The sequence below is a fragment of the Triplophysa rosa genome, linkage group LG1 (assembly GCF_024868665.1).
Source record: "Triplophysa rosa linkage group LG1, Trosa_1v2, whole genome shotgun sequence".
NCBI classification, from domain to species: Eukaryota; Metazoa; Chordata; class Actinopteri; order Cypriniformes; family Nemacheilidae; genus Triplophysa; species Triplophysa rosa.
The window spans coordinates 11,013,526-11,085,614 of record NC_079890.1 but is presented as its reverse complement, the minus strand read 5'-3'; the positions used below and the strand labels follow the sequence as shown (position 1 = coordinate 11,085,614).

General features: G+C 40.8%; 2 protein-coding genes across 2 annotated transcripts; both read right to left on the bottom strand.

The window, feature by feature from the left end:
- Window positions 1-39,883: 39,883 nt before the first annotated feature.
- tmem102 (transmembrane protein 102) lies at window positions 39,884-55,109 on the bottom strand. The gene is made up of 3 exons (XM_057332688.1): window positions 54,921-55,109; window positions 54,067-54,278; window positions 39,884-44,841 (listed from the first exon to the last, which is right to left on the bottom strand). The coding sequence occupies exons 2-3, from the start codon at window positions 54,266-54,268 to the stop codon at window positions 43,481-43,483; spliced, it is 1,563 nt and encodes a 520-aa protein (XP_057188671.1). The 5' UTR covers window positions 54,269-54,278; window positions 54,921-55,109; the 3' UTR covers window positions 39,884-43,480.
- A 2,299-nt stretch (window positions 55,110-57,408) lies between these two features.
- tmem256 (transmembrane protein 256) lies at window positions 57,409-59,707 on the bottom strand. The gene is made up of 4 exons (XM_057332736.1): window positions 59,387-59,707; window positions 59,142-59,179; window positions 58,855-58,935; window positions 57,409-57,883 (listed from the first exon to the last, which is right to left on the bottom strand). Exons 1-4 carry the CDS (start codon window positions 59,466-59,468, stop codon window positions 57,740-57,742), a joined length of 345 nt encoding a protein of 114 aa, XP_057188719.1. The 5' UTR covers window positions 59,469-59,707; the 3' UTR covers window positions 57,409-57,739.
- Window positions 59,708-72,089: the final 12,382 nt, after the last annotated feature.

The following is a 72,089-nucleotide window of genomic DNA, read 5'->3' as shown; positions in this document are numbered from 1 at the left end:
TTTTCTCCTACCCTGGTCTTTTTGGAATAAACACCGTGTGCACTGGATCCTGACTCAGAGGCATCCAGGAAAAATGGTAACTCATAATTAGCACAGCTCAGGTGCACTGCATGAGCTAATGTGTCTTAAGGTCAATGAACGTCCGTTCAGCCTCTGTGTCCACTGAAGTTCTGCTTTCAGATTTTTCATGCCCTGTCTTTGATTAATGTCTAGTGGTGTGTAGTGAACATACATAGGGATTATATGTCTGCTAAATCCTGTTAGGCCTAAAATGACAACATGTCTTTCACTTGGTTGGTTTGTGCAATTTTTTTTTTTTTTTCATCATCAGTTCTAGATCTGTTGTTTCCCAATTTTTCCCTACATATAAGGATATGCAGTATTAGTACAGAATTTGCTACGCTGAACCATTTGTTTATAATTCATTCTCAGTTATTTTATAGCTGTTCCTTGTTTACCTAGTATGATTTGAATTTCTCAGGGGTCTCTATCATTGTACAGTGGAATTCCGATTTCGGTAACTGTGCTGAGTTTCAATGAATTTACCCCATTTATCAACTGCGCTTACATCTTTCTCATCTGTCCTATCCTTACACGTTGCTTTTGCACAGTGATCATCATTTGAGTTTCTTTCATGTCTATGTCTATTATACTTCTGTAGAACGCCAAATTTGAAGACCCAATTTACACAATGCATCTCTTTCTAACAGATTAATAGGAGTCTGATTTGATATAAGGAAAGGTTGGTCACATCTCGTTTATTTTTTTTATATATTTCACTGGGCTTTCCACATATCCTTGTTTTTTTTTTTTTTTTTTTAATGGTTTTATTGGGCTTTGACCTGGACCTCAAAAGTCTACTATCACCTCTCCCTTTCACCCTCAGGCGGCTGTTTCATGGACTGGTGGGGGCAGTTTTTTCCTTCAGGCTGGCCAATATCTCATTGTTCAGTCCATTTTCTTTTTGAGCCATGAATCACTTGGTGCCAAAAACTTCACTCAGATGTGCCATGGAGTTTAAGTCTCTGTTTTAATGTCTCTGGGCGTGTGTCTTTGGGTTTTCTCTTTCTCAAAGCTGTTCCCCTTTTTTTCTTTTTGTGTCCTTAGGGTCCTCTATGGCTTGAAATTCAGCATGCAGTGCTTGCGTCACGTGCATCAAAATAATCCCACTCATGTAATGAGAGTCCACATCTCTGTCAAATTCCGATGTTAAAGTTTGCCCTTGTTTTGCTAATACCACCTTAATCCAATTCCCAGCCGCTTTGTGCATGTCAGGGGGAGAGTGAGCATTAGCCTCTCAAGGTCTGATGTGGCCCAGAACACATAGGGTCTCTTGGTAACTGTATCTTTATTTCAAAATAAAGGTTTCTCAGTCCGTGGTTTAAAATGATCTATTTCCTGTGACACCTTCCTTCCTTCATCAAATGATGGCTCTTTTTCCCTTCCTCCCTCTGTCTCTCTGCCTGCTAGTGGTCTGCTTTTTCTTAATTATTCATGTCTTATCCACAAACATTTCTATCTCCTTAATTTTCCTATTTAACTCTGCCCCTAATAACGTTTGCTCTTTGGTCTTACATGGCCCCATATGTCTTTCATCTCTTAACTCCAGAAACTTTTACAACTCCTGTGAGTTAGGGAAATTTGACCTTAGAGGTCACATAAGGAGGGGGTTCTGCACACACACCCTCCATTTGTCTCTCTCTCTGCCTTTTGGAGCCATTACTTTTTATTACAACAAACCTTAGCTTTTTTAATAGTTATTGCTTTTATTATTATTTTCTATATCTCCTTTTCATCACAATCACTTTATAGTTTATTCTCTTATTTTCCCAGCTCTTAGCCTTCTCTAAATGTAATTTCAACAGTTGTGTTTTGACCTTTTCTAATTCTTCTTCTTCTTTGCTGACCCTCTCTACAGCCCTATCAGTGTGGTGCACTAAATGTTTTTCCCATACTTCATTAGTTGCAACTGGAATGTCTGGGTTATTCTCCATGGATTGTTTAACTCCATTTGGAGCTCCTGTCATGACTGCTGTTCTGAATATGTCTCTTGTTACCGGATTAATTAGACTATTTTCTTCAACCATTTGTTCCCATTCAGCAGCACAACGAAAATAATAGGCTGCTCCAGTCTCACCTGGTTTGATACGGAATTTAATGTTTTGGTACACAGTTGGTGGTACAGGATATAAGCGTCTTAATGCTCAGCCAACATCAGTGCTTACCCTGACGAATAGAGTCTCATTTGGTTCTCGTACAATGCCAGCTTCCACTTCTAAACCCTGCATTTGTGAGGCTGTCAGTATTTGTCCTAACAGGCATCTCAAGTCACCCAAAGCCAAACAAGTTCCATGACATAGGATGGTTAATTTACTTAGCCATCTGCTGCCCCCAGAGGTAATAGGTGGAAGTTTACTCACTATTGCTGTCATATCACTATGTGACCAAGGCTAGTACTGAAGGTTCCCACCTGGTCTCTGCATCAATGGTGCCTGTATCTGAGGTGCCATTATTTGATTACCTGGACCATATAAAACAAACTCCCTCTTCAGCTGAGTTCACTTTCTCACTATTCTGGGTGTTTTCCACTACTTCTATGGCTTCTCTGGCCCTATGTAATGTGTCATCCACATCCTTCTTTACTATCTTTACCATGTGGTCAAATCTCTGTTCCAAAGCCTGTATCTGGTTGGTAACTCCTGTTAAATCTACATCTACTTCTCCACTGTTTATCTCTACCACCATCTGCTGGTGGGACGACTCATATGACGGAGGATGGCTTAATGAAGGATATATTAAAGGTATGTGTTTCTGAAGGGGAGGAGCTGTTGGGTTAGTCTGAATGCTTCCGGTTTTTTCTTCCTTTCTGTCTTTGGCTGCTGAGCTGTTCACTTCCTGTTTCTGTGTGCTGAGTGCCGTAGCAGTTAATGCCACTCTAGTCCATACCCTCAAGTTCTTTTTTAAACTTTCTTCTTCACTGCTGTGTTTTCCTGCATTATACCACTTAACTTTGTCTTTCTCTTCAACATGTCTACGTAACTTACTATGTGCTTTCTTTTCCATCTCTCTAACTTTTGGCGCAAGAGGAGTCACAATTTTTTCCTCTCTGCCCCACCCTTGATCATCACACAACGCTATCCAACATTTATCAATCTCTTTCTGTCTTTTCTTTCCGTCTTCTGGCTCAGTCTGTGCTAAAAGCATATTTGTAACATTTTGCCACTGCACCATTACTGGTTGACACCCGTACTCATCACATCTTTTTGAAATTCAGCCATTTTACACACAATTGTACTGTTCACAATCTTTTACAATTATGTATTCCAATTTATAGTTAAGGTGTCTTTGTGACCAGTTTTCCAAATTAAGTCACTTAATTACTGACGCAACGTCTCAGTTTCTCAACGAGTTTCTGTGACGCAACGTCTTTTCTTCAATCGCCTTTATCCGTATTCACATTCAACTCTTAACATTTAACACACAACAAACAATTTGGAATATTCCTTTACGAGTTCGCCGACTCGAGGGACTCTAACCCGACAGAATTTACGATCTTTAATCGAGGGCCTCAACCCGCAGAATTTACGATTATTTCAATCGAGGGCCTCAACCCGCAGAATTTACGATTTATTTCAATCGAGGGCCTCAACCCGAGAATTTACGATTTATTTCAATCGAGGGCCTCAACCCGCAGAATTTACGATTTATTTCAATCGAGGGCCTCAACCCGCAGAATTTACGATTTATTTAATCGAGGGCCTCAACCCGCAGAATTTACGATTTATTTAATCGAGGGCCTCAACCCGAGAATTTACGATTTATTTAATCGAGGGCCTCAACCCGAGAATTTACGATTTATTTCAATCGAGGGCCTCTAACCCGCAGAATTTACGATTTATTTCAATCGAGGGCCTCTAACCCGCAGAATTTACGATTTTTACAGCTCACGTAAATTACTCTCTCAACCATGCATGTTTCTAACGACTCAAGTCTTTCACATTGATTTGATTTAAAACCTGTGTTTTACGTATATTTACCGTAACTTCTTTCTTACAGAATGTTCATCTAGTTCAACACAACAATTTGAGTATATTCAAAAGCAGAATTTCGATTAAACAGGCTTCTGCTTACCTCTGTTTGTTTAAGGTCGACCTGTGTGTTGAACCGGATCCGTTCTGTTCCCTCACTTGCAAATGTGCTGATGTCTTTCAAATCACGTCACGGGTCACCAATTGTTGGACTTTAAAGGCAGTCCTGCATGTTCAAAATTTGAAGAGACAATTTGCTCAAAAGTAATATGAGGTTTTATTATCAGATGTAAAAGGTAACAAAGCTTTGGGTTGTCAGACGACCTCCAAAAAGCCAACAACCAAAATATTCAAATACACCCATATTTATAAAGTATGTGACGTCGCTCTATCTTCTGACTCCTCCTCTGCTTTTTGCTCCCTTTCCACCAATCACCATACGCCACGTTTATCTGCTTAGTTCCTGAAAAATAAAACCTTCTCAAAACATACATCCTGTGGTCAGTCGCTAGTATTGAGGAATGTTCTCCAGGGACACCCTCCCCCAAGGAGTGGTCTCCTAAAAACAGTTTTGTGGCCGGACAACAACCAACATTCTTAACATTCTTCCTAGTAAAAAGAAAACACTCAATCATCTAATGTTTTTAATTATATAGCGTTGTTTCTTAATCCTATGATTCATTAAAACACATCACAACTCATGATTATACTTAGAACATATGCAGTGGATTGATTCATATTATTTCTTTTCTTTATATCTCTTTGTGTGTGTGTGTTTATCTAGATAATTTATGACTCCAACCCCCAACTTTCTCTGTTCTCCCTGCCTGCCACAGCAACCCCCCACCGAGCGAAACAGAAAGCACACGACAAAATCACACAGCCCAATGAAACAAATGAAAGAAAACACTTATTGATTATATTGATATTTAAATCATACTTTTATCTGAAAAATATTCCCACAGTCCGGATTTGCGATTTGATCAAACTCAATAAAACAGCCATTTTTTTACATTTTTAACTATTTCACATTTAAACCTATTTTAACTCAAATTGATTTACCTTTCCCACTAATCCAACTAATACTTTGTGCTACTTCACTGCACAAGGTCCCTAACAATGCGAGACTGAATGGGGGGGAAATGCAGTGCTGTGGTTTACCAGCTAATGCAGCATGAAGCTTTTATTTGCAAACACAGCAAATGTATTTGATGTCCGTGGGGAGCTAGTGTGGTTAGCATTAGCGTAAGCTTATTGATTGTAACATTAGCACGTTTCACTGGTGTGGTTAAACTCAACAGTCTCACAGGGCATTTGCTTTTTGAAACAAGTTCACTGAAATTGATTAAAACAAGCACTCAACACATATAAATGTAGTATTATGTTACAATTTGATACTAAGAACAGCACAGACTGTACACAAGCAATTTTATGGGTGTAACAAGAAATTTGTGGGTGAGGTAATACATCACCAGTGTTGGGAGTAATGCGTTACAAAACTTTTACTTACTTTTTGCTGTAACGCAGTAGTGTAAGGCATTACTAATCAATTTTCAGTAATATTTTACTCGGTACATGTTCAGTAATGCTTGCGTTACAACAAACTTTTCGTCCGCGAGACATTAACAAATCAAAAATCCCGCAAGTAAGGTCTATTTCCTGTTCATGAATAGATGCGTGTGGTGTCATTCATCTCCCTCTGGCTGGTGGAACTTTGTATTTTGTATTGTAAAGCAGCATGATTTCAGACTCTGAGCTCAAGGTCTGATTCTATTGGCCCCGCCCGGTTCGCTGTAAGCCCTAGCACCAGTGTTGCCAGGGTTGCGGTTTACCCGCACAATTGGGCTATTTTGAAAATGCAGTTGCGGGAAAAATTATGGAGCCGAGGGTTTGGGGGCTACTTTCATAATGTACTGCGGCCGCCAAAATGTTTATTTATATTCTAAGGATAAATGTTAATTGATGAGATTCTTAATGTGTATTCATACTCAGATGAATACCTGGCACCTCCAGGACCGGGACCCGTTCTCGAAAGTGTGGGGAACGAGCGTCTGACTATGGAAGCATATTGGTTGCTATTTTCAATTTGAAATGCAATACGCAAAATGGCAATGCAGTATGTAAAATGACAATGCAATTGTGTACTTAAATATACATTTTAAATAACGTATGCGCAACATTAAGTGCAAAATGACAATAAAATGTCATTTACATTTGTCAGTTCCTACACTAGTTTAAATATGTTATTTAAATGGATATTTTTAATGCTCTTTAAGTTGCAAAATTAAAATGAAAATGCATTCCCCGGATTGATTATATATGTTTAAGATAGTCAAGCAAAACTGTAGCAAAATGAAAATTCTAATGTTATTTTCCCTAAATGCATTTACATTAACAGGTTGAACATTTGGGATTGCATTTTAATTTACACACCGCGCGTTGGGTGTTGCAAAATTCAATGTGGACTTGAAAATGTAATTCATTTATTTTGTATAGCCTAGTTAATTCAAGAAATCAGCAGTCTAAAGAGGTTGATTGGCAAAAAGTATTTTGTATTTTGAAAATACAAAAATACAAAGACATTTTGTCAAGTTCTACTTCTGTAGTTATTTTGGTGAAAGTAAAAGTTACTCAAAAGTAATACAGGAGTCATGTAACGTATTACAATTCTGACACAGTAATATTGCAAGGTAAGGGATTACTTTTAAATAACAGTAACAAGTAATCTGTAATGTATTACAGTTTGGAAGTAACTTGCACAACACTGTACATCACAGATCAGAATCAAACATCTGTAGCCACACAAGAGCCACAACTCATTGAGCACACCCGCTGACCACTTTTCTACGGGTAAGGGTAATTAAAAGGTTAAATTTAATTTAACATCATTGGAGACAGAATGACGAGACAGAGCGAGTGTCTACGTGACATTATTCACAAAGACACAGACTCCTTCGGCTCAGAACTTTACATTCATACCACACTGTCCACATCTCGCATCTGTAAGTAAATCAGAACTTCCTCCGATACCCAGTGGTCTTGGTTGAATTTGTTTTGTGTGCAAAAATATGCTAATACAATCCAGAGATTCATTATGCTAATACAACTAATTATGTTATCTTCAGCAGTCTCTCTTTCTAAAAACAAATTTCATCATAGTATTATATTACTACCCTTTAAGGAAAATTTGAGCTGTGCTTGCCCATACAAAACTCAACACTGAAGTGCATTGGAACGAGCAGCCTTATCTGATGTGTTTACGTAATATCAACTGAAACAGGAAAAGAGTGCAGGACATATTGAGTAGCCCCTCCCCTTTTTAAAAAAACCAATACAATCTCATGGGAATTCGTATGTATTTTACGAGGTGACTAATTAGTAGGAATAGACTCTATACGCGATCGCTTCCGCATTTTGTCTCAGCCAACTCAGTTACATCCAGATGGAATGACGTTTTTTGTCGCTTCAAGATTACGGTCAACGACGTGAGTCAAATTATCCAAATGCTGCATCATACATCGACAACCAAAAATGGAAAAGGCTTCAAGCTATAGGTTTCAAATTACATATTTGCATATTTGCTCAGCCGTAGTACTGCTTTTGGTTGACTGAAATTTGAATGTTTTATTGTAAATATATTGTTATTGCTTGGTGACAGATTACCTCAGCGCTATGAAAGTGGAAGTGGCGTAGCTGGCTGAGATTTTAGTGGAAGTACATCATCACCGTGCACGCATATAGTCCTACAATGTTATTCATATGTTTGACTATGATTTGGTTTTGCGCCATTGACGTTGGGTTTGGGGGTAGGGGAGGGGCTACTGTGTTGCTTTATTTGAATATTTGCATACTTTTGTAGCATCAGTTCTGGCATGTCTTGTTGTATCAGCCAATCACATCAGGTGCTAATCTACGTTAATCAATAGTCATACTATGCCCATTTAAATTGCCTTTCTTAGCTCCTTATCAGCTGCTTAATCGTGCCGCACTCAAAACCCATCACCATCCCCATCTCCTCCATATCTGTCTGCATCTGTCGGGACATTTTAATTTAATCCTGTTATGCATTACGAACTGTTTTGGTTCCCCAGGTGGAGCAAGGCTGCATGGACAGGCAGAACGTTTTCCCAGAACAGTGTAGTGTATTTCGGGGAAACTATGAGTTTAACCACAGTAACATACGTATAATTAATTGTGATTAACCATTAATTATTTTATACACTTTAACCTGATGCAGCAGAGCTAATAACAGTGACAAACTAAAATGTACTCATCCAGTGAGTGATCAGCAGGTTGTATATTAACTCTAAGAAATATTACTCCCCTGGCCTGGAAAAACAATATTCTTACTGTAGTACAGTACCACTTCAGAAATCTTAACGAAATCAAGCAGTTTAAGTGACCTTGATATGTGATAAATAAACACAGAAACAATTCGAGCGTGGATACACATGCGGGTTATTTATCTACACTACGGGGGGAATAAAACCAACTACTAACAAAGACAAAACATTAACAAACAAACATAAAAACGTAAAAGCAGTAAAGAATGAAAGAAATAGACAAAGCAAAGAGTGGCAATATAAAATCAGCTATTCGCATCTGCATAAACCATCAAGGACAATCTCCTTATTTAAAAGGGGCAAAGCTTAAGCGCAGCTATTTAGAAATAGATCATATACTTGCATTGGCTTCCTGGTTGTGCTGGGACAAGTTCATGGTGCGCGTGCAAAAAGGTTTCAGAGTCCTGATGAGTTCAAAGCGAGCGGGTGAGTCCGTCGGATTCTTTCTTAAAACCGGATTGGCTGACGAAGGTAGAACGGACTTAGCCGAAGTAAACTGCCGGAAGAAGCTGTCTCCGAGGAGAGAGACAGGTCTCGAGAGGGTGACCGAAACACGAGTGAGCAAACGCGCAGGAGTGCGAACGCACCCAAGCGAACGAACATACACAAAAGAGCCAGCTTTCCTGCGTGTTCAGATGTTTTAACACAGAGGGCGTCACGTCCCTCCAAGGTGGGCGTTCCAATGAGATGAGATAGTTTCGGGCGCGAAAACATGTTTCTTTGTCCGGCACACTAACTCATTTGCATTTATGGTCACCTGGTAGTTTGGAGCAGGAATAGACTTAGAATAGAATAAAATGAGTATGGTATAAAATACATTACTGTGCTATACACCATATTCTAATACATGAAAATGGAAACACGTAGATATGAAACATGAAGGGGTTACAATTACATTGACCTGTAGTTTGGACATGAATGTAAATATACACAGAATACCACTAAGCACATATGCCTTTGAGGTTATAGGTGAAGGCGAATAACATAGAGGCAAGCATACAATGTGGAGATTCATGTGTATACACTTTAAACCAGTCTTTTGTGGCTAAGGAAAGAGAAAGAGACATTCTTTTGGAAGAATTTGAGGCTCTCAGTCCCTGGGGGCCACATGGCTTTTCTCACTTTGGTGAACAGTCCTGTCCTCCCCCAAGAACCTCCTTTGAAGTCTAGGGGAGAGTATCTGAATCTGTCCTGGTTTAGATGAAGGTGTTGAGAACAGGACATTTGGCCAGACTTGTTGGTGCCTGGTCATAGTCCTGCTGAGAGGTTACTGTGTTTTACGATCACAGATGGTAAACTTTAATCCGACCATACCCTACAACAGTTTCATTCTGCCAACCTTAAATATAGCTATTGTTTGATTATTTGACGGCAGGGGTCCTGATAGAATTCACATCATATTCATTCGTGACCAGAAGGTTGCCGGTTCGATTTTCAGGGCCGGCGGGTAACGACTGAGGTGCCCTTGAGCAAGGCACTTGCTCCCTACTACTTGCTCCCCGGGTGCTGCAGTGATAGCTGGCCACTGCTCCGGGTGTACGTGTGTTCACGACTTGCTGTGCGTGTCTTCACTACTCTCTGGATGGGTTAAATGCAGAGGTCACCATACCTGACAAATAGGTCACTTTCACTGCATACACATTTACCATGTCGTAATATATGCAGGGATTCCCATGAGGTCGGGTTTAAAGGAGTCATATGACACAGCTAAAACGAATATTATCATCTCGGTTACGTTTGTAACCTCGGTTCCCTGATGGAGGGAACGAGACGTTGTGTTGAACCGACAGATGGGGTTCGACCCTGAGAACCAATCGCTTCCGACTTCTTAGAAAAGGCCAATGAAAATTGGCGAATGAAATTTGCATGCCGGACTCCGCCCCCGGATATTCGGGTGTAAAAGGGAGACGGCATGCCTCATTCATTCACCTTAGTTCTGAGGAGCCTGAGACCTCTCACGACTGCTGCAGAGGACAGCACGTGTTGTGGCAAGAGGACACAACGTCTCGTTCCCTCCATCAGGGAACCAAGGTTACAAACATAACCGAGACGTTCCCTTTCTGTCGGTCTCTCGACGTTGTGTCGAACTGACAGATGGGGTTCCAATGGAAAACGCCATAACACTGTGCCCTGTCACAATCTCAACGAAGCGATGGTGACTGGCCTGGGCGTGTCAGCCGTGAGCGCTACCGCGAAATTGTAACCTACAGAGCTTTCTTGAAAGGTGGGAAGGCCCCTACCTTCGGCCTCACAGGCAGCGGCCTTGTTTCTGTAACAGCGAGAAGCCGCCTGGAACTGTAAGGCCACTGGGTAAGCGCTACTTCCTCAAGCAGGGGATGCGCTACAGAGACCACTTCCTACCACAGGGAGGAGTCTAGTGGAGATACCAACATGGTCTCACCGATGGGGGAGAACTCATGGGAAGAAAGTGTGGACTGAAGGAGTTAACCGCGAGGTGGAGGTCCACCTGGGGAGGTCATGGGATACCAAGGTGGGAACCAGCATGAGGATACATCAGACGGAACCGCCCTGCTGGGGGGTTGCAACGTCTGGTAGCACTAGGTCCGGTTAGAGCTATGTTGCGAATAACTCCGGAGATACCCGGCCTAAGGGGCAGGGCTGCTCTGCCCAGCACGCCCGCAGGAGGTGCTTGCTAGTGATGGATGGAGTGCCTGTTCTTCACCCAGTGGGGGAAGAAGGGAGGCTAATAGTACGCTGACCCCCTTAGGAGAAAGGGGGGTACTGTCATAGGCGTACACCCTACCGGCCGCCGGTCTTGCCTGATGCCTGCAAGACTCGAGCCGATACCGGTTTTACGCGGACGCTGTAGGACCTCGCGAAGGTCGCGAAGGTGCAGCCCAACCCGCAGCTCTGCAGATGTCTGCCAGAGAGGTGCCTCGAGCCAGTGCCCACGAGGAGGCTGTACTCCGTGTGGAGAGAGCTCTCACCCAGTGGGTGTAGGCGATCTTAGGACAGGTACGCCAAGTGACGGCATCCATGATCCAGTGCACCAACCTCTGTTTGAGACAGCCCTCCCTGCTGATCTCCAAAACAGACAAAGAGCTGCTCAGAGCTTCTGCGGCTCTGCGTGCGGTCCAAACAGAGGCGCCATGCGCGTACTGGACACAACACAGATGGGGTTGGGTCTTCCTCCCCGGTGGGGAGTGCCTGTATGTTCACCACCTGGTGTCTCGGGGGAGTGGTGGGAACTTTGGGCACGTAGCCGGGCCGGGGTCTCAAGATAGCGTGAGAATGACCGGGCCCGAGTACTAGGCAATCTGTGGACACGGAGAATGCTTGTAGGTCCGCTACCCTCTTGAGCGTCCTCCCGAGAGCCGTCTTCATCGAAAGTGAGAAAGAGCGGCATCTCCGAGGGGGCTCCAGGACCGCATCAAGGTCGTAAGAGGGTACGGAGCGTGGGTGAGGTGGTAGCCTTCCCGCGCCCCTTAGGAACCAAATGATCAGGTTGTGCTGTCCTAGAGACTACCAGCAACTGGGTCGTGATGAGCGGCAACAGCGGCTACATACACGTTCAGTGTGGAAGGGGAGAGATTATTCTCGAGTCTCTGGAAGGACCGCACCCACTTGATCAAGCAACTCCGCGGGTCTTCTCTTCGAGAAGAGCACCAGGATGAGAAGAGGCACCACTATAGGCGTATAGTCGCCTAGTGGCCAGGGCCCTAGCCTGAGTAGTGGTCTTAACCGCCGCAGGGGTTAGGCCACTCAGGATCTCCTCGTTCCGTCCAGGGGCCAGACATGGAGGTTCCAGAGGTCTAGCCCGTAATGCCATAACGTGCCCTTCCCCTGGGAAAGCAGGTCCTTCGTCAGGGGAATCGGCCAGGGGGGAGCTGTCGTCAAGAGCATTAGCTCCGAGAACCAAGTCCGGTTGGGCCAGTATGGCGCAACTAGTACACTTGATGCTCCTCTTCCCTGACCTTGCACAGGGTCTGTGCAATGAGGCTCACTGGGGGGAAGGCGTACTTCCGCTTGTCCCACGGCCAGCTGTGCGCTAGAGCATCCGTGCCGAGGGGGGCCTCGGATGGGAGTACCCTAGCGGGCAATGGGTGGTGTCCAGGGAGGTGAACAGGTCTACCTGAGCCCGCCCGAACTGTACCCAATGAGCTGGACTGCGCGGGGGTGGAGTCGCCACTCTCCGCGAGGCGTCAACTGACGAGAGAGCACATCGGCTGTCTGGTTCAGGTCACCTGGGATATGTGTGGCCCTGCGGACTCCACAGGAGGAGGCGTCGGGCGAGTCGTGTTAGCTGCCATAAGCGAACGCCACCCTGGCGGTTAAAAACGCTACGGCAGTTGTGCAGTCCGACCGGACCAGCACATGCTTGTTCTGCACGAGAGGTTGTAACCCCTTCAGTGCGGGTAGCACATCCAACAACTCTAGGCAATTGATATGCCTGCGCAGGCGGGGGCCCGTCCATCGCCCTGACACTGCGTGCCCGTTGCACACGGCACCCCAACCCTGCAGGGAGGCGTCTGTCGACCCTGACGCGTCTCGCCTGCCCGAGAGGGACCCCCGTCCGTAGAAAAGGTCATTGAAGACCAAGGGGTTAGGGTGCGTCGGCAGAAAAGCGTAATCACCATCCGCCTGCTGCCGGTGTGCCACGCTCTCCAGGGAACTCGACTCTGTAGCCAGTGTTGGAGCGGTCTCATGTGCATCAACCTGAGGGGTATCACCACCGTCGAGGATGCCATGTACCCAGGAGCCTCCTCCCGCTGACTGCTTGAAATATTCCAGGCAGTTCAACACTGACTGAGCGCAGTCGCGCTGTAATGGAGACAGAGTTGAGTTCCATACCAAAAAAGAGTATGCTCTGCACAGAGGAGAGCTTGCTCCTTTTCGGTTGACCTGTGGTCCCAATCGATCTAGGTGCCGAAGCACTAGGTCCCTGTGTGTACATAACAGATCTCACGAGTGTGTCAAATGAGCCAGTCGTCGAGATAGTTTAGTACCCGCACACCTCTCTCCCTGAGGGGAGTGAGGGCGGCTTCCACGATCTTCGTGAAGACTCGTGGGGACAGGGACAGACCGAAGGGGAGGACTCTGTACTAATATGCCTGACCCTCGAAAGCGAACCGTAGGAACGGGCGATGACGAGGGAGAATGAGACATGAGAGTAAGCGTCCTTCAGGTCGATTGCCATGAATCCATCTTGACATCTGATAGATGCCAGGATGCGCTTCTGCGTGAGCATCCTGAACGGCAGCTTGAGTAGGTGCCTGTTCAGGGTACGCAGATCTAGCGACCCCCGCTCTTTTGGGGACGATGAAGTACGGGCTGTAAAACCCGTTGAACATCTCGGCTAGAGGGACGAGCACGATCGCTTCCTCACCAGAGGGGTGGCGACCTCGGCCCGAAGCACGGGGCATCCTTGCCTCTGCTGAGGTTAAGAGGATGCCCCGAAACTTGGGCGGGCGTCCGGGGAGTTGGATCGCGTAGCCGAGACGGACCGTATCCCGTAGTCACCGTGACGGTTTGGGAAGCTCTTGTCAGGCTCCCAGGGACCGACAGGGAGGCTAGGGGTACGTTCTGCTTCATCGACCTCCCGGGGGTGGTTCGATGGCTGGCAGTACGGATCCCTCGCCGTGGGGGGGACCCCCGGGGAGGAGATCGGCTCTGCAGTTTTACCTGTCTGGCGAAGATGTAGCACAACGCACCATCGAATGAGAGTGCTTAGGCTGATGATTATCCTTGACATTGGGTCTTGCCGCAACGTCGAGTTGCCGAACACCGTCGTGTAGAGGGTGAGAGCGGCTGTGATAATACCCAGACGATGATGTGGCACAACGCACCGTCGATTGAGAGTGCTTAGGCTGCTGATTATCCTCTACATTGGGTCTCGCCATGACGCAACGTCGAGTTGCCGAACACCATCGTGTAGAGGGTGAGAGCGGCTGTGATAAACGCCTAGAGAGGGAGAAAACTTTTTAGAATGGGCTGTTGGGACGGGGCAGGAACCGTCCCGGATCGACCACCAGCAATGGAATGGCTGGGGTCGGGCCCGAAGGTATTCTCGATCTCCCTGGGGTCTTCCCATGAGGGCCGCGGCTGCTGATGGGGTGGTGGTCTTCTCTTCGATGTCTCGAAGAGGACCAGGGCTGCTGGGAAGCTTGACGGTGCACAGGATCTTGGCGGCCAGAGGGCGTTCGAGTTGCTGCTGGGGAGGACATACTTGATATCCTCTGTCTGCTCCCTAACTGTCGAACTCGACAGTATCACCAAACAGCCCCCCCTTGCGAGATGGGTGCATCGAGAAAGCAGACTTTCTCAGTATTACTCACCTGTGCAAGGTTCAGACAGAGGTGTCTCTCCTGGACCACAAGTGTGGACATCGCCCGACCCAGGGCCCGCGCGATCACCTTGGTCGCCCGAGAGCGAGGTCGGTGAAGCTGCGGAGTTCCTGCATAAGCGCTGGATCGGTGTTACCCTCATGGAGCTCTCTCCGCGCATTGGCCTGCAGGAAGGCCATAGCGTGGAGAGAGGGGACAGCTTGGCCCGCAGCAGAGTTAGCTCTCGACACCTCAGATGCCGAAAAGCCTACGTGCTTTGGACGGGAGTCTAGGTCGAGTCCCTGGGGGACATCGACGTATCCTCTAGCTGCCCCACCATCGAGGGAAGAAAGGGTGATGGAACTAGTTGACGTGTACGTGCCGAAGGGGGCGTTCCAGGTCGTACAAGGTTCCTCATGCACTTCCGGGGGAACACGGCACTGGGGGCGAGTGCGGCTTGGAACCGCTCTCAAGCCTGATGTACCGTGTATCCAGCCGCGAGCATTGGGAAAGGCAGTGCGATGCACCACAACCCAATGCCGGCGGCGCGGGAAAGCATGGTTGACATTTCGACGTCCGCTTCTTCCTGATCTCGACCCCCCAAGGGAGGGAGCTTCAAGGAATCGTCGGAGTCTGATGCCAGTAAGTCACCCTCTGATGCTGCAACAGACATCTCATCATCACGTACCGTGTCCGATACGTGATTGAGGAATAAGACGGCGGACCGTCTCATGGGGAACTGTCAGACGAGCAAGACGAGGTGCGAACGGTCCGCGAGCCAGTTGCTGATGGATTAGCGCTCACAATAATCCTCATATCACCCTCGCTGCTCGCCGTAGTGGGCGGAAGGGCCATAGTCCTGCCGTCACGGAACGGGAAACAGAGGAGGTGGTGGCTGAGTCCCGTGGGAACACAGCCACCCGTGACGCAACGTCTGAATCGTCAACAGCCCGCAGTGCGGGCAGGACGTATCCACAACATCTGCCCCAGCGTACTGGAAGCAGACATCGTGTCCGTCCCCCTCCTCGATGAGTGTGTTGCACCCACGAGAACAGCGGGACATGCCACGCTGGAGAAATTTGCTCTTTTAGAGAAAAAACTCGAACACTTCTGGAACCGCCGAGACGCCCAGGGGAAGTCGCTGCAGGAAGGGACAGTCCGCTGCACCACGTCGTAGAGCCGGCAGTCTTGTAGCGAAGTCTGTTGATCATGAGCGAAGGCTCCGAAGAACAAAAGGTGAATGAATGAGGCACGCCGTCTCCCTTTTATACCCGGATATCCGGGGGCGGAGTCCGGCATGCAAATTTCATTCGCCAATTTTCATTGGCCTTTTCTAAGAAGTCGGAAGCGATTGGTTCTCAGGGACGAACCCCATCTGTCGGTTCGACACAACGTCGAGAGACCGACAGAAAGGGAACGTTAGTTTTAGATGTAATGCAATGTGTATAAGCTATTTAAGGTTAAAAACGCTGTATTTTCCACATACCGTGCCTGTTTGTATCTCCTCTTGGCCCCGCCTCTCTGAAACGTGAAGATTTTTTACAAAGCTCTGAAAAGCGAGGTGTGCTATGATTGGCCAGTTAACCAGTGCATAGTGATTGGTCGAATACTTAAGCGTGTGACGGAAATGTAACGCCTCTTACCATATTCGGAACATCATGTTCCCAAGCAATTGTACTGACAGGTGATAAAATGTCAACGGTACTTTCCTTATCAATTCGAGCCCGAATCTGATCCGGAAAATGAAGATGATCAAGCTGATACATCAACCTTACCAGCGCGACTTGAGCAGGATGTAAAGGATTGGTAAGGTTTTTAAAAAATATATTACAGTATGTTAAATAGTTAAAAACTATAGCTAATGTTTTACCTTTTATATATGACATTACAAAGATTTGCCGTTAGTGATCAACCAGTGTTCAACAAAGACAACAAACCCCATTATAAACACGGCATTTGTTGCCTCTAGTTGGAACATAATTACTGATTATTAGGACTTATGTTGTCTTTTTTCACGTTGCACGTGTCTGAATTTGCAGATCACACAGAGAAACAAAATGCGCCACAAACGCACGACAAACTCAACTCGCTTTAGGCCATTACAAAGTCTTTTACAATGAAAATATACTTACAGGCTGCAAATCTGAAGCGCCAGACTGTCCTTTTTAACAAAAGCTTTCGTGCACAGCCGGCCTTGATTTCTCCCAGGTTCATGAAGCAATCATCTGTGAAATGCGCTGCACACACTTGAATATTCGGATTGTACTGTTCTGGAACAGTATTGTAAATAAATTGTAACCATTAGTTTTTAGTTGTCTCATCTTTTGGAAGGGCAAACAAAGAGGCTTCTTTTCGCAACGAAACACACAGCATCTCCACAACATGGCTGTGGCGGCGATGATACAATGAGATTTACGAGTACGCCCACCTTACTTGCGTATACATTTGGGAGGTCTTAGTCAAGTCATACCACGAAATGACGTAGATTCGTGGGGGTGTGGTTACACGAGGCGTTTCAGGCAGGTCTGGGTGAGCATTCGCTTTTAGATACAATGCATCCTTTCAACTCTCAACTCAACTCAACTTTATTTATATAGCGCTTTTACAATTTTCATTGTTACAAAGCAGCTGTACATGAGACATATTGACTATAAGCAAAATAATTAAAGTTGTACCTGCAAAAACAAGAAAAAGTTGAAAACACAGAAGACAGACATACCCACATACAAAACACTCCACACACACAATATGCACACGTACTAACACACATAGACATAGAGACACACGCAACCCACACACACACACACACACACACACACACACGCTCAGTGAGAGCACACATTTAAGATAAAGGAGAGAGAAGCACAGGTCAAATATAACAGACTATAAATTCCTATATGCAATATTAATTAAGTAAAACTTTAAAATTCTAAAGCAGCCCCCCGCAGGCAGATAGTGCAAAAACAGTATGCAAAGGTGGCGAGGAACCCAAAACTCTAATCGAGAAAAAAAACCTCAGAGAACCCAGGCCCAACCAGGGGATTCCAGTTCCCCTCTGGCAAAAGCTGCTGCCTCTGCACAAGCTCCAGAGAGCTTGCACAACAAGGCTAAATAAAATAAATAAACTTAATAATAAAATAAATTATAGTTTAAGATTATCATTAATAATCTAATAGCATTTGAAATTTTGTGGTGAAGACGTGTCAGGTGACCGCGTCCTTCTTTATCCAGCTCTATCATCTCAGCTCTTGTCAGGTCGCCCTTCCCATTCTCCGCTCTACCATCAGGTCAGGCCATGAACTGCATCCTGCTCGCTGTGGTAACCTTGGAACAATGAGACAAGACTGGCTGAGAGTAGAGTACTGTTCTGCACTCTTTGATGCAACAAGTACATCAGTTGTGTTTTTGGTTCCGGTTGATCTAACTAATGCAGCCTAAACCCTCAGAAGATTTATATTATGGAAGAGTAGTGTATGCAAGATTAAAAAGATGCGTCTTTAGTCTAGATTTAAACTGACAGAGTGTGTCTGCCTCCCGGACAGTGCAGGGAAGACTATTCCAAAGTTTAGGCGCTAGATAGGAAAAGGATCTACCACCTGCACTTGATTTTGAAATTCTAGGTATTACCAACTGACAGGACGCCTGAGAGCGTAATGCACGTGAAGGACTGTAATACAAAAGGAGTTCATTCAAGTACTGAGGAGCTAAACCATGTAGGGCTTTATAGGTAATAAGCAAGATTTTAAAGTTAACGCGATGCTTTATAGGTAACCAGTGCAAGGTTGACAGAACCGGGCTAATATGTTCATACTTTTTTGTACGTGTAAGAACTCGAGCTGCCGCGTTTTGGACCAATTGGAGTTTTTGTAATAAGCCTGCAGGGCAACCACCTAACAGTGCATTACAGTAATCTAGTCTTGATGTCATGAATGCATGAATTAACTTCTCTGCATCTGAGATTGACAGCATATGACGTAGTTTAGATATATTCTTAAGATGGAAAAACGCAATTTTACAGGTGTTGGCGACGTGGCTCTCAAATGACAGATTACTATCGAATAGAACGCCAAGATTCTTTGCTGACGACGAGGGTTTTATGGAACATCCGTCAATAGTTAAACAGTATTCTTGGTTGTTACTTATAGCAGTTTTCGGTCCAATAAGTAACACTTCCGTTTTGTCCGAGTTCAGTAATAAAAAGTTGTTACTCATCCAGTTTTTTATATCGACTATGCATTCCATTATTCGATGGAACTGCTGTGTTTCATGAGGCTTCGAGGAAATATAAAGTTGAGTATCATCAGCATAACAGTGAAAGCTAACTCCGTGTCGCTTTATTATATCTCCTAGAGGTAGCATGTATAATGCGAAGAGCAGAGGCCCTAAGACTGAGCCCTGTGGTACACCGTACTGGACTTGCGATTTGCGTGACACCTCATTGTTTATTGCTACAAATTGAAAACGGTCGGATAAATAAGATTTAAACCATTTCAAAGCTATTCCTTTAATGCCGACGTAATTTTCGAGTCTATGTAGGAGTGTGCTGTGGTCAATGGTATCGAATGCAGCACTAAGGTCTAGCAGCACCAATAACGAGATACAACCTCGGTCAGATGCCAATAGCAGATCATTTGTAACTCTGATCAAAGCAGTCTCTGTACTGTGACATGCTCTAAATCCAGACTGGAATTCTTCATTGCTTCATTGCAAACAATCCTTTGTTCCGACACTTTAATTTTTGCAATTTTATGTGTCTAGTACATGCATGGGCAACTTATAACACACCAAAGACACAGAAAAACACGTGTTCGCACCATATGACCCCTTTAAATAACCCTAGCATTTTGCTGGTTATTTGTCAACACTAGCAATAACAATAGCATTTCGTTTACGTCACTTTGTGACAGCCACAGTTGTATAAAAATTAAGTCTCATAGATTAGATTTAGATTTACTTTGAAGTTGCTATTACAAAAAAATAAATACAACATTCAGTGTAGTGTTGTTTTTAGCGGCCCAATTTTAGTTTTAGTCTAGTCTTTGTGTCAAGCTGTCATTTTAGTTTTTATTAGTTTTAGTCACGTTCATACTCTTTTTAGTCTAGTCAAATTTCAGTCGACTAAAAGTCTGAGCATTTTAGTCTTATTTTAGTCAGAATTATCCATGACTATTTTCGTCTAGTTTTAGTCGACGAAAACTGATGACATTTTAGTCTAGTTGTAGTCAATGAAAATTGTATTTTAGTCTATCTTTAGTAATGCACTTCCATGTAACCCAGTCAGTATAAGTACCCAGTAGTATAGACAAAACCAAAATTTTATTTTAGCCAAACCCATTTCAAACAAGGTTATCTTATTCCAGACACGGAAGACGTCTGATTTGAATTTACGGTCATCGGTAGGGGTGGGAATCTCTAGGCACGTCACGATGCAATTCGATTACGATTCAGAGGGCTGCGATGCGATTATAAAACAATTCTCTATTAGGGCTGCAACTAACGATTATTTTAATTGTCGACTAATCTAATGATTATTGTTTTCGATTAGTCGACTAATCTAACGATTATTGTTTTTTATTAATCTAATGAAGATTTTTTGGATTACTTTATTAATCCTTTGGCAAACTTTGCAAATAAACAATAAATTCTAGTATTTTCTTACATTATAAAGCAAATCATACTTTTTACTCCACTACATTTTATAAATAAATATTGTTGTTTTAACATTTTAATCCGTGTTTACATTAAAATCACCATCTTCTTTTAATTAAGTAGTTTTAATTTTAAAAGTAAAAAATACCGATTTTTATGTACTTAAGTACTGTATTAAAGGTAAAAAAAACGTTTTATTGCACTTATGCTTTTTGTTGTCCTTATGTTGTTCCAATTGCTTCCATTGTTTCCCTCATCTGTAGGTCGCTTTGGATAAAAGCGTCTGCTAAATGACTAAATGTAAATGTAAAAAAACATTAAAAAATGTGTATATGAAATACTAGAGCATGATATATGCTCTGTATTTTTTTCCTCCAAGTAATATCCGATTCTATTTTCAGTCTCATAATGTAATTGAGTAAAAGTAAAATACTACTATCTGTCTTAGAGCTGTAATCGGGCCTTAGAAGTTAGGCCCGACAGGGTCCGAGCCCGACAGAATTCGGCCCGAGCCCGACAAGTACATTTTGATTGACAGCTTTTTAAAAGCCCGAACCCGTTTACAGCCCGACATTAGGCTATTCAAATGTGCGCACGCACACAGCTTTTGTCAAGAATGCATCATTTATACATGTTTGAACATAGTTTATTAATGACTAACCTAGGCTATAGGCCACTTGGAAGTTGGAACAAAGAAATAAAATAAGTCCTCTGTAACATTGTAACATCTCACATATCCCACTGGCTCATTATTCTCATTATGCACATGGTCAAAACTTTCCCTCACCTCAGACTTTGCTTTAGTTGCTGGTGCAACCAAAACGTAATTGCCAGAGGCAAGCCTCCATTTCACCTCCTCAGCATCCATTTTCGCATCTTTCTCGCGCTAATTGGAAGGCATCACATGACCGCTCATTTACCGCGCAAGCCCGAGCCCGTGTAAAATGATAGAAATTAAGCCCGAACCCGACCGAAACCGTCGGGTCACGTCGGGTCCGGGCAAAGATCTTCAGCTCTAATCTGTCTCTGTTTATTGTACAAAACTATCACCGTATAAAAGACTCTAATGCACAGTGGCGTTAAAGCGAGCCCGCGCACCCTGAACTCAGAATGATGCGCTTAATGCATTCGCTTCGTTATTTACAGTTATGCGCATCCTGGACGCACAATGATGCGCTTAAAGCACCTACTCCTTCTGAAGTCCCGGGGATCATTTTGCTCCCCAAAGTAAATAATAGTTAGAACACAACGAGAAGAGATGATATGTTACATGTTTAACACATAGTGCGTTGCATCAATCCGACAGTATACAGTTAAATCAGAGGTTTAAAAAGAGTTATTTCGTATGAAGACGCAACATATTCAGACCGCTTCCAGTGCTTCTAATAAGCTAAGCTATACTCAGCTAGAAACGTTAACTCACAGTCTCTAGCAAAATACATTTTAAACAAAACCATAGACTATCATCTTGTCATTATGAAGAATAATGAAAACATTGGAACATTTGGAAAGAGTAGCGTCCTGACCGTCACCGTACACACGCATGCTGACTGGAGATTGACAGACAGCACCAGCGGAGGTCAGAGTTTCTTAATTATTGGTTGACAGAGCCAAATACTGATCTTGTATCTAAGCTTCTTCTTCTTCTTCTGATCCCCCAAATTTCTGACTGCTACTCCTCCTAGAGCTTTAAACTACATCCACCAAACTTTCCACAAACCTTCAGTCTAGTCTGACTTGAGTTGCTATATCTTTTCTAACTGATCCGGGTTCTGGTTTTCGAAAACCGGACTCTCAAAACCACCTAATTTCCCATAGACTTAACATTGCGACAAACTTTGACGGCTCATAACTCAAAGTGAGGATGTCGTAGAAACTTGCGAGTTACCACGTTTGAAGAAGCTGGCAGGCTCTGTAAGAACATCACTCACAATGGGGTGTAAGTTGTACCCCTGGGGCGTAAGAGCCCCCCAAAATTCCCCATTGAATTATATTGGGACAGGAAACATGCCCATATAAGGCGTCATAACTGTCCCATGTTGAATAACTTCGCAGTACAACCACTTAAAGACAAGGGGGTGGGCTCATTTTACTCAAGCAACCAATCAGTATCCCAGGAACATCCTTAAGCTACGAAGCCACGCCCATAGCAACCATTTACAGCAACCGCTCCCATAGACTCCCATTATAAAAAGTCCAGATGGATATCTTTGCAACACAGTGTCGTAAAGACAAGGGGGTGGGCTCATTTGGCTCAGGCAACCAATCAGTGTACCAGGATCATCATGAAGCTATTAAGCCACGCCCATAGCAACCATTTACAGCAACCTAGCAACCACTCCCATAGACTCCCATTATAAAAAGTCCAGATGGATATCTTTGCAACTCAGTGTCGTAAAGACAAGGGGGTGGACTCACTTGACTCAGGCAACCAATCAGTATCCCTGAAACTTCATTAAGCTACGAAGCCACGCCCATAGCAACAAAACATGTTAACTTAGCAACCATTTAACAAGACCTATAACTCTGCATCAGAACATCGTAGAAACATGGGGGTTGGTTTGTTTCACTTGGTACTTGAAGCAGTATCAATTGGCTTCTGCTAAGCAACGCCCATAGCAACCAAACAGGTTAGCCTAGCAACCGTTTAGCAATACCTATATCTCTGCATCAGAACATCGTAGAGACATGGGGATTGGTTCGTTTCACTCATAGCTTAGAGTATCATCAAATGGCAGATGCTAAGCCACGCCCATAGCAACCAAATAGGTTAGCCTACCAACCGTTTTGCAATACCTATATCTCTGCAGCAGAACATCTTAGAGAAATGGGGTTTGGTTCGTTTCACTTATGGCTTGGAGTATTATCAATTACCAGCTACCAGGCCATGCCCATAGCAACCAAACACATGACCTTAGCAACCGTTTAGCAGGACCAATATCTCTGCTTTAGAACATTGTAGAGACATGGGGGTTGGCTCGCTTCACTTGTGTCTCAAAGTATTATCAGTTGCCAGCTGGCAAAGCCACGCCCATAGCAACCAAACCCATGACCTTAGCAACCGTTTAGCCAGACCTACAGTATATCTCTGCATCCGAACAATGAGAACAAAGTTTTACAATAAGTTTAATCGATAAAACCTTTCAAACTATTTCAAACTCTTCAGGACAGGCTTTGTCAAGCCAACATAAAGTTTGTACTCGAACTTTACTTTCTAGTTATGCTATATTGGTTTATTCCTCGCATAAAGCTATCGAATGACATAAAAAGTGCATTGGGGGTTTCATGATAGTCAGTCCTTTTTGAAACTTAAGGGTAATTTAAGCAGGGTCACAATCTGCAAAGGTTCACATACACTAATTTACACTACTACAATAGTGTTAATGTAAATCATTAATGTAAAGCGTAGTTTTACATTACAAAAAAGTAAATTACAAAAAAGTAATTTATTATGAAAGTCTACATCTACGTGCCCCTCTCCGTCCGTTTGTGATTGCGTGTCCATGCTGTGATGATCGCATTCCGGGGGTAACGTTAGGGGGAATTCCTCCGTCCATTCACTAACTTACTGCGTCCGAGGCTCTCGATTGCTTTTTGTCGGGTGTATTATACTTTCTCTTGTTCTGCTGATTAACTTACACACGCCCGGGAACAGAAACTGCTATTACAGCAGCTAAACGTAAATAATACAAAGCGTCGACGCATTTCACGCACGTCGTTGCAGCCCTATTGTCATGAACGGTGGGTGGTGAGAGACACGAAGACAAGGACAGAGGACCCAAGTGCAGACAGCGGGTAAGGGGTTAACACAAATTTTAATAAATAATAAGCAACAAAACAAAGACCCACGTGGGGGTAAAGTAACAAACATGGAAACAGGAACAAGACTAACTAAACTAACAGGACTAGACTAAAACACATCACAACTACAAAATAAACTAAACTAACTCAAAGACAGGAACTCACCACATTACACAACCACGACACAGTACAATGAACCAGCACGAGACAGAAGACACAAGGGCATTATAAAGGGGATAAATCAAGAGGGGACAGGTGCAGGACATGAACTAATTAACAAACAATAACGAGACGAAAGGGCGGGAACAGAGACGCCACACCGGAGAGAGGGAGTATATGGAATACCAAAACTGACTCTCTCCACATAAAACAAGAGGTTCTATCATGGTTCTGCCACTAGGTCAAGAGAAGCAAGACAAGGTGGGGCAGAACCATGACACCTATTCTCTATGCATCTTTTTCCTATACAAATTTTCTTTTTCTCACTCTGTGACTATTAAAATCAAAGTATTTGTCATAAACCAGACCGATTTTACTTCCAATATCCTTTAATAATGAAACAAATGGAAGTGATTTGGCAAGTCAACTGGAAGGTTACATTTGCCAGCATTGCAAAGAACCAACAGGAAAAGAGTGACTGCCCTCAGTGCCCTGTAGTAGCATACAGAATGCAGTAAATTAATGCAGACTTTTTTTGCACATAGCACTGGAGCTAGAGAGGTTTAAAGCTATTATAGTTCACTAAAGTATTTTTTGTCTGAGTGTTCAATTTAACGGGACTTTGATTTTGACGGGTCTTTGGCTAGACCCTTGAGTTTTTGTGTTTGCCGATAGCTTCACTCAAACAGTAAACGCTCGTAAAATAAACTCTCAGAGCAACTCTGCAGATGAAGTTCTTGTGTTCATATCCTCATACAGTGCAGACGCAGATAAATCCTCAACCATCACTCATGTTGTACGTTAAACTGTGCACATAATTCATTCAGACACGCAGAACAGCCAGATGACATTTAAATAACAGGATTCCGCTCCGCATCTAGGTTAAAGCATCAGACGAAATAACGTTATAACATTTCGTCTCGTTTCGGTCAACGAAAATGAAGAGACATTTTAGCATAGTTTTTATTTTGTAAACCACATTTAGTCTCGTTTTTATTCATCAACAATATTGCATTATACATTTAATTATAGTCATTGTCACATGACCAGCATTTACGTTGCGTCTCGTTTTCGTCACGTGATAAAGGTTCGTTGACGACCATATTTCGTCATAATTTTCATTGACGAAAGCAACACTAATTCAGTGTTAACCTAAAGGGGCCAGACTTGCCCATTAGCGATGGTCGAACCGGTTCACCAAATCGGACTGAATCGTTCGAAACGGTTCGCGTCTACAAAAAGCACTTATCCACAAATTCCTTCAGTTACTCACTTTTGACATGCATGAAAACCCATCCGACTCAAAATAAATCAGCCAGTATCAACGACTTTTCAGTAAATCCAACAGTACACTACTACACGCTGAACTGAACTGTTAAGCACGAGTGGAGAAGCTATTCAAGTTATAGCTAAGCTAGCTGATATAGTGAGCATGCGTGCAGTGGCGTGTTCTATCGAACGCTCCGCCTAGAGCGATCCTCGTTCTCGATTCAAGAATCGGTTGCCACAGTTTTCGGATCACCACTGAACCAACCGAGAGCTGTCTTTCGGACACGTCCGATTTGTGAACCAGTTCAACATATAAGAAACTACATTTGCAACATGAACATAAACATTTGAACACAGATCACACTTTTTAATGGTCATAAATATTTGTACAAACATATTCTTTATATTAATGTTGCTTAAACTGCATTACAGAAAACGTTTGTGCAGTTGTTCTTTTATGTTAATTATTGTAAAGGTTAAAAATAATTGTTTGTAAAAATAATAAACTAAACATTTATTTGTTTCATAAGTAATCCATGGTGTTTTCATGAACATCTTATTTAATTTCTAAACAAGATTATATAAATCTAAACGTTTCCTTGAATCGCTCTCGCAGACTAGAATAATCTAGAGTCACGAGAACCGTTTCTGTCGGACATGTCCGATTTGTGAACTGTCGAACCGGCAACCAGTTCGCTTCTTCTGAGTTGCAACAGCTTTCGATTCATGAACCGAAGAGCCGCCGCTTTCGGACACGTCCGACTCAGAACCGATGATACTGCGCATGCGTTAATTTTAAAAGCAGATAAAAAGCGTCTAAGTCAGATATTTTTATAAAACAGAAGTGTGATACTACAAAACACATTGTAAAGATGTTTAGGACTTTATTACTGCCTTAACACTGTACGTAAACCAATGTGCAGCGCCGTTTACGTTCATGCCACTGCTAGAGCAGTTCTCGTTCTCGAGCCAAGAGAGCCGGTTGCAACAGCTTTCGATTCAGCAGTACACGAACCGAAGAGCCGCTTCTTTCGGTCACGTCCGAGTCGGTCGTGAGTGAGAACCAATGAGCTAATGATAGTGAGCATGCGTGATTCACCGTGAGGCTACAGAACAGTGTGGACAACTGATGCTGTGCTAATGTTATATAAAAATATATGGAGCAATCTGGCAAAGCGTAAGTTTATTTAATAACACATAAATCGTATTGAATTATGCATGGATCATATAGTTTCTGTAAAATGCTGATGAAGATTAATTATTCACTTTTTATCTTTAAGACTTAAAATGTCATAGTTTGCTGCACTTCACTGTGCCTATTTGGGTGCACAAGAAACGTGTCAGATCATCCCAGCAAACACAGAACGTTCCCCTATGGTTCCCATTTGGTTTTTTCGTTGGGAACCATAGGGGAACGTTCCCAGAAAGTTCCCTGTAGGATATATTTTTCCTAACCAAAAGCTAACGTTCCCAGAACGTTCCCTGCAGGGTTTTTTTTTCCCCAGAACGTTCTGGGAACCAAAAATTGTTTGCTGGGATGACGTGATGTGTTAACTGACAGAAGTTTTGATTACTGGTTTTGGTTTATATTTTAATATGCCGAGTGTATTTTCATCCCAGCCGGTCGGGATAATACTAGAGTCTAGACTTGACGCGTTTTGTCAGGGTGAGTGACGTCATTACGTCAGAGCGTAAGAGAATCGGTGAACCGGTCTTTTGAACCGGTTCATTGAAACGAACTGTCCGAAAGAACCGGTTCGCAGAAAAGAGCCGACTTCCCATCACTATTGCCCATACACAGTAGTTCACTCTGCGTTATCGTGTCTCTGGACCAGAGCAGTGTGCGCTACAGCATTTTGAGTGACACTGATGCTTAGGGATGCAAAAATACAGCTCACCACGGTTCAATACGTATACCTCGTTTTTAACCCATGGTTTTTGATTCGATTCGGTTCTGATGGCTTGGCACATTAAAGGGTTTTTTCATTATTCTTTGCTTATGTGACAGGAACAGTAAAAAGTTAGGAAGGAAGAAAACTATTTTATTGCACTTATCTTTATTTTACTTGACTTGTTTTATTATCTCTAAGCAAAAATCAACTTATACAAATTCCTGATGTATTGAATACATTTACATTTAGTCATTTAGCAGACGCCTTTATCCAAAGCAATTTACAGAGAGTTCAGGGAGCAATAAAGCGATATGTCATGCAGGAGCAATAATACAATAGGTGCTAATACATAGTTACTAGTTTCAACAAACGCTGTAAATGTAAATGTGAATAAATGACACAGCAAATCTAAAAAAAATCACAGCAGTTCTTGGTTTAGCTACTGTTCATCAACATGCCAGTAAAGTAGGCTTCTTGAAGAGGTTTTGCACATCAGAGTATTTAAGCTAACGTAATGCAAACTTGCGATTGCTGTAATGGAAGTAAACAGACAAACGTGCGGTGCGTGTTTAACACTGCAAACAGTAGCGCTCAATGGGAAAGGCCAAAGATAATATATAAGGTGCACCACTGCCATTGCAATAAATTCAATGCTAAATAGCTGCCTGGAGGCGCTCTTGCTATGATGTAAATAGCTGTCCGAAAGGCCGCCGAGTGTCATGACTTTCATTAGACGGACTTTGGCGTGTTGCTGTAGACGCTCGCTCTGCGTGTGTGCTGGATTTCGTATGCAGTGTGAAACACATGAAATACATTCTTGATGTGCCAAATTCGGACATTATCACTTTGGTACAGCGGGATACAAATAAGCCGCTAGGTTCTGGTGTATGGAAGCATATTGGTTGCAATTATCAAATTGAAATGCAATTTGCAAAATGGCAATGCAGTATGTGAAATGACAATGCATTTATGTCTTTAAATATACATTTAAAATAACATATGTGCAACATTAGGTGCAAAATGAAAATGAAAATTCAATAACACAATTGACATTTGTCTGTTCCTGCACTACTTTTAATATGTATTTTGAATGCATATTTTAACGCTCTTTAAGTTGCAAAATGAAAATGAAAATGCATTCCCCGGATTGAGTATATGTGTTTAAGATAGCCAAGCAAAACTGTTGCAAAATGATCATTCAAATGTTATTTTCCCTAAATGCATTAACATTCACGGGTTGAACATTTTGGATTGCAAAATTCAATGTGGACTTGAAAATGCAGTTCAAGCTGGCCACGCAAAAGCATTAAATCGCATGCACATGAATTAGAGCACAAAGACAGAAATGGCTTAAGTGTTTCTCAAGATTATTAGGTGTCTGTAGACGATAGAACTAGTAGCTACATTGTTAGAACATCTTGCAGAAAATTCTCTGCCTTATTAGGTGGTGAGCTCGCTATGCTGAATGTCTCATGTAGACTTTCTCATGCGCATGCAGACGCGTTTTCATCATGAACACATTCAGTATTTTGAGTGTTGTTTAGTCACAATATCCTCACATAATCATTCAGAAATGTTCGTTTTGTGAGACTGTACAGCCCAAACATGACCCATCCATGTGGAAAAACCCAAGTACACATGTCTCTACTGTGGTACTTTTGTGCTTGAGGCAGTGGGGAGAGATTATGCACAAATATACGTAAACAGTCTCGTTTCGGAAGGCTGCGTCCTCCGGAGGTCTCATTTGAAGCCTGCTACGTCATCGAGGCTGTCTCGTTTCATAAAAGCAGGTAGGACACTCCGTATACACCCTTCTAATGCGACTTTGGAATTTGGAGGACACATGAGGTGTATCCTTCGTTGCTAGAAATTACCCACAATTCTTTGCGTCGGTCAATGTCTGTTATTTGAATAAATGGCAGCAGCTGCACATTCAATCAAATATGTGGTGTTTAAATGTTAACAGTTTACAATTTGTGTCACTTTTTTAATCTTAGCAGGCATAGTAAATAGGTTTAAAAGTGTTTAGTCATTTTTAAATGTTTTAAAACAGTAAGGCAAAAAATTACATTTGTTTAACTCTTTTGGCATTGTTTAGGGTAGAAAGTAACCAACTTTTTACTTCTTAAAATCATGTAGAATTAATTTTAATTAATTTGACAGGTGTGCGAGTGCAACGTGTTGTCATAGCAATGTGGTACTTCCTGTTTCCTTTTCTGCCAGTATGTCCTATGAAGGACGTCTCGTTTAATTCTAAATTGAGAATCCTCCGTATACCGCATCCTTTAGAGGATGAGACCTCAAGAGGACACAAGGACGCAGTCTTACGAAATGAGACAGAGCTAATTTTGAGAATTGCAACTTTATGCAAATGATGAGCAACTTTCGGGAGAAATTACCAGTAGGAGTACAGCAATGGAGCTCACGTCATCTGTCTCCCGCCAGTCACTGCAGCCATATTAATGGTGATTATCTAATGATATATACCAGAAATGCTGCATCACTGTCTAGATACAGATAAGGCAGGGTTTCACTTTATCCAGCAACTGAGAAAATGAACTAAGTATACATACAGATGGGCTGACAGTGATAATGATCGAAATGGCCAAGCAGTAGAAAAACACAGGAAATGTGATTTAAAAAGTCCTGTTTCATCCCCTAGGAGAACGAATGAAAGAGACAAGACTGCAAAAAGCAAGCAATCACTAAGGCAGAAGATGAACAGAGAGAAAAAGAGGACAGAGAGATAGTAACCTATAGAAGTGCACAGGGAGAGATGGGGCAATGCCCCGATCAATAAACTTTAATTGCATTCAGTGAAAGAAATGATCCACGTCACCATGCTCATCAATGATGCCTTCATCTTTTTCTTTCCATCACATGACCTCTGACCACCAATCAGGACCTGCAGCAGTTGGGTGAAATTTAATTGGATAACAGAAGAGAGCAGTGGAGGCTGGTGCTAAAAATATTTGGGGGGGCGCAAACAACAACTGTCAGTAATGCAGGACTATAAATAGCCATTAATCAGGTGATGTATCATTATTACAGTCAATGTTAATACATGCAAATAAATGTACTATGAATCAGTGAATTTGAATTGAATGTGGGTTTATTATCAGTAATGAAGTAATCAAGGTAATCATTCAAAAAAAAAAAACACAACACACTATAGTTACCTAATCATTGGCCATTAACGCTATTTGAAAATAAATTTTGCTCTCCTTTCTTTCTGACTTGCAAATTTCTCAATGACCTTCTGGTTAAAGTCAATGATCTCAGTCACCATTCTCTTCTCCATTGACAGCATGGCCAATGCATTTAGTCTCTCCTGGGTCATGCTATTTCTCAGAAAAGTCTTAACTCTTTTCAAAGTTGAGAAACACCTCTCAGCCTCTGCTGTGGTCATGGGTGTGGTGATGAGGATCTTTAGGAGAGTCTCTGAAAAGACTTCTTCAAGATTGTTCTCCTTAAACAGCTGCAGTAGGTCCACAGCACCACAACAGGTTCTGAACTCTTCCTTGCAGTAGATGAGACTAAGCTCTGTCTTTAGCTTACTCCCATTGAGCACTGGATAGGCTTCAAAGTCCTACTCCGTGCATCTTCAGGAAACGCCACTGTGTACTGTTCAAACCTGTCTGCTTGCAGCAGGGTGGCACTAACGAGGTGGCTTGTGAAGCAGAACCGTTCCATGGTGTGTTGGAGTATGGTGTCACAGACCTACAGAGTGAAGGACAAAAACAAAAATGATGTAGTGATGACAAAATGTCAATTTCAACTGCAACATGATCAGTTGTAAGTCATAGAGAGATGGAGACCAGTTTCAGTGTTTGAATCCCTGATTTATCCAAACTTCATACATATGGACTAGACAAACATGCCAAGTTTCATGAACTTCTGATGCTTAGGGCTCTAATAGCATTTTTTTATTATCAGCCATTTTCATATCAATCAGATAAAAAGGGCACACCACTAGAGGAAACCTAAGAATAACAATTCTATTTAGATCACTATTTAAAGACTATGAAAATGGTTAAATAGATTGACTTGTAGTAAAATATGCATTGCAAATAAATGTAGTATAGTTTCATAAAGTTTAATAAAGCCCAATATCAAAGGATCTACTCTTTGCTACAATATTTAAGCAAAAAAAATATAAACTCACAGACATGAGAACACATTTAGTACCCAAAGAGGGTAAATGAAACCATGCCGTTTAACTTGTTGTTAATATTTACTTTCTTTTTCATAGCTTCCTTTGATAGCTTTTCTATGAAAAACTGCAGAGTAACAAGGACTACAATAAACTTACCTCTGTTGCGATCCGTTGATGGACGTCTGGACTAAGCAACCGCTGCCTCTTTGGTTGAGAAGCTCCTTCACTGCTTTGGTTAACCAGAGAATGGAGAGAATTTCTGCAAAGGATTAAGAAAATGTATGACTAATAACAATAATAATGATAACAAATTCAAAAGAAGGAATACAGCTGCTACCTGATCTTCTGTATGTCCTGCTGGATGCTCCCCTTAATGTGGACTGAATCTATGTCCTTCTTCTGGATGTCCACGTGTGGCATGATGTTGTGGAAAAGTTGCAGAAAAAAAATCAAAATCCTGATCCTCCAGCAGCATGGCAAAGCCTCCTGCCTCTCTGGTGGTAACAGGGTCAAAGTCACCTGAGTCTCGAATAGTTTCAAAACAGCGAATGAGGCCCTCTCTGTGCTCAAACACTGTATTGATGGCACGGCTGTGGAAGTTCCATCTAACACTGCTTGATGTTGGTAGTCTATGGGCAACTACTTTATCAAGAACATCTGTGCGCTTGGGTGATCTTGAAAAAAAGCTGGCAAATCCTCCAAGGTTAGAAAAAAAATACTAACTTTGGGTATGTGAGAAGTGGCCTTTTGCATTATTAGATTGAGTTGATGAGCATAGCAGTGGATGTAATGGGCATTTGGGTACACATATTGAATCTTCCTTTGAACACCTGCAGTGGCACCTCTCATCACGCTGGCTCCATCATACACTTGGGAGATGAGTTTACTCTTCTGATCTTCTGGAAGGATGACAGTAAGATGCTCTTTTAGTGCTGTAGCGATGGAATCAGCTGTAGTTGAATGCAGATGAATAAAAGCAAAAAACCTCTCCTGGACAAGCACAAGTTGGCACTGTGTGGCAATATCGGTGGTCTCGTCGGCCTGGATTGATAGAAAATCGCTGTTTTGTGCTTCTTGGATTATGTGTTCCCTCATAACAGACAACATACAGTCCAACAGCTCGTTCTGCACGGTTTTCGAAGTTCCCTTAAACACAGAGGCATTCTCGAGGTGCTCTTTCAAAACTCCATCAAGAGAAGCAACAAAGTCGACCAAGCCACGGAATATCCCGGGGTTATCTGAGCTCTCGCTCTCATTGTGGCCACGCAAAGCCAGCTCAAATGCGCCACAAAATTTTACACAGTCTATTATTCTAGACAGGATGTGTCGATTTTTTGTGACCTCTTCATTGTGCCTTCTAATGCCAATCCTGTAGCCTTCATCTAGCTGTTCAGCAATGCTAAGCTTCCCAAACAACTGGAGCCTCATAGCGTTGTCAAGATGGCTGCGACTACTTTCATGTCGCTTGCACTTATCAGAGAGATGTTTTAAATCGCAAACCCCTGTTGTTGTCCACAACGTTTCGGTGCCAAGACTTTGAAACAGCAAACAGGGAAAACAATAAAAGGCATGACTTACATCGCATCCAGCTAGCCAACTCCGTTTTCCATAAGAAGTGCCGGAAAAGCACAGAGTGTAAGATCCTTGATCCGTTTTTCTTCTTCATCTGAACGCCTTTGGAACGGGTATTCTAGTAAAGATAAAACCGAATTTTCTTTCATCTCGAGATAATTTCGCTTGCTTCCACGTTAATCAGTACCTGTCAGTCAAATGACAATCTGCTGAGCGGTAATGAGAGGCGTTAAGAACGGTCCAATCACATGAGGCCAAAAATATAAAAACAATATTGATTCGCTTACAACAAAAGTGGGAGGGTCCCAAGGACGATTTGAAACAAGCCAATTAGAGCTCAGCCTCAAATCACATGCTTTTCAAAAATGTTCGTGCCATAGTTGCCAAGTCCGCTTATAATACGCGACCTTGGGCTTCTTTTTCTGTCAAGTCGCGTTAAAAAATCACTTGTCGCGGGTTGCGGGTTTTGGGGCTTATTTTAAAAAATATGGTTGCTTGTTCTGAACCTGACAAGCAACTTTGTTTCTTTACATCTATGGTCGCTGTTTTGTTCAATCCATTAACACTGTGTGCTCGAAGGTAGGCTTTTTGTACTACATGCGGCAGAGCATAACATCACAGCACCGCGAGAGCTATTTGAAAGCATACAGAGCCGTCTACTGTCGATCACTCTCGCGGTACTATGATGTCACGCGCCGATTGGTCTGCGCGGCGCCGCAGGAGGTCACGCAACATATCTAAGCACGTAAAACAACATAGAGAAGCCAAGAATGTTACAGTGGTCTCTTCACGTAATCATCGGCGCTCTTTGTGTAATCGGAGGTAAATATACTAAACAGATGAAATATTCACTTAAAGATAAAAAGCATTTTATAACCGGGCTACATCATTAAACATGTTAAAAGTGTAGATCTGCGCGTTTGGCTACACAGCGTTATTCAAGCCTAAGCACGTGTGAATAGCGTAATTTGTCCTCAAACACACCGCCTCCTTTCCCCTACCAACTAAACTAAATGTATTACATCTGTCACGATTAGTATGAAATGTGAAAATGAACGAAACGGTCAGATCTGATCATGGTGCAGCAAAGGGGTAGGGAGGGATGACCCTATTTATTAGGCTATAAGATAAACATCAAACATTTTTATTGTTTTAAATAAATGTATTGATCATTGCAGAATATAATTTAAAAAGTATACATCAAATGCATATAGTTCAGTTTTACTTCATTATAAATGTGTGGCTGTTACAGCTACGTTAAGTGGTCATTATATCTTCTCCTTTTCCATCTCTCCAGGCCTATACTGCTCACATCAGAGATTTGCAATTAATTTTTGTAAAATAATTTATGTTTGTGTTTTTCAAACAGGGTAGTGTCAGTTTAAAATGACCCAGGCTCGTTCATTAATAATAAATAATTGATAATAAATTACATTGATGATCATGAATAATGTTGGGCTTGTTTTGGGCTTGTTTTTGGAGCTGCAGTTGCTTATTTGTCTTGCAAAAGTTGGCAACACTGGTTCGTGCCTACATACACACTCGTTTGTCCGGCGCCCCGCACACGTATGAACAAAATACAATTTTGATTTTTTTAATAAATGATAATATGACTAACGGTGGAATAGTACGACTAAATTATTTTATTACGTTATTAATTTGCGATATATATTAAACTTATTGTTGGCATATTAAAGTAGCTTTCTTCTCTGGATAACTTTAAGGGTATTGACCGGCCGCCACTGGAAGAGAGGCAAGTGTTTTATAGCACACACGCACACACACACATAAAGTGTGACTGAAAAATGCAAGAAGAGCTAAAGATCTAGAAAGAACACACACGCATATGCACAAAACGTAGCAGTAAACAATATTCCACAGGGAAGCCTGTCTAGAGGACATTAATATCACCTACAACCTTCCTTTAAAAAAAGTTGTGCTGAACCTATACCACAAAATACTGTATAATGACAGTTTCAAAATAATGACAAGAAACTCAAGCAGAGAGAGAGAAAGAGAGAGAGCAGGTGAAGTGAGATATTGCTAAAAAAAATGGGACAAATTTAGACAAAAGTGGGAGTTTAAGAGTAGGAGGAAAGCCCCTCAGCCTGGTTGAGTGTTGAGTACACAGAGCGAGAAAGAGGGAGACAGAACATTGAACGGTGTCCCTCAGACCCTCACTATTAAATATATAATACATGTGCATATCTTATAAAGATAAATGTAGTTTAAGAGCAGGGATGGGGGTGGGGAGTAAAACAGAGAGAGACAGTGTAAGATATCGGTGGAGTGGGGGGAACTACGGGCTAGAAACAGAGAAGGATGAAAGATGGATGGAGAGGATTAACAAAAAATTGTTGTGGGAGTGAAAGAGAGATTGCTGTGGAACAACACAAGTATGTCTATCTAACACGATGAAAGAAAATGACAAAACAACATAGAAAATGGATGCTCTCTCTATGACACACATGCACTTTACCAAACCAAATTCCATAAACTTTAAACAAGTCTTGAGATGGCAATAAAATGAGCCTCACCATATCTCTGCAACCTGTTTTAACAGCAGCAATCAAGTAAAATGAGTCCATAGCTATTGCAACAAAGTGCCACAGGTAACTACTGTAGCATTAATGGCATCTGAGTGGTAAGTGTGCCAATTACTGCAGTAAAAATCCTGATGAAATTCTCAAGATAGTCTGTGCAATGTTGTTCAGTGGAACAGAAGTATTTAACGGATCTTATACGCGGAGCATCCAACACTCTTAAAAAGGTACTGAACAATGCTGTATGGTTCCATAATAACCAAAAACATCAGCAGAACCTTTCTGTTGCACAAAATGTTCTACAATGGTTCTTTTAAAAACAGAGCAGAAAACTGACAATTGAGAAGAAAACTGACAGGGAAATGTACTAGGGTGTTGAAAGCCCATATGTAATGAGAGCTATAAGGTAAGGTTACAAGGTGGCCTAATTTTTCAGAATGCCCAGGGCTCAGTTGTGGTCCCAGCCCTACCTAAAACAGGTAATAAAGCTGATGATTTGCAGATAGACATAAAACCAAAAGACACTTCAAAAAATGTCCATTTAAATTCCATTTTATACCATTCTAACTTTTTGGAACCTTCAGCTTCCAACAGCATTTCTTGTCGTATTTCTAACTGTTCTCATCGATCTGTGTATAAATGACACGCTGTTGCAATATCGTGTAATTCCTACGTCAAAGTTCAAGTTGCGCGCATATTATACGCCAGTCCTTCCTATTGTATTAACCTCGGTGGCGAGCAGCCATTTTGAAATGTACATAAAGAGGAAACACTGAAATAATTAAAATAATACTGTTAGGTTTAGGGTTTGGGTACAGGTTAATATAGACAAATTGCCGTATAATATGCACGCACACTAAAAAATTACGTATATGAAATTGATGAGAACAGGTTGGGTATTTATCCAGAGTTTTTTGAAGCAAATAGTGGTGCTTGTTGACTATACTAAGTATATTAGTCATTATCTTCTAAATAACTGCATTCTAATTTAACATATTATATTATTTTTAATATTGCTAGCTTTATTGTAGCTCAAGTTGCCCAAAATGTTTATTTTCAAACAAAAACATGAATCCCTATTCAAGGTAAATGCTGAGAAAAGAGCAACCAGTACACTTTCCTTCTTTGTGTTTCATTATTAAAAGAAAAGTTAAACAGGTTTGGAAAGGCATGGATGTGAGTAAAAGACATTTTTTTTAACTAAGGAACTAATTCTTTAATAATTTTAAGTCACGTTTCATCATCAAAATTAGCACTGGTTTAGCTCCTGAGCCATCAGGGTCTGTTGAATGACTAATAATGAGTGAAGGAAAGAGATCAATGTCATTTTTATTAATTCCATTAGGGCCATTTTAGTAACATGCTAAGAATACAGAAAAGAGGTCTCTAGAGAAACTCTCCGTTTCTCTAGAACAGTGGTTCTCAGCTCCACTTCTGGAGACCCACAGCACTTCACGTGTCAAATAAGAGACATACAAAATGTGCTCTGGGTCTCCATAGTTGAGAAATATTACCCTTAAGGATAAAATCTCAGATGTGTCCGCTATTCGACCTTGAGGTAAATGAGTCAAGTTGGTGCTTAGCATGAAGTATGTCCTGCAAGTACAAGGTTACCATGGCAATAACTGAATGACTGACTGACAGTCAACAGACATGATATGAGTGTGCCATTCCAGGAAATCCTCTCGTGCCTTATGTGTAATCCTCTTTATGAAACAGGACAGACTGCTGAGGTATCAGTGAGACTGTATGTGTCGAGCTTGGGGAATGAATGAGGCAGCAACTTCCATCATCTTTCTCTGTAGTGTTTCTCATTAACAGCATTCATTTATCTCTCCAGTCATCCACTGCTGTGCTTATGACCTACACAGTCTACACAGTAAATTATTAAACCACTAGACATAATTTGAGCATAAACTAATATTGATAACGACAACCAATGAATTTGTTTGTGTGCCCATATTGTGTCAGTCATGTCAACTCCACAAAAATCGATAATTAATCTGAAAAATTAGCATCATGATAAGAGACCAAAGTTTAGCTAAAACATGATTAAAGGACGTGTTTTGAAATCAGTCCGGATAAAGGAAGAAGGTCGTAATTCATATCTAAAATACTAAAACAAGTTAATACGGTTAAGGTCAGTCATAGCAATTATAATTTATTCACATTAAAGGGATAGTTCACCCTAAACAAAGTTCACTCTCTAGTTGTTCCAAGCCGTATAAATTTCGGAGAAAAGATATTTGTACGAATGCTGTATCAAACAGTTCTTGGACCCATTGACTACCATAGTAGGAAAAATTACAACGGTAAGCAAAAGTGCCCCAGAATTGTTTGCTGTCGTACATTCTTTAAAATACACTCACCTAAAGGATTATTAGGAACACCATACTAATACGGTGTTTGACCCCCTTTCGCCTTCAGAACTGCCTTAATTCTACGTGGCATTGATTCAACAAGGTGCTGAAAGCATTCTTTAGAAATGTTGGCCCATATTGATAGGATAGCATCTTGCAGTTGATGGAGATTTGTGGGATGCACATCCAGGGCACGAAGCTCCCGTTCCACCACATCCCAAAGATGTTCTATCGGGTTGAGATCTGGTGACTGTGGGGGCCATTCTAGTACAGTGAACTCATTGTCATGTTCAAGAAACCAATTTGAAATGATTCGAGCTTTGTGACATGGTGCATTATCCTGCTGGAAGTAGCCATTAGAGGATGGGTACATGGTGGTCATAAAGGGATGGACATGGTCAGAAACAATGCTCAGGTAGGCCGTGGCATTTAAACGATGCCCAATTGGCACTAAGGGGCCTAAAGTGTGCCAAGAAAACATCCCCCACACCATTACACCACCACCACCAGCCTGCACAGTGGTAACAAGGCACGATGGATCCATGTTCTCATTCTGTTTACGCCAAATTCTGACTCTACCATTTGAATGTCTCAACAGAAATCGAGACTCATCAGACCAGGCAACATTTTTCCAGTCTTCAACTGTCCAATTTTGGTGAGCTCGTGCAAATTGTAGCCTCTTTTTCCTATTTGTAGTGGAGATGAGTGGTACCCGGTGGGGTCTTCTGCTGTTGTAGCCCATCTGCCTCAAGGTTGTGCGTGTTGTGGCTTCACAAATGCTTTGCTGCATACCTCGGTTGTAACGAGTGGTTATTTCAGTCAAAGTTGCTCTTCTATCAGCTTGAATCAGTCGGCCCATTCTCCTCTGACCTCTAGCATCAACAAGGCATTTTCGCCCACAGGACTGCCGCATACTGGATGTTTTTCCCTTTTCACACCATTCTTTGTAAACCCTAGAAATGGTTGTGCGTGAAAATCCCAGTAACTGAGCAGATTGTGAAATACTCAGACCGGCCCGTCTGGCACCAACAACCATGCCACGCTCAAAATTGCTTAAATCACCTTTCTTTCCCATTCTGACATTCAGTTTGGAGTTCAGGAGATTGTCTTGACCAGGACCACACCCCTAAATGCATTGAAGCAACAGCCATGTGATTGGTTGATTAGATAATTGCATTAATGAGAAATTGAACAGGTGTTCCTAATAATCCTTTAGGTGAGTGTATATTCTGTTGTGTTCAACAGAACAAAAACAATTATAAAGTATTTTTTTCTACTATGGTAGTCAATGGGGTCCAAGAACTGTTTGGTTACAAGCATCCAAATATCTTTCTCTGTGTTCATCAGAACAATTATAATATAGTTCATCATTAACAATTTATAAAGATTTGGAACAATTCGAAGGTGAGTAAATGACAGAATTTAAATTTTTGGGTGAATTATCCCTTTAAATAGTGTAAATTTTAACTGGACGTGAATTTTTTAACATAGGAAATGCCAGGAATGTGCTTACAATTGAGGTTGTGTGTGTGGCTAGTATGACATGTGAAGCCTGGATTAGGTCTTCATAGTGGGTCTCAGTAGAGGTGAACTTCAGATCAACACTTTACAGTCAAACAGCACTCTCTGTTGGACAAATACTGCATAACACATTAAAAGACAACCACGTTTTAGACACTGGAGGGAAAAGCTGCATTTTTGGCAAGTCTGATAGTAAATCAAATTATACAGTGGGAAAATTACTATGGGTAGATTTTTGTTCCTTTGAAAATGTTACAAATATCAAATATAAAACAAAGCACACATTCTTAAAGATTTATTTTTTATTTCATGCTACAGCCAACATCATCACACAAATAAAATAAAAACATCTCGCTCGAAAGGAAAACAAAACCTTTAGAGGCACACACAAGAAATTATATGAAATATATAAATATTTGTACCATTTAAATACACTCTGTTCTGTTTTTATTTAAATTATTTGATTCATTTGAGAGGTACAATATGTTGTTTACAATCATTTAAAAAAAACTGATTTGTACACTACAGCATGACTTGAGGGACTGTGTTTGTTAAAGAAACACTGGGCCCACATGAGCATCATTAAAAAGTTGGGAAGAAAATTTATGGACTTTGGTTTCTTACAGATATTATACCTGAAATGTCTCAGAAATATTTTATCATGCCCTGAAGCAGGAACATTGATTTTACTCAAATAAATAATTATTATTGTATAAAACAGTCAAGGTTATTACCACAGATAATACGTCTTAATATCTCTTTTACAGAGATTTTGAAAACTCTGAAATTGCATAGTACCACTGTTTATTAGATATCAGGCATTGTGCTAAAACAATGGCCATATTATACACAGAAAAACTCAAACACAAAATTACAAATATTATCTATACTGATTTCAAGCATTTTATAACATTTACACCCACTAAATAGGCATGTTTAGGTATACAGTGTAAAATCCTGACAATATACAATAGAGATACATCCTTTCCATTTGCCTTAATGTGATTTAATCAGTCCTTTGAACTTTTTTTGGTGTCTTTTCCTTGGCATACAGAAGACAGACATAACGCATAAAGTACCACTGCAGCAAAATACTACACAACCTCATTACAGTAGTGCAATCTCACAAATGCACATTCTGGAACTTAGCTGATGCTAAATCTGTGTCATTAGCTCAACCAATCACTATCCAGAATTTAAAACAATCTGTCTCAATCATTGGCACACTCTAACCTAGATATCTAAAAGTAAACAAAATAGTTTAGAATAAAAAATATTCTGTTTAAAAAGATTATTTCTACAGGCTGTACAGCAGCTTTTTACCAGAGGTGGACAAAGTACACAACTTCCTTACTTGAGTGAAAGTACAGATACTACTGGTCAAATATTACTCCACTACAAGTAAAAGTTGTAGAGACAGATTCTTAAGTAAAAGTACAGAAGTACATGCTTTTAAAAGTACTCAAGTATTAAAAGTAAATTTTCATTATGTCAGTTGTGCATTGTTTTATTGTCGTATACCTTATGCCTCTGAAGCAACCTACTGAATACACCGAGTAGCTCACAGTATCAGTTGTATTAAAGGAGTAGTTCACTTCAAAATTTGCCCCCATTGACTTTCCATAGTAATTTTTATTCCTATGGAAAGTCAATGGGGTGCAGTGATTTTGCAGTGAACAACTTTAAGAGCTTTATATGTTTAGCACATGTTTAGTTTAGATATAATCCTGTATGATCATTTAGCCTAATTATCCTCATTAGCCCCCTAGGCCTATATATATTTATGAGCAGTGTTATTTTATTTTGTATATTCCCTTAACCAGTTTTAGCAGAAATTTACCAGTAAGTAGTAAGGTTCTTGTAAATAGTAAAGTGTAGAAGCCATGTGTTTGTTGGATTTATTACCATTTGTATTACCATAATTTAACTACAAACATAAACTATAGCTAGTATAATGAAACTGGTATTTTTAGTTGTTGTGGTTTTACTAAAGATTATTAATTGGAGTATGGTTCCTATATATAGAAAATGGTAAATTTGTCGATACTGTAGTTTTACTGCAAATACCATCCCTGCTGAAAAAAACAATGAATTTTTTAATTAGAATGAGATTTTTAAATTAAATTCCTCTTTGTAGTGTGTTTTGGGTTTTATTCCAATAGGATTTACCATCCCAACAATAGAATCCATCACATACAAGTAGAAAACAAGTATCCATAATACAATTCCCATTATAAACATTAAATCCATTACATTTTATATTGTATTTTGGGCAGGGTTCTATTGTTTTTATTTCAACAGGAATACTTCAACTATAGTTACTTCAGTAAAAACATCATTCATTTTAAATGATATAGCAGCAGATCAGAAGTTAACACGCACGCGTAGCTCAAGGTGTATGTGATGCTTATTTACCGTTTAGCCGTTATGCCGATCATTTTCATGACAATGTTCCTACGATATTTGACTGATTTGCGTTAAAAAAATCTGCCAAATGGCCATTCAAAGCTGCTTAGAAAAACTGAAATACTTGGCAACAATAAAGGGTCCTGGTAGATCGCAAGCCAGATAAATTGCGCACACAGGAAACCCCGCTGCATAGAAACCTACTTTTGGACCTTTTTATAAATGTAGTGGAGTAAAAAGTATGATATTTGTCTTTCAAATGTAGTGCAGTTAAAGTAGAAGTACTCATAAAAAATAATACTCAAGTAAAGTTCAGATACTCAAAAAGTGTACTTAAGTACAGTACTCAGGTAAATTTACTTCGTTACTGTCCACCTCTGCTTTTTACAGTGTGAAGGACAAGGCCTGGGTTTCAGATATATTCTCTGTGTTTTATTCTCTCGCTCTGCTTTATCTCTTACTGTAAAGCACAGTTCAAAAACCACCAGTAAAAACAAAGAAAAAGTACCCGAGAAAGGGTGCAAGCAAGATTATGTGATAAATAGATCCAAAACTTCTCAACAAAAAATTACATTCGGTTTCATCATAATGTTCCTTGGCCTAGTTAGTTTTCCTGTTGTATTGCCCTCAGGCTTTACAGTGGAATACAGCACTTGTGTAGGCTCAATTCTCAGTAGTATTGAGCATCAGGCTAAAACCAGCATAAAACCCTTAAGAATATCACCACCACTGCTTCAGTCTGCTTGATGTGCAGTCCGTCACATGGGGATTTCAGAAGGATGCTGTTCAATCATGCCTATTCATTTTTAAAGTATAAAAAATCTGCTAAATTGCAATTCCAGTTCTCCCTGACATTTCTAAAATCAATGGTTAATGGTTAGAGAGTCGGACTCGTGACATGAAGGTTGCCGGTTCGATTCCCAGGGCCGGCGGGTAACGACTGAGGTGCCCTTGAGCAAGGCACCTTACCCCTACTTGCTCCCCGGGCGCTGCAGTGATAGCTGCCCACTGCTCCGGGTGTACATGTGTTCACCACTTGCTGTGCGTGTGTTCACTACTCTCTGGATGGGTTAAATGCAGAGGTCACATTTCGGGTATGGGTCACCATATCTGACTAATAGGTCACTTTCACTTTTTAAAGGGATAGTTTACCTATAAACAAAATTCTGTCAACATTTATTTACCCGGATGTCATTCAAAACCTACACATGACTCTTTCTTCTGTGAAACAGAAAAAATATTTTGAGAAATGTCTCTGTGGTTTTGTATCTATATAATGGAAGCCAATGGGTTCCAGTATTGTTTGGTTGACGAAAGTCATACAGGTTCGGCATGACATAAGGGTTAATGAATGATGAAAGAATTTCAATCATTCAAATTTTTGGGTGATCTATCTCTTTCAACTTTTTTAGGATTTGGTGTTATACAGCAGAACGGAGACATGACGATGTCCTCTTTATGTACGTGTGTAAACCTTGTGGTGTCTGCTTAGTCCACTCAGAAGAATTTGTCGTCAATGCGGAAATGTGGCCGTGTAACGTCATCTGGGTTGAGGAAGACTGAAATGGACTTGCCAGGGTTCTCTGTTACCAACTGTTGTAGTCGCTGTGCTAACCGGTCATCTTGTGGCGACACTGCACCATAACCATGCCTAGGCAATGATAACCCGTGCCCATTGCTTGTTGTTGCCGCCGCCTCACGTTTGAGCTGGTACGCCTGTCGTGTCTTCTCTAATGCTGCTCTTAAGTGCTCAGCAGGATCTGAGCGTAAATGTGCAAGTTTCCGTGCAACCAAAAGGGCAGCATCATCTGTCAGGTGCTCCAGCATGTTGCACTGGGGAAGGAAGTAATTGGGACAGTTTTTGCCTAGAATGCAGTGTGCCAGGTCATCCAGAAGACCAAGGAACAGCCGGGAAGGTGTCTCATGATCTGGGCAGCTAAGGTAGGTTGTAGGCAAGCGATCACATGCCCAAAACATCAAGGTACGTAGGTGGTAAAGGCTAAGGCCAGTGCGAGGTCGAGCTAACAGTCTTGACAAAACAGCTTTAGCAGCTTGGAAGGCCTGTGCCATTCGATAGGGTACACATTTTTTCAGCTGAACCTCACTGCGGGAGAAGGCAAGTCTCCACTCGCGGTCAGGTCTGGTAGAAGGACTAGCAGCAGACGAACAGCATGGAAGCAAGTAAAAGCCACTGATAGCCTCCTCTTCGGTTATTTTACCATCCCAGAAATGGTTTGTAGTCAGCCAGCCCTGTGCAATAGCTGGCCAGCCACGAAATGAAACTACTGGAATCAAATCGTAAAGGATACGGCTAGTTCCTGCAGTGAGAATAAGCGTTGTTAGTGGACCATTCCGCTCTATACGATCAGGAACGGGAATACCCCTTTGAGGATTCTGCCGCAGCTCCTCCACCACCTTCCCAACTACATTCCAAAACCAGTCAGCGACCAACAGAGGTGAGAAATAGCATCCATCTAATGATTGAGGAGATAAGGATGGGATTGCACCTTGTACAGCTCCAGTTTCTTCCTCCACATCGTCCTCATCTTTCTTCTCTCTATCATTCTCATCTTGACAGCAGATACTCCAACGTGACAACATTGCAGGGTCACACAGGCGTAGACTCAGCCATGAATGACATGCTGGGGAATGCCGCATATCCAGTGTTACGGGCTGATTGCGATCATGCAGCTTAAGAGCAGGCACCAATAAAGTGAAGTCCAAATCAAAGTCAACACCTCTGGCGTAGTCACCTAGGTCTTCTGGGTTAAGGTCAAGGACACCCTCCCTGGCCCCACCTGACAACAGCAGGTATTCATTGGCAACTGGTAGTCGCTTGTCTACCTTCTGCACCAGTCCTGTAAAGTAAGATGAAGTATAAACTTGTCAAAAACAGACTACAAAAAATTGCAATATTAAGCAACAATAAAAATTGTGATGCAAAACAAAAATACAGGACCAAGACATGTCTGACCTGAGGCTGAAGTGGGCTTCACTGTAAATGTCAGAGAAAGTGTGTTGCCAATACATGCGATTATAAATAATGCTAAAAAAAAAATACTTACTGAGAAATACACTATGCCATTAAATGGTAAATGATGTAGGATACACAAATGTAAAGTTTGACTGTATGACTAACAAAAGTATGAAAACATACTTTTTAGTTGCTACTCACCAACAAGGATTAAATTTAAATCTAGATTAAACCAAGGTGATTTTATAATTCTGTTGCACCACACTTTAAACTTTGTTTCAAAATAACCACGGTTACATTTAAACTATTATTTTGATCCAGGTTTTGATTGTACAGTAAACTAAGATTAACTTTTATCCTGTTGCTTTAAACTCAGATTTAAATCTCAGCCTTGGTTTAACGTTAAATTTGAAATTGAGTAGGTTTCAATTATTTAAACTACAATTATCTGCAAGTAAATGTGTGGCTAAATGAGCATAAACAGACACTTTGAGCGTTTTGGGCGCAGAGGTACTGGAGGTGGGGCAAGATGGTTCCCTGAAACCCCGACCTTTGGAACTCGATCGGGAAAGCATGGAGGAACGCAATTGCAAATTGATGGAGGGCAATGTTACGTCTGAAGCTGCGCACATGAGCAGACGCGCAGACTCATTGTAGGCCCTGTGCAGTGCAATTTTAGGCTGCGCAGAAAAGATTTATATCTACAAAGTAGGCAAACGTCCACTCAAGAAGCAGCAGCAATTACCTCTACATCATCTTAAGAAACAGGTAAGTATGTTTGTATTTCAGATTGTAATTTCAGAATAAGCGCAAGTCTGTGGATGTTTAAAGCTGTTGACAGTTATTAAAGATGTAAAGCGTTATTTTCAACAGGCAAATGACACCACGCCGCGTCTGTATTATAAACTGCAAATAAACTGGCAGATTAATCCTTTTGGAATAATGCCCAAAACACTACAATTTTGTAATGGTTTTAATGCAAAAAGCTAATGGTTCACAATGGTATTTTAATGGAAACCATTCATTTCTGTGATGGTTTCTTTAGGGGTTTTTTTTATCAACAGGGTTTTATTTATAATCACAACAATTACAATATTTATAATCTGATCTCTTGAGATCAATCTGTCATATACAGGTATTTTTTGCTTCTTTATACATTGTTTATATATTTACAGGTGCTGGTCATATAATTAGAATATCATCAAAAAGTTGATTTATTTCACTAATTCCATTCAAAAAGTGAAACTTGTATATTATATTTATTCATTACACACAGACTGATATATTTCGAATGTTTATTTCTTTTAATTTGATGATTATAACTGACAACTAATGAAAATCCCAAATTCAGTATCTCAGAAAATTAGAATATTACTTAAGACCAATACAAAGAAAGGATTTTTAGAAATCTTGGCCAACTGAAAAGTATGAACATGAAAAGTATGAGCATGTACAGCACTCAAAACTTAGTTGGGGCTCCTTTTGCCTGAATTACTGCAGCAATGCGGCGTGGCATGGAGTCGATCAGTCTGTGGCACTGCTCAGGTGTTATGAGAGCCCAGGTTGCTCTGATAGTGGCCTTCAGCTCTTCTGCATTGTTGGGTCTGGCATATCGCATCTTCCTCTTCACAATACCCCATAGATTTTCTATGGGGTTAAGGTCAGGCGAGTTTGCTGGCCAATTAAGAACAGGGATACCATGGTCCTTAAACCAGGTACTGGTAGCTTTGGCACTGTGTGCAGGTGCCAAGTCCTGTTGGAAAATGAAATCTGCATCTCCATAAAGTTGGTCAGCAGCAGGAAGCATGAAGTGCTCTAAAACTTCCTGGTATACGGCTGCGTTGACCTTGGACCTCAGAAAACACAGTGGACCAACACCAGCAGATGACATGGCACCCCAAACCATCACTGACTGTGGAAGCTTTACACTGGACCTCAAGCAACGTGGATTCTGTGCCTCTCCTCTCTTCCTCCAGCCTCTGGGACCCTGATTTCCAAAGGAAATGCAAAATTTACTTTCATCAGAGAACATAACTTTGGACCACTCAGCAGCAGTCCAGTCCTTTTTGTCTTTAACCCAGGCGAGACGCTTCTGATGCTTCCTGCTGCTGACCAACTTTATGGAGATGCAGATTTCATTTTCCAACAGGACTTGGCACCTGCCAAAGCTACCAGTACCTGGTTTAAGGACCATGGTATCCCTGTTCTTAATTAGCCAGCAAACTCGCCTGACCTTAACCCCAAAGAAAATCTATGGGGTATTGTGAAGAGGAAAATGCGATATGCCAGACCCAACAATGCAGAAGAGCTGAAGGCCACTATCAGAGCAACCTGGGCTCTCATAACACCTGAGCAGTGATCGACTCCATGCCACGCCGCATTGCTGCAGTAATTCAGGCAAAAGGAGCCCCAACTAAGTATTGAGTGCTGTACATGCTCATACTTTTCATGTTCATACTTTTCAGTTGGCCAAGATTTCTAAAAATCCTTTCTTTGTAGGTCTTAAGTAATATTCTAATTTTATGAGATACTGAATTTGGGATTTTCATCAGTTGTCAGTTATAATCATCAAAATTAAAAGAAATAAACATTTGAAATATATCAGTCTGTGTGTAATGAATGAATATAATATACAAGTTTCACTTTTTGGATGGAATTAGTGAAATAAATCAACTTTTTGATGATATTCTAATTATATGACCAGCACCTGTATATATAAACTATATCTAACATATTTTACACATTATCTTATCTATCCTCAATGTACAGCATGGGGGGTTCTTTAAATGGGTTTACAGGGGGGCGCAACCATGAGAAGGTTGAGAACCACTGAATTAGATAAACCAATTTTCAGCAATCATACAGTACTTTTACAATTGGAAGCATATCGGGCTGTTAAACAAAGCCAACTTTTTATTCGGTAGATATCCTTTGTGGACACATCAGCCTTACTGTATGAGCCAATGTGCAAGTGATCAATGTTTCAATATGTAAAGAAAACACTTCTCACTGAAACTGCTTCAAACTGATCCATCATCTGATATACTCTTACTAAGCACTGTACCTATGACTAAAAAAGAAAATGCTTATGGGACTGCAACACCACAGTCACGAATTGCAACTATCAGATTTAAAATACACACACAAAATAAATGACAGTTTCTAAAGAGACAAAGAACTACAAATGAAAGTATTGAAAGTATGAAAATACATAAAGTATTTTTACAAAGATATGAAGAAAGCGAGGGAGGGAAACAGAAGAAGATGCTTTTTATGAGAGGACAGAAATCTCTTTAAGCCTCTTCTCAATTTGAGTCAGAGAGAACTCTCTCACGTTCAGAATAAGAGATTCGTCTGTGAAGATAAAAAATGAATCGCCCCTCTCAATTCTGTTAGAAATTCAAGCCAGTGCTCTCACGTTAAGATGTGACCTGGATTTTTAAATGCTTCTCACTGAACATTTAGATGTTTCTGATATAATCCCCTGTGGAGTCTTTTCTATTAAAAAGGAACATCTTGCCTTTTAATAATTTATGAAGATGCAAAATGGTCAACACACAGATCATTTACCACACTCTCATTTCACCCACTGTAATTATAAACATATTTCCAATAGAAGACAGTTAGTGATTAAATATAATTGCCATAAGTGTATTAATGTCCCTTAATGTACAGATGATCCCCACAGGGGAAATAATGACAGAAACTGTTTCAATAAGCATACAAGGGGCAACATCTTTGTTAATTATCAGTTGGTTTAATGCAAATCAATTCATTACTTTTTATCAGACCCGGCCAGGTGCATTTCCAGCTGGATATCATTCCATCATGGGGTTACCAATACTGACCAGTCGAAAACGAAAACAGAATAACAATGCCCTCAGTCTGATTCTGAGGAAACATCACCTCTCACAACAAGCACTTTCCACACTAGTTAACTTTGACAACACAGTATTTAGTCATTAAAAATTAGGGCTGTGCAAAAATATCGATACATGTAACTATCGCAATATTTTTTTTTTTCAATAGTGTATCGATAGTGATACCTCTACTATCGATAATTTTTTTTAAATCTTGTCATATACATACGGCCAAAAGTAAGTGGAAGCGAGCATGGTGAAAAATATAAGAACGCTTGGAGCTCTCAGAGCTGATGTGTGGGTGTTATTTGGTTTTCAAAATAAGTAATTGAGTAATGAGTTATATAAAATAATGCTATTTGTAGGCTTCACAAGTCATGACACAAGTCACTTGGCTACTGCAGTGCATTAGACAAAAAGTTTATTAAGAAAAGTAACAATGACATTTATTGTGCTTTCATGGATGTGACACCAGCGCATTTACAGCAGGGATGAAGCAGGGGTTTTATTCTGCCCATGTTCAGTGTTTTAACTGTAATCAGGACTCGACATTAACGCTTGTCTGGGACAAGTGAATGTTTTGTATGGGCAAGTGAGAGAGAATTTTACTTGCCCGACCGGACAAGTAACTTGAAGAAAAGAACAGTGCGACATATATGTAGAATAATAAGAATATATGCATTAGACAGAGCTGCGTGTTTGTCGTGGTTGTGCTTGTTTGTGTGTGACAATAATCAATGGCGCACCGCACTGAGTCCACGCGGACGCGGAATCCTGTTATTTAACGTTAAATGTCATCTGGGTGTCTGAGTTAATTATGTGCACAGTTTAACATACAACAGGAGTGATGGTCGAGGATTTATCTGTGCTGCACTGTATGAGGATATGAACACATGAACTTCATCTCCAGAGTTGCTCTGAGAGTTTATTTTACGAGCGTTTTACTGTTTGAGTGAAGCTATCTGCAAACAAGCGTCTTCCCAAAGACCCGTCAAAATAAAAGTCCCGTTCAATTGAACACTCAGACAAAAAATACTGTAGTATACTATTGAAAATTGAAGTACCCTTGTAGTAAATTGATAAACACTGTATACTATAGTAAAGTTCAAAAACAATATAGTAGGAATTTTACTGCAGTTTACTATAGTAAATACTATAGTAACCTACAGTAATTTATGTGGACAAATATACCACTATTGTATAGTAAAAAAGGAAAAACAAAGAAATTAGAAATATTAAAACAAATTTAGGTAATCTAAAAATGATATGGCCCTAATTTATCCATCTGTATGTAACATTAATGTCTTTTGTCAGTTATCTGCTTATTCATGTTGAACTACACTTGCACATTTCTGCCTGTGCTACCAAACTTTAAACCGCTCTAGCACCAGTGCTATGTGCAAAAAAAGTTCATTTATAGCCTTAACACTAATAATAATTACTGCTTGCCATTGTTTTATAGCAGTCACGGAGAGTAGGCCTATAACCAAATTCAGGCGGCCAAAGCGGACACTAGTTAAAATGCTTAGAAGCAAACGTGACCAATCTAAATCCGAAACAATTATATTGATTATATTATATTATAATTCAAATGAAATATCATTTTTTTATCTTTGGACAAGTAATTTTGTACTCGGACAAGTGAATGTCAAATTTACTTGTCCGAAGGACAACCACATGACAATGCTTAATGTCAAGCGCTGTGTAATGCACCACAACAGCCAAGTGACTTGCGTGAGCCACCTTATTCCCCTGTGCTACCCACTTGAGGTGCGCAATCCACAGTTTGAGAACCCAAACCTCTGATCTAAAGGTCCATGCATCGCACATCATGGCCACTCTGCAGAGGTAAGGGATGTTTTTACACTTATCCTTACAGAAAACCCCATGTGGTGGACAGCATGTTGTATTTCTAGCTCTACATTTTACATTTTCTATTTAAAGTATTGCAATATATCTCAAATGTGTATCGTATCGAAATACATAGCAATATATTGTATCGCGACCCATCTAGACATGTGGCCGGTTAACCGCGGTTACCACTAAATCCTGCTGAAACCGAGTTGGCTGCGATAATGCAAAATATCGATTATTTTATTGATGCGTCGCTTGTCCGTGAAGCACGGCTCTGGGATCAGTAGGAAATGCTGCTCGATCTAAAAGCAGTGCGAGTTTAAGTCGCTTATAACGTGCATTTAAAAAAGCAACACCCGTCAAACATGATCATTATAAATAAACTTTATTATCATGAAAATACCGAGGAGGCTTGAGGATCAGTGATAAATACATGTCCTTGCGCATTTCCTAGAACTACTTGTGTTATGGTCTTCTTCTGCAGTGCGTATTTGGAGTTTCTGCATGAGAGCGCCCTCTGGCTTTCGGATGCAGCAGCATTTTACCGTACTGCACTCACAAATTGTGCATAAATCACGTGATATATATTTTCGGTTAAGCGGGCATATGTCTAGACCCATCTATCGTGATATGTATTGTATCGGGAGGCACTTGCCAATACACAGCCCTATTAAAAATGTACAGTGTTTTTCCATTTCTTGAAAAACAGCGAATTTGGACATCCGAGGTTTGTAAGAACAGTGACAATATACAACATACAATCTCGTCAAATTTAAAATACATGCACACAAAAGCTGCTTTGCGTGAATGGATGCTTCACATACTAGGGCTGGGCGATATATCGATTTTTAAGATATATCGATATATTTTTCAACGCGATGCGGGATTAGACAATATCGTTAATATCGATATGGGGTGTGTTCAACTTGAAGCAGCTCTGTGGTGTCTGACATGCGCAGTACCCATGCGCAGAGTGAGCAGAGCACTCTCGCTCTGCGCGCGAACTGGACGGCCCCCTCAATTTACATGTTTAAAACAAGTGGTGTGCAGCTGTATGCAGGGTTTTTCCTGCATAGAGAAATTGTCATGTGAAATGTCGTGCCGCCTCAGGCTCTCGCCAAAATTATGTTGTGAGTCTTCACAAGAAATGCTGCGTGCATTTAACAGACTGTCGTTTGTAACTGCAGTTGCGACATTACGCCACAATGGAGGCACTAAAAAGAGATGCAGAACAAGAGCCAGCCTGTGTTTCACGGCTGTTTGTTTTGCATCCAAGTACGTTTAATTTCTTGAAATTTATTAAATTAACATGACGTACATCATTGTAATGTCTTTAGCTGTGCAATTGGATCATTGAATCAGCGTATACTGTACACAGCGAGTTCGCCAGTATGAACGCACATTGCGTTTAGAACGACTCGCACATGAATGACTCATTTGAACCGATTCATTTAAACTATTGAACTTTTCAGTCACTAGCGAATATAAGAGATCATTGAATCATTTAAAGTGAACCACAGAGAATGAAAGATGTGAATGAGCTTTGATCATTTAGTAAGACTGGTTAATTCAGTTGGCTATTGTGGGCTGAAAAGTTAGTTGAAAATGATAAAAATGAGTTATTTGATAAAAAAAAAACATTTCTGTTTGGTTGAATAAAAGTAATGTTTTATATAACTTAATAATTGTAATTTTCATCTAATTCTATTAGAACTTTTAATAGGTCAAAGTCACTTTGGTTAAGCCACTTAAAGGTACGGTAGGCCTACGTGTGTGTGTACAAGATCAGGATGGCACCACCTCCGCCTCATTTTGAGCCAGGAAAAACCTTAGGGAAAAAACCCTGTCATTGAATTTCTTTTCACAAGCCATTTTAATATAGGTGATTGTGACATCTCACATGAGGCTTTGACTTGCTAGTAAACATTTATTCCATATCGGATATCGGATACATATCGGATATCGCTTTTCATCAAAAAAATACAGAGATATGAATTTTGGTCAATATCGCCCAGCCCTAACACATACTACATAAAAATGTAATTATTTAAATCAAACCCATGGCCTTGGTTCAGGTAGAGCCATACTCTAGCTGTTGAGCTACAGGGATCAGAAAGAGTCTATAAAATATTTTTCTTTTTTTATTTGTTTTGGGGTCAAAGTGACCATCACTCTATGAAGACATTTGAATGCTAAGCGTTCCTTCAGTTTCTCTGCCCTTTACATTTTTTACCACCTATACATCTGCATCAGTATAATTAGTTCAGCTGGGAGGAAAAGTTTCAGGTAGTAACCTTATTGTAGTGAATGTACAGTATTTGTTAGTATGCATAATATGGTATGTTAATGTTTCCAAGTCAAATAGGCATGGAATGCTAAACTAAACAAACATCAATGTTTTAATTTCATGGCTTTCGCGTTTTTATGATAGTCCAGTAGTGACTCAATGTATAAAACTTGATGAGCATCTAAATGACAACGGTCTTCAAAACTAAATCATCAGTCATTCAATCATAAATGACAGAACCATCTAAATTAATGCTAAGAAACACCCTGTCGAGCACAAAGATAAAATGCCTTATATCTGTCACTGTCAGTGGGTGTTTGATGGATGTTCTCTTGAAAAACAGCATAATTTAGGAAACAGCAGAAGGGTGGAGGAAAAAAGTGAGATTTTTTTCTAAACATCAATGGGTTAAAAAAAGAGAGGGAAAAACAAAACACCTAAATAACTAAATAATTTTTAAAAATCAAGGGAAGGGAAGAATAGAAGACAGAAGGAAACTGTTAACTGTTTACACTGCTAAAGAACAAAATGTAGAAGTAGAGACATCTGCTGGAGAAACAAGTTCAATGGAGTCTGATTTAGAATCTCTAAATCAGAGACTTGGACAAGTGAACCTTCAATAATGCAAAAAAAATTCCTTAGACAGATAAATGTTTGTGTGAGTTTAAAGGTTTGATAAAATAACAGCACGGCTTATAGTTGCTATTATTCAATCTATAAATTCATTAAAAACAGAAGAGTAAACTGTTTGCTTAATTCTCTAAACCTGTTTGTGTTGCTATTTGCAATTGTTTTAATTGTAATACGAGTCCTTTTGAACTTGTTAATCTTATGTTTAAAATTATTTACAATGTAAGAGGTCAAATAAAGTTGCATCTGACTAATAATGCCAGGCCTTTTCTCTTTCTGTTTACCAATTACCAATCTGGAGCCAAGATTATTTTGGTGTACACATGTGCCCCCTATCAGAATAAACATGTGTGTGATCTATAGACGTTTAATTACTTTTGACCACCTGAAGCATGTATGTATGTATGTATGTATGTCCTATACGTGTATAGCTATAAGTTTTCTCTGTCATGTATTTGAACTGTGTTTGTGTTCGCACCCAGCATGTTGAAGATAAAGTCTTTGGCCGTGTGCACCTCGAGCGCAGTCTGGTCTCCAAACTCCCCCTGTTCCATCTGCACAATCTCCTGCACCTGTGCAGACAGCTGCTCAAGTGTCGTGCCCGAGCGGAAATCCACCTCGGACACCCGCTTCACCGGCACTGGTGCACGCGGGGCCACGGCACTCATGAGCGTCTCCATTAAGCATTACCTGAAATAAATCGTGACAATACAGCCAAACGTCATACAATCATCACACTTTAGACGATCGACAAATCCTTTTAACTGTTTGTATTTTAAGTATCATGAGACGGTTAGTATTTATAGATTTAAAAAGACAAAGTCCTTATAAGGGGGGACACTCGCAAAATGATGATTATTCAAAGCGTCTATACAGCGTTCAACAGCACGAGACCGTCTCAATTCCAGCCGTTAACTAACTTACCCAACATTAATAAGACCTAAATAGTTAAACACCGATTAGTTATTCATACTCACTGCATCGGAATGTAGGTCAGGCACTGGGCAGATTAAGCGGCTAATTAGCCAGTTCATGTTTTTACAGTGAAACAACTAAGCTACTTGAGTTCATTATTACAAACATAACGACACTTATGACATAAAGTCTAACGTTAGCTCAACAAGGCTTCACTATGACGTGCTGTAGGAGGGGGGAATTGTTATGATTCTTTTTAGCTCATACGAGCATATACATTGCCCATAAATACTGTGGTGCATGAAGACCAAGCAGCTCAAATTAGCCAACTAGCAGGTGTGGATTGGTAAATATAAAGCTAATGTGCTAACAAGCTAAAGACCTCAAGATTCAGACATAAGTTTAATTTTCACACACCCTGTTTACCGCCGTCTGGACGCTCTCTGCCTTAGACCCTGGGCTGTTTGTTTTGATTTCGTATGTGAAACAGGATTTCAGCTCCCGTCATATCCAACAGGTCCCCCTGCGAGCACCTTCCCACTGGCAACGCTATCCCCGGAAATCATGGACCTACTCCGAGAATCTTGGGATTAGTAGTATTTTAAACGGGATATATATAGTTTAAAAACGTAATCACAAAGTACACTTTAGTTTGAAGTGATTACGCAATGATGATACATTTGTGACGGTAGCAAAGCAAAAGAGAAATTATATCAAATATTTTGAGCTGCTGTTTTGAAATGCATTTTTAATTATTTGGTATCATTTTACAGGTTGCATATGTCATATTGAGGTAGTGAATACAAACAATATTAATTCTATAAAAATATTGTTTAACCTATTGTATGTATATGACACTTAATCTACCATTGTAGCCTATGTTTTATTTTAAACTTAAATTAATTATTGAATCACATTTTACTATATCCCTGTTAAAAATCGATTTCGTTTCATGTTGGAGTGAAGAGTGCCCTCCAATCAAACGGTCTCCTGATAACTTTTAAACTCTTACATCTTTTGCTCCAACACTTTATTCCATGACATGGAAAGTGATCAAAAGAGTTTCACAACCTTTGTTGGTTCGCTCCGTACCAGTTCAACCCCCTCTTGTGTGGTGTCACCTTGAAACACCTCTCCTTGAAGTAGCATCTGAGATGCTGACAGCACAGATTATTGATGCCATGGAATGAGCGAGTCCTAAAACATTTAGAGTTTCGATTCTTTTCTGCTTCACTAACATTATCAAGATACAGAACCTAGCAGCTCTATGCCTAAATATAAACAACTTAACCCCGTCATCTTTGTTTCTATAGCTGCATTAACACAAACCACTTATTTCTCACATAAATCTGCAGTGGTTATCTATAAAGTTCATATCTGTATACCACACTGAAGGAACCTGATAAGAGTTTCTATCACAAAAAAAATTAGACAGTAGCTTAAAAATGAGATTTTAATATAGAAGAATGTTTAGTGACAGCTTTTGGAGCAGCACTTCAGAAATAATGGTGATCTTTTTTATGGGGGTGGCGTGGTTGAAAGGAGACCGATATGTTGAAGTGAAATTATATTAACACTTTTGTGGGATGTGCTCATATGATTGATGCCTAGAAGAGGAGGCAAAGAAGAGAGTACTTATGACAGGCCTTTGGTTAACTGTATCAGTGTGTGAAGGCATTTCATTCAAAGATGAAAAATCATTTCCTCCCACACCTTTATACTGTCTCTCAAAGTTCTCATGACATAGCCCCTCAGTGCACAATGACTGACAACCTTAACAGTAATTTTAGCTTGGAAAAAATCTTGTCACTGCTGTGAGGGTAAACACAAAAAGTCAAATGGCAGTAAACCATATTGCCTATGAATAATAAGGGGGAAAAACACCATTCCTTTCATAATTAACAAAACCTACCTAGACACCCTGCCACCATTGCCCACTTCTCATTAAACTGGTGAAACTGTCCCCAAGACGTTGCTTCAAACACAGACAGTTCATTCAAGCGCAATGAGAATTTAACAACTGAATGACCACAGGGCCACTACGATGTATTGCGTGCTTTAAACATTGATTTTTGCTGCCTGGTTTTATCCAGACAGAGACAGGGAGGAGACACTTAACGTGGCCTCACGAAGCAGAACGCGATACGCTTTTATGGATTTTAACAGGAGACCCTTATCTAACTTCAGTAATGAGTGACTGGTGCAACTCCCAGTGATACAGAAGTGTCAGAGAGGAGGAAAGGGAAACGAGGAAGAAACTTCAAAGCATCCAATAATTTATAACTCCGTTCAGAAGGCATGAAACTTTCCCAGCTTGTTTTGGTGGTTCCGAAATCACAATTTCGTGCATACCAGGAAAATGACTATACAAGTGTAATCACTAATCATGAAAGTCTTTCTTTTAACTAGCAGATCATGTCATGATTCTCCAATCAGTGCAGCGAAGAGAGGACTAAAGTGGTTTGATTGCCTTGCCCTGATTTTGCAGGGCTCTATAATAGCCCGAGTTAATGAGGATTTTACGAGTAGTGTGATCACTTTATTGGGACGTGCAGCATCAATAGAAGCCTCTCGCCTCAATTGAGTTGGCTTATGAAGCTGCCCTTGCAAATTGACCATGAGGATTTATAAAGCAATTTTGAAAAGTCCTTAACCCATCTATGTGCCGACAGTCACAGGCCCCATTACTAAAACCTCATTGGATTTCACTTTCATAATGAATAAAGATCCAGTAAGTTTGGACACTGAAAGTGCAAAAAGTGAGGTCACCGGTAATGAACTGCTTTGTGCTGTCATATTTACAGGATCAAAGCCTGAAGGCTATTGAGACATTTTATCATTGACCTGGGAGAGTTATTCAGTGAAGAGTTTTCTCCACAAACCACAATAGCAGAAGGTCAAACTGGCAATCAACTTCTCAGACAGCTTTATTTTTTCAAACAAAGAAAAAGTATGTACATACACGCTCACTCTCAGTACTAAGAGGAAAAAAATTCACACTGACAATATAAAGATGCCTGTGACAGTGTGGAAAAAGAAAAATGTTTGATCCCAAGGCCTTATCATCACTTTCCAGACATGACTGGGTTTAGATAAGCAGTGGGTTTCTTCATCCTTCTCTTCTGCAGCCGCCCCAAATCTCCTCTTTTCTTGTTTGAGTAACTGAACATATTTTTCTGAGAATGCAAGAGTTAGAGGGTCAGGGTCTATCCAATGGAGAGGTTAAAGTTTTACGTTTAAAGAGCCATTGCAGCCCAGCCGACAATGAGTAGAGTTCCCCCAATCGGTGCCAGCTTACTGAAGCTGGGGTCATTTGTTAAGGCCTGGTGATACAGTGGACCACAGAAGCAGCTCATGCCGGTGAGGAGAATTGCACCTGCCTATAGCGGGAAAAAAGGGTGTGTTACTGTTACTACTGTATGTCCTATTATGTCAAAAGCAGCTGTGTATTCTGAAGGATCGGTTCTTCAAGCACATATCAATTGGGAACATTTGTTAAGATTTGTAGATTGTAAAGATATTAGATATTGTGAAAAATGTATATCTTTAAATTTGACCGAGTAAGGCCAAGTCAAAGATTTAAATCATAGTGAAATTTACGAATTTAATTTAATAATATGAGATAATAATGCTTTCCTGTAGCTCAGTGGTTCGAGCATGGCCTTAGCAATGCCAAGGTCATGGGTACGATCCCAGGGATTGCACATACTTAGAAACAAATGTGTCTGCCAAATGCATAAATGTAAATGTAAATTAGATCACGTTACCTCAGCCTGGTTTTCACATAATGAAATGTTTACTTTGGGCTTTAGACATAAAAGTACAGGTTATCGACTACTAAACAGCTTGGGATTGTTCATGTGCTTGTGGTGCCATCAGACGATGTCATTTTCAAAATCAAACTATATTTAGAACCAAATGCCTATAAGCATATGCATCCACCTACAAAATGAACAAGATTGGTACCAGAATCAGATAGCTCCAGGTATTTATACAAAGTCATGTGTATAAAAGGCACTATATTAATTTAGAAACTACAGCATAACTCTAGATAATATGAATTAATTAATAACTAATAATAACTAAAATCTTGTTCAGTTTGTGAGCTTGACAGAGTAATTTTGGGTAATTGAACCACAGCTGCCCCAATTGTGAAAATGTCTGTTTTTATTTGCCTTCAACATTGTTTTAACAATCAATTAATTGAATACTATTTTGTTGTAGTATATCATCTGTTTGGGTAGTGTAGTTATCGTTTGAATTAACAGATTTAGTATTTATTTTGTATATGAAAAATAGCTGTACAATTATGGCCTTATTTGAATAAGATGAAAGGTGTTTGGTACAGTACCAGAGCAGGTTTCCTGCATCGAGCAGCTCCTAACAATGCCAAACTGTGATAGATATGGTACTTGTTTGCTGTATCATACAACTGAAAGTTACAAAAATACAAAAAATAACAAAATCATGATATCATCAAAGTTACACTTTGTCACGAGTAATACAGAACAAATAACTAATACAGTGCTATTATTTTAACTCAAAATGCTTCCTAATGTACATAATATATTGTTTTGATAGTTATGTCAACGTAAACTGCATGACAACAACAGAACATAAAGGGCCAAATGTACTCGCCTCTCTCTGGTAATCGCTCGCTTCACTGCGTCTGAAGCCTATGAGTTACAGGATACAGAAAAATATTAAAAGTTTCAAAGCTTAAACAAACTTTAAAGAAACGTTGTCTCATTTATATATTGTGCGCTCAGTCACGTTTGTCATGTCTAGTTGCCAAACTGAATTGCAGTATTTTGAATCGTATTAACGAGATAATTGTCATATCTGTCAAATGAAATAAAATCGCTCAGAGAGGATACACTTACCGTGCGATCCATATGCACCTGCGACGACTGCAAGAGCACCAGAAATGCCTGCTAACCTCTGAACAAGCGAAGCAGCACTCATGACTCCCGATATGCACAGCGATAAACTGAAACCACTCTGCGTCTGCAGGAAACTGCTGTCATTACGGATCTAACAAGAAGAACGATGCCATCTACCCGCAATTACGAGCGCGGAGCCAAGATGGCGTTCAGCTTTACAGATGCACAGCATGTGACTGGTTTGACAAACGGACCGGAAAAAGCTCTGTCTCTGCGTCTCAGTGAGTGATGGCAGTGACCAACACAAAGTCCAGGGGCATACTCAAGCTCAAATAGGTGCGCAACGTTTTGATACGGTTTCCGGGTTGAACGACACGTTTCCTGGAAACGGTTTGCAACGGTGTGCAACAGGGTTTGAGATACGTTTTCTGTTGTTTGGTGGGTGTGTCAAGAATGTCAGCCCAATCAGCAGCAACATGTATATAACCCACGCGGTATTAAAGAGACAGCTCGCACAATGGGTCCAAGTAAAGTCGTTTAAATGTGTCCGCTGCAGCTCGGTACACGCAACAATTGAAGAGACGTATTGTAACAGCATGTTAATAATTTACCCTCCATTCTATTTTTTACATCTATTTGTGTTAGTTAATATATACATTTAATATGTTCATTTCAACATTTATACTAATACAGGGCTCGACATTAAAGGTGCAGTGAACTAGGACCACAATTTTAACCCGAACTTTTGTTATATAAGATGGAATTGTATTCAAGCGAACATCCTGTAAGTGAAAAAACAACTGTTATTGACATGAGGCTCAGCGAACGGCATGTCCTGGAATGCACCTATCATTGATAGGTTGAACACCGCCTACACAGAAGAATATCAACGCCTATTTTTCGAGCCCTGCCCGCGCATGACAGTACTGATTACTGAACTGAACACAAGCTCCACGGAACCAGATAGAGCGAGTGTAAGCATGCCGTTAAAGATCGTAAAATATTGTGCAGTGCCTGTTTGTGGAAGAACACAGTCGCTGCATAACCTTCCTTCGGATTCCGACAGTAGGAATGCGTGGTTTAAGTTCATTTTTAAAGACGTTCCAGCTCACGTGGGGAAAACATTGAGCTTTTTAATCGCTTCATTTCAACGCGGATTCCTTGAACAAGTCTTTGCGGCGAGACTAAAATTAAAAAGCAGTGCTGTGCCGTCAATACTGGATCCGATAGGAATGGCGCTGGAATCTTATGTGATTAAAACATATTTGTACTATGCGTCACTACTGCTTTGTTAGAGTTCGCGTGATATGCCCTGATAGTACCTGGGGACTAGTTATTTGTAATAACTGTAATCGGCATCTCTGTGATTTGGCGGGCTCATATATCATTTTCAAGGTTTTATCTACCGTTTGCGAATAATGGAGGCTGTTTTTAAGTGTTTTTATATTATTTCTGCTGCTGGGTCATTTTGGCCGGGAGTCTATGTTTATTTATCATGAAAACTATTAACATTTGAGACCCGCGATTGCGGTGATCTTCTGTCCGGTTCGCGGGTCTTAAATGCTGACATGTACGGTCATATATCACTAAACACCATACAACTATAGGCTATACAAATACGCAAAGCCATCACATCCGGGAAATAAGTCCGTAAATTTGAGTAAAATTACGTTACGTAACGTTACGTGTCTAACGAAATTCATAGAAGGCGCCAACCAAGTCAACTACGCAAGCTGCTATCCAATCATAGCAGTGGGCGTTTACTTCCAAGTCTTCTATGCGGCCCGCCCTTAAAAACCGAGCGTTTCTCCAGCCGGCCTCAAAACCAGGGTAGAATATAGCCTATTACTTATTGATTTTGATGTTTTCGAATGTAAAAACCACGCGAACGTCATAAGTTGACATCAGACAATATTATAAAACAATGAAAACGGCCAGTTCACTCACTGCACCTTTAACGCTTGTACAGGACAAGAAAATGTTTTGTATGGGCAAGCGAGAGAGAATTTTGAGACCGGACAAGTAACATGAAAAAAAACAGTGCGACATATATGTAGGATAATATGAATATGTGCATTAGACTGAGCTGCGTGATTGTGTGAAGTGCGTTTGTGTGGTTGTGCATGTTTGTGCGTGACAAACAATAATCAATGGCGCACCGCACTGAGTCCATGCGGACGCGGAATCCTGTTATTGAAATGTCATCTGGCTGTTCTGCGTGTCTGAGTGAATTATGTGCACAGTTTAACATACAACACGAGATGGTCGAGGATTTATCTGCATCTGCTCTGTATGAGGAAATGAACACATGAACTTCATCTCTCCAGAGTTGCTCTGAGAGTTTACTTTACGATCGTTTACTGTTTGAGTGAAGCTATCTGCAAACACACAAAACTCAACCGTCTTCCCGAAGACCCGTCAAAATAAAAGTCCCGTTAAATTGAACACCAAGACAAAAAATACTGTACTGTACTACAGTATTTGTTACTGAAAATTGAAGTGCCCTTGTAGTAAATTAATACTGCCCTTGTAGTAAATTAATCAAAAACAATATAGTAAGAATCTTTACTGCAGTTTACTATAGTAAATACTATTCCCACGTATGCAGTACAGATCCGTCATGCGCCATTGAGCTTCCACACATACTACGTTACGTTTGCGCACTAGCGGTCCGCGTCTTCTGTGTGATAAAGTCAACAATAGGTAAGTAACTTCCCAATGTTTGGATGATTACTTGAAAAATAAAATGTTTATGAAACGATATTTTCAACATTGTGATCTTTGTTTAGTGCGACTTGTTGATAGAAGAAAGGCTATTACAACTCCTGGTAACTGTTTTGCTTTTAATAGCCTACTGTGTGAATTCGTGTTCATTTTGAGCATGGTGTGCTATCACTTTAAAACAGTCTGTGCCGTACAGCAAAAATAGACGATCGCTGCACTGACGCAACGCACCGCATCTGCAACAGACGGACCGCACCGCACACGCGTGCTGTGTGAATGATCGGTTCTGCTGTTCTGCAATCGGTCACTATTGATCTCATCCATTAACATGGGCATGTAAAAAATACGCACTGCACACGGAGTATGTGTGGCCGTGGCCCGGTGCATCCCTATCAAATTTTGCTACCTCCATACAAAACAGGACTAACCCCTCCCCCAACCCAACCCTTACACCTAAATAACCCCTCCCCCAACCCAATCACTACACGAGGGTAGCACAAATTTATGGGTAGCATAAATTGGCAGAACACCTGCCTTAAGACTAAAAACGTTTTAAACAAGCATAATAATTGTCGTGTGAATCGTCAATGTTAAGCATGGGCTAATATAAATGATAGTGAAATTACGTGCTTGCGACCTGGCAGTTAACTTACCAGCAGGTCATCATGTTGATATCAAAATATAACCAATATATTACGTAACTGGACCGTTCTTGGTTATCCTGCAAGCAGAGCCGGCCCTCCCTATAAGCGAACTAAGCGGCTGCTTAGGGCCTCGTCGCCACTAGGGGCCTCCAAGATCACACGAAATGACAGCTTTTTTGTGATATATTCACGACACACATCCATTTTCTCACGTAGGGCCGTGCCCACTATTTTTTCTGAGGTGTGTGTCAAAATTTGTGAAATTACTGACTAAACGCAACATTGCAATATCAAAATAAGTGAGGCGGCCAATCAAATGAAAGGAGGCGGGAATTACTGGTTACAAAACCGAGCAGTGACCAATCAAATTAAAGAAGACTGAGCTACTGTCACATCTTTAGCTGTTCAGCAAGACGCTTAAGTTTTAAAGTTTAAAGAGTGCTTTGCAACACACGACAGTGACTAAAACATTAAATATTTGACAACTGTTTAGTGTTTAACGATAGAAATGTTGAACATCTGACAGTATTCGTTGATGCAAACAACAAAATGCTGATTTAGATAAAAAATATGTAATTTACGTGATTCGTGTAATTTATAATTATCTGTTAATTCAGCGTTTTATTTGGGATAAGGTTGAGAATAATTGTGTGCATACTGTAAATTAATTTAATGGTTATCAACCATTAATAAACTACATAAAAAAATAAAAAGGGGATTAAATCGTCGTCAAGGGCTGTGTGGCTTTAAAAGGGTGTTTTATAGGTGTTGTGGTTAAAATAAAATGAAGAGAAAGATGATTTTTAAAATAAAATCTTTGCAAATAGTTAAATGCATTGATCAATAAATTCCACAAGCTTTGTATGTTCTGTGCTCGAAATTTAAAGGGACAGTTCACCTAAAATTGAAAGTCATGAAATTATCAAATGTTTTGACAATCACAATACACCTTGCGTGGTTTATGTGTTTTTATGACATTCCTACATCCCAAACACAGCTACAACTAATAGAATTGGGTGTGCTAGGTTTAAAGTGTGTGTGCAAATAATCAAACATTGACAATACTCGATTGTATTGGGGGCACAGTGGGACCCCCAAATAAAATTCTGCTTAGGGCCCCGTAAAGGCTTGGGCCGGCCCTGCCTGCAAGGTTAGGAGACGGTAAATGTGACATTCTGAATTGGTCATTTAATGGTAAAGAATTTACGTGCCTAGGACGTGTACTTTATGTTACCATGTAGGTCACGTAATTACCAAAATACTACGAATATAGTACGTAACTGGACCATTTTTGGTTATCGTGTAACATCAGGGGTTCGTGCAGGCGACGTCATGAATTGGTCATTTAATGGTAATGAAATTACGTGCCTGGGACGTGCCAGCTACGTTGCCAGCTGGTAAATCATGAAATTACCAAAAATGACCAATAAATTACGTAACCGGTACGTCATGTGTTAGCTGGGTAGAAGCAAACTTGACCAATCTAAATCCGAAACAATTATATTGATTATATTATATTATAATTCAAATGAAATATATATATATTTTTATCTTTGGACAAGTAATTTTTGTACTCGGACAAATGAATGACAAATTTACTTGTCCAAAGGACAACCACATGACAATGCTTAATGTCAAGCCCTGTCTAATACATTTGAATATAAAAAAGCTGTAATGCATGAACTTATCAAACAATAAACAACTGTATTGTTAATAACTAAAATTAAGATAAAAAAAGTGCTGTGAAAAATTGCCCATTGTTCATGTCAGCTAACACATTAACTGATGGTAATGAATACTTTTGTAACACCGTGTCTAACGTTACACCGGTCGCGCCACGTCCGGTGTGGACGAAATTCAAAATTATAATGGTTTCTAATGCGTTCTATTGTCTCTTGTGCATCCAGTGTTGACACGGTGTTAGGTTTACTAAAACAAAACATTATATTACACTGTGAAAAACACTGCACGATTTTATTTATAAATTCCTGGTGGTAGTGACAGAATTCGAGGGTCTCATTTTCCAGTGAGGGGCGCTATTTTACAGACTGTAAAAATAAAAAAGAGGTTGCCTTTAAGATCTATTTCGATGATGTACCTCAAAGCTTAAAAACACATTGTTACTTAAAATAAACCCTCACAGAAACTTTTTGCATTTTATTTTTAATAAATAGCATAGTTTAGTATTAATTATTAAATGTATCTCATGAAGACCTCTGGCTGGAACTCACAATAAGATCTAAGTATTAGTATTTGTATTAAGGCATATAGTCATGGGACCATGGATGATTTCAGGTCTTTGGTTTCATGCTAGCGTTGATTTGCTACTAACAGTAGACAAAATGAAAGTCCAGCATGCACAACTAAACATTGTAGTATAAAAAAGACATATGCCTTGGGTCTGTCTCAGTCAAGGCTTTCCAAAGCCAAAACTTCGGTTCACCAAAGCAGTTCTTTCTACATCCAGTTCCTGTGGTTGCCAGGTAATCTGAATACTCTGTTTGCTAAAAACATCCAATCATCTAGTTAGTTAGCATATGATGGATGGATGGATGGACGGATAGATAGTCTTCTCTCATATTCATATTTTTCCTTGGTAAAATATACCCTAAATATTTTTTTGTGAATTTCACAATACCAATAAATCTTCATCCTTCAACCCGACAGCTTTCTCAAAAAGACAGCTTCAATAATAGATCAAAAATGAGGCTCAGTCGCTTTTTGTGTGGTAGTTCAGCAGGTGTGTGGATTCAGCCCCATGTACAGCGTTAAATTACAGAGCCCTTGCAGAGTTCAGGAGACAACCCTGACCTCCTGTCACAGCAGCTCTGAGAAAGAGCACCACATGAGTTCTGCAGCAGAATAATCATAGTGCCAAGAGCTGATTCCAGATCAATGGATTGTTTTTTTAGCAGGCACTGCAGTGGGTGACTTAAGTAGATTGGTGTGTCTCAGGTCTGAAATCAGCATTCTCAATTTCAGTTACATGGAAATAAACATTGGAGATGCACTGTAAGTGATCTGGCTCTTATAGTTTTGCGAAGTCAGGCCGTGTCAGAGCTAGAAAGGATACCGCATATCAGCACGGCTCAAGCTGTTGATACTTGGCTTGGTGCATTCTGATTCTAGGTTTTGACCTTAATAACACACAACGTCTGCTTTTTAAATTGTCCTTTTTGGGAAAAATAAGATAATGAATCCATAGTCTGCTCATATGATCATCCTTTTAACTGGATATTATAATATGGAATATCCAGGGATAAATACATCTAGAGGCATTTAAAACCCGATGAAACTGTCCATTATTGTTTCAATTCAACTCAATGTCAGTTACTCAGCTGGGCTGGACTCCTAAAAATACTCAAAATTTTAAGGTAAATTATCACTTAAGCCATAAACATCCCTCGGGTGTTGCTTTTTCAAATGCACAATATAAGCGACTCAAACTCGCACTGCTTTTAGATCGAGCAGCATTTCCTACTGATCCCAGAGAGAAAAAAATCGACACATTGCATATCGCAGCCAGCTAGATTTCAATAGGATTGAGTGGTATCGCGATAAATTATCGTGCAGCCCTAATTTGACACGACAATTTCTCTATGCAGGAAAAACCCTGCATACAGCTGCACACCACTTGTTTTAAACATGTAAATTGCGGGGTCCGTCCAATTCGCGCGCAGAGCGAGCGTGCTCTGCTCACTCTGCGCATGGGTACTGCGCATGTCAGACACCACAGCCGCTTCAAGTTGAACACACCCCATATCGATATTAACGATATTGTCTAATCCCGCATCGCGTTGAAAAAATATATCGATATATCTTAAAAATCGATATATCGCCCAGCCCTATGTCAAATGTCGTGCCGCCTCAGGCTCTCGCCAAAATTATGTTGTGAGTCTTCACAAGAAATGCTGCGTGCATTTAACAGACTGTCATTTGTAACTGCAGTTGCGACATTACGCACAGTGGAGGCGCTGTTTCGTTATCAGCACACTGAGGCGCTAAAAAGAGATGCAGAACAAGAGCCAGCCTGTGTTTCTTAGTTTCACGGCTGTTTGTTTTGCATCCAAGTACGTTTAATTTCTTGAAATTTATTAAATTAACATGACGCACATAATTGTAATGTCTTTAGCTGTGCAATTGGATCGTTGAATCATCGTATACTGTACACAGCGAGTTCGCCAGTATGAACGCACATTGCATTTAGAACGACTCACACACGAATGACTCATTTGAACCGATTCATTTTAACTATTGAACTTTTCAGTTACTAGCGAATATAAGGGATCATTGAATCATTTAAAGTGAACCACAGAGAATGAAACATGTGAATGAGCTTTGCTCATTTTGAAAGACTGGTTAATTCAGTTGGCTATTGTGGCCTGAAAAGTTAGTTGAAAATGATAAAAATGCTTTATTTGATTAAAAAAAAATTCTGTTTGGTTTTATATAACTTAATAATTGTCATTTTTATCTAATTTTGTTAGAACTTTTAATATGTCAAGCTCAAAGTCACTTTGGTTAAGCCACTTAAAGGTACGACAGGCCTACGCGTCGTGTGTACAAGATCAGGATGGCACCACCTCCGCCTCATTTTGAGCCAGGAAAAACCCTGTGTATGTTTTCAAATAGGGAAAAAAACCCTGTCATTGAATTTCTTTTCACAAGCCATTTTAATAAAGGTGATTGTGACATCTCACATGAGGCTTTGACTTGCTAGTAAACATTTATACCACTTTGTAGAAAATATCAATATACATATCGGATATCGCCTTTCATCAAAAAAATACAGAGATATGAATTTTGGTCAATATCGCCCAGCCCTAACACCCGTCAAACATGATCATTATAAATATACTTTATTATCATAAAAATACCTGATGAGGCTTGAGTAACAGTGATAAAAAGATGTCCATAGGCATTTCCTAGATTCTAGAACGTGTTATGGTCTTCTTCTGCAGTGCGTATTTGGAGTTTCCACACAAGATCACCCTCTGGCTTTCGGATGCAGCAGCATTTTCCCGTACTTCACTCAAAAGCTGTGCATAAATCACGTGACATTTATCATCGGTTAATCGCGACAGCCCTACCTTACATCGGAAAACATATTTACAGTAATTCACTTAAAATGGAAGCCTTACAAACTTTCGTAAGATCTAGATCTTGCTTAAACAACTCTGAAGGAAACAACCTTAACCTTTGCTGTGATGCCTTCTACAAAAAAGTATATTTAAATTTACTTTTAAAATGAAAGAAAATCTTCAGAAAATCTCATGTTTGGCCTTCACAACCATTTCGATTATGATAGTGATTACACACACACTGAGAGAGAGAGAGAGAGAGAGAGAGAGAGGGAGAGGGAGAGAGAGAGAGGGAGAGAGATGTTAGCGATGGCGAGCAGATGATAGGGACAGTGATCAGTGTAGTAATTAGCAAAGCTTATCAAGCTCATCTCCATCCTTCTTCAAAGGCATCCGATGCAAATTGACTGAGTTTATCCAGCAACTTCATTTCGAAAGGTTCAAGTGATGCACACCGGCCTGATGCACTTTTCTGCTCTAAACGCTGTTTAAATGTTTTTAATAGAAAGTTTCTGCATTTTATAGCAACATCTAGTATTCTCTTCTTCTTCAAATCGCAAAACTAAACGAATGTGACATACAGTGAGTCTTAACACAAATAATAGCCTAAATTTCTATGTTGTTACCTACTATTTAGGACATACTGTAATTGTTAATCCCCTCAGGAAAACAGCCAACTTCCTATCTAAATCCCAAATATACACATGTACAAGACTTCACAACATCTCAAATACTTTACATTAAAATACGATCATCATGTAGACGCTTGAAAAATGCATTTATATTTGAAACCAGCATGCAGACTTTCTGTTCTTTATCATTATGCAATAGCACACTGACAGTGAGTGATCTATGTAGTAATAAAACCAAAGACCCTCCCTTCGAAATCCAATCACAAGTGGTCACAGAGGGATGCGTGTGAGATGCATGTTAATACCTGATGTAAACAGTAATGCTTCTCATGACCACTTAAGACTGGATCACCCCAAGATGGATGTTTACACCAGGTGTTAACAGGGTCCAGGGATTCAGCAGTCGCCACTTGCATTTGCATATTGTCTGCCTCTCTTATCAAGATTATGTGTCTGTGAAAATAATGTACACAGATGTATGTGTGCATACTAATGAAAATTGTGTTAATTATCTAAGCTCCAAAGCCACATTATATTGCTACAGCAAAAATTAGCCAGCTGTTGCCCGGTGTTTTTCTGGCGATAATGCTGTATTGCATAGCAGCCCATTTTGTGATTCTAAGAATATTTGGATCGTTGCCAGCTGACACTCTCCTAATCCTAAATGGTGCACCTCAGGGCTCTAAGAGGAAGGGTTTATTGCTCAGATGTCGCTGTTTCACAGCTTAGAAGACTTTAGTGAGTTCTCAGTTAGCATGTAAGAATCAAGTTCGTCTTGAAATTTCCTCTAAACTTCCTTAGGACCAATAAAGTAGACACAAATGAGATATCTGTTGTCATAAGAGTATAAAGCAATAAAACTTAATGTGGATGGCATAGCTCAGATAATACTGTGAGTTTATGTGTGATGGGGCTTGTTTTTATGAGAAGACTCTTTAAGATTTGGCTTGCTATTCATTATTAACTCAACATTGAATATGAATTCTAGCAGAAATAATGTATATTTTGTAATAGAATGGGTTAAAAAAAAGCAGACACACTCATTTTCTGTTATAAGAAGCTGTTTGGAGGTCATCACCTATATGATCTGACAAGACACTTCACAACTCAGCCTGTACTTAACACAAAAATAATGATGTCCCTGCTGAGTTTTCACCATCACTAAGATAAATTCCAGCAGAATCTGAAATTGATTCTCTCAGATGATTGCCTGGGCTGTGAGGACCTCTTGAAGTTCTGATGCAGCCTCTCAAGCAACACGCTATTATCATTTGAAAAATAATACAATCAAAGCAGCTTTGCAGCACCTTTCATCCAAATGGTGACTCTCATTATCAAGGTTAATTAATAGAGGAGAGAGCCTACTGTCTCCTGAGGCGTGCATGGATCATGCACACACATATAAACACACATTCATTAAACACACCTAACCACCAAGCCCACAGTGTATTAATACACAAACCAGAGAGGCATTTGCGGATTTGGAGAAAGACCACAGTGGCACATGGGCAACAATCAACACCTTCTTCTTTTTAACGAAAATAACTCTTCTACATTTTGTGAGCTTTGACATCAGCAGTAAAATTCCTTTCTGGGGTCTCATGACATATTTCTGTCTTTAAATTCATCCTTTAAACTCAGACCTTTCCCCAGTTTTATTTCTGTTTTTTTTATTCTCTATGCACCGACTAATCCCTCTACTTTATCTTTTATTTGAATGGGCACAGTGTTGAAATCATTGTTTCACTTTGTCATGATTTGTTTTCGACTGCTGCTTCAGTCTTCTCTCAATTCTCCTTTGCATGCCTGTTTTCTATTCAGTCCCACTGTTCATTATTGTGAATTCATCCCACATCTCACAGATGCAGTTAAGTGAAATCACCAACTATATTAACAAATAAATAAATGCTTTAAAATAATTGCTGGAATCAGGACTATGGAAAGACCAGGATGAGCTGACTTAATAACCTGTGAAATTGTGTTTTATTTAATGGGGGAGCTTTCTAAAGACCACACAGAACAGCAGAAATGCTAAACAATGTATAGCATCCACTGCTTTGCCATGAATTGAAATGAAACGTTGACACTTAATTGGTTGGATTACGTCACTTCCTGTTTGCTGAGAGCGCGTGGTTTGAAAGTGAAGTGAAAGTGAAAAGTGAAAGTGACCTATTAGTCAGATATGGTGACCCATACCCGAAATGTGACCTCTGCATTTAACCCATCCAGAGAGTAATGAACACACGCACAGCAAGTTGTGAACACACGTACACCCGGAGCAGTGGGCAGCTATCACTGCAGCGCCTGGGGAGCAAGTAGGGGTAAGGTGCCTTGCTCAAGGGCACCTCAGTCGTTACCCGCCGGCCCTGGGAAGCGAACAGGCAACCATCTGGTCACGAGTCCGACTCTCTAACCATTAGGCCACGACTGCCCCGAGCTCTTTGAGCCAGAGCTCTTTGAGCCAGAGCTCTTTGAGCCAGAGCTCTTTGAGCCAGAGCTCTTTCAAACTTATTCTTAAGACATCGTTTATTCTTGTTATATCTTAAGACTTGTGTTTTAAATTGTTATCCACCGAGGGTAAAACTTATCCTTAAGTATATCCCATACCAAAATCGTCCTTAAACGCACTGATAAATTATATTTATCGGATCACTCGCTATTAGCCCTCAGGCTGTTAGCATTACCAGCCTGCTTATGTCATGGCTCTGCCTCTATTAGTCATGTTTTTCTTGGTCCAGTGGCAGAGCCATGACAAGGCCTTTGGTTATGTGTGGAGAGAAACATATTATGGTCCTTCGTGGACCAGGTCCAACTCGCGATGAATCGTGAGGAGCCTAGGGGAATGTCCATGGCGGAGCCTCTCACGGGGCTGGCGGCTATCCCCGAGGACGGCCCCTTGCGGATCGTGGTTGTGGGCGGCGCCACACCGTCCTCTCCGCCGCCAGCGAGCCTCGGCGGGAAGCAGGGGAGACGCGAGTCCTGGGGCTCCACGTCAGAAGAGTCCCAGCCGGAGCCAGCCGCACCCTTGGCCTCTTTCCTTCAGCCGACCTCCAGGCGGGTGGCTCGGCTGAAGAGAAAGAGGCAGCGGCGGGCAGCGCGGACTTCCCTCCCTGCCGGTGCAGCAGCCGGCGTCCCAGCCGGTGCATTAGCCGGTGTCCAGTCCGGTGATCCAGCCGGCATCCAGTCAGTGATCCAGCCGGCGTCCAGTCCGGTGGTCCAACCGTCGTCCAGTCCGGTGGTCCAACCAGTCGAAGTCCAGTCCAGTGTCCAGTCCGGTGCAGCCGGCGTCCAGTCCGGTGCAGCCGGCGTCCAGTCCGGCGTCCAGTCCGGTGCAGCCGGCGTCCAGTCCGATGCAGCCGGCGTCCAGTCCGGTGCAGCCTTTGCCCAGTCCGGTGATCCAGCCGGTGCCCAGTCCGGTGATCCAGCCGGCGACCCAGCCGGCGTCCCAGCCGGCGATCCAGCCGGCCTTCCAGCCAGTACAGCAGCCGGCCTTCCAGCCGGCGTCAAGCCCTGTCCAGCCGGCCTTCCAGCCGGGTCCCAGCCTTGTCCCGTCAACGCTCAAGTCGGCGGTCCACCCCAGGACTTCCCCCACAGAATCCCCCAGGACTCCGCGCCCTCGAGC

Excerpts from the sequence above, each read along its gene's own strand:
- tmem102 (XM_057332688.1), bottom strand. The coding sequence starts at position 54,268 with ATGGAGACGCTCATGAGTGCCGTGGCCCCGCGTGCACCAGTGCCGGTG. Across the intron at positions 44,842-54,066 it reads CTTTATCTTCAACATGCTGG|GACTGGTGCAGAAGGTAGAC; the intron begins GTGCGAACACAA and ends CTTACTTTACAG.
- tmem256 (XM_057332736.1), bottom strand. The coding sequence starts at position 59,468 with ATGAGTGCTGCTTCGCTTGTTCAGAGGTTAGCAGGCATTTCTGGTGCT. Across the intron at positions 58,936-59,141 it reads CGAGCGATTACCAGAGAGAG|TTGTATGATACAGCAAACAA; the intron begins GCGAGTACATTT and ends TGTAACTTTCAG. Across the intron at positions 57,884-58,854 it reads GATGCAGGAAACCTGCTCTG|GCAGGTGCAATTCTCCTCAC; the intron begins GTACTGTACCAA and ends TTCCCGCTATAG.